The sequence below is a fragment of the Tympanuchus pallidicinctus genome, unplaced genomic scaffold (assembly GCF_026119805.1).
Source record: "Tympanuchus pallidicinctus isolate F22 unplaced genomic scaffold, pur_lepc_1.0 scaffold35, whole genome shotgun sequence".
Taxonomy (NCBI): Eukaryota; Metazoa; Chordata; class Aves; order Galliformes; family Phasianidae; genus Tympanuchus; species Tympanuchus pallidicinctus.
The window spans coordinates 1177051-1244856 of NW_026294753.1; the positions used below are offsets into that span (position 1 = coordinate 1177051).

General features: G+C 57.2%; 1 protein-coding gene across 1 annotated transcript; it reads right to left on the reverse strand.

Moving 5' to 3' along the window:
* Positions 1-39219: 39219 nt before the first annotated feature.
* On the reverse strand, positions 39220-54466 carry FOXO6 (forkhead box O6). Its single transcript, XM_052699204.1, has 2 exons — positions 53811-54466; positions 39220-42999 (listed from the first exon to the last, which is right to left on the reverse strand). The coding sequence occupies exons 1-2, from the start codon at positions 54246-54248 to the stop codon at positions 41611-41613; spliced, it is 1827 nt and encodes a 608-aa protein (XP_052555164.1). The 5' UTR covers positions 54249-54466; the 3' UTR covers positions 39220-41610.
* Positions 54467-67806: the final 13340 nt, after the last annotated feature.

A 67806-nucleotide genomic window follows, 5' to 3' on the forward strand; every position in this document is an offset into this window, starting at 1 on the left:
GAATCAGAGCCAGGATGGGGGTTATGGGTGCCAGCTCCTTCATGTGCCCCCATGCCATCTCTCCCTGGAAAAACCCCAGGGCAGGCATGACATGACCACGACATCCTGTATGCACTGAAGCCAGTGCAGGTTGATGCTGGTTCTGAGCAGGGCTGAGCCAACGCTTGCAAACACTGCAGGATACCTTACAGCTTTGTCCCCATGCCAGCATGGGACAAGAGCTCACAGGCTCTGGAGATCACTCACTCTTGCACAGCAATTCTTGCACATATGTGAGCAAGAGGAGTGCTGAGCCCTCCCTGCTGCTCTTTGCCAGTGTGTCATAGCAGCAAGAAAGCCATACTAACACATTACAAACCCTCAGCTAATTAATAATTAGAGCCACTTGTACCTGAAAGGCTGGCTCCACTGGTGGGATGCTCAAGTCTCCCACCAGGCATAGGCATCAGGATGCCTGAGCTGTGCTGTGTGACTGATCTATGCCCTGGTCTGTAGGAGAACCCCAGCCTCAATTTGCAAGGCACATCGCACTTGTGTTTGTTCAGGTGCAAACCCCATGTGGCAGGAACAAGTGTCAGGATGTAAGCAAGGTCTCATGCACCCCAGGGGAAGGTAGGCATGGTCATGGGGTTGGGTGAAGTCCTTCTTCAGATGGGAAAACCAGGCAGGAGTTCATCCTCCTCCATCCCGTGGGATGGAAGCAAGACTGCTACATCTCAGACAGGGCTGAATGGAGATTCCCAGTGTGATGACCTGCAATCAGGCAGGCAGTGAGCTGGAAGCTTTCTCCACAAAATTTTAGGACGGGGGAAAGAGAAGAAAACTGCCAGGGAGCCTTTGAGCAGCTCCAAATGAAGAAGGCAGGGAGGATCACTTTGAGCATAGCGATCCCACCCGCCCTATTCCTGCACGGTGCCATTGGGCCATTACCCCGTGCTGCGTTCCCACAGCTGCACCAGCTCCACGCTTCCTTACATGCAAGTCTCCCCTGCAAACAGGCACAGGCCATCAAGGCATCGCCTCAATTAAACACCGTGGCCCTGATAGCTCGGGGGATTTTGTGTCTGGGTCTCCCTCAAGCCCTGAGGAGCACGGGGTGTGAGAACGGCGAGGAGAAGCCGAGGGCGCCGAGACAATCATTGCCATGAATTAATAATGCTCTGCCTGTCTATAGGCTCCTGCAGCTGGAGATTTCAAAGCACTTTGCAGACAGTAATGAGGAGGGGCTGGGTGGACCCGGCGTGCAAGGAGGATCTGAGCTCAGAGTGCTGCGAGCAGGATGAGCTGCTGCTGTCCCCAATCCCCATCAGTTCTGGGATGCTCATCGGGGATGCGTACGATTCAGGGTGGGGAATCTGCAATTCGTGCCTGTGCTCCCCATTTCAGGGCTGCCTGCCACTCTGCAGGGGCTGCCAGGGCGCAGGGCGGATCTGCACCAGCGCTGGGGTTAATGGGCATGGCGGGCCCCGGCTGTGCTGAGTGACGCAGCAGACATCAGAGCTGTGTGAGAGCTGGCAGCTCCACTGCGGGGCTGTGTGCCAGCCCTGCCTGCCACCCCGTCCTGCTGCCCTCCTTCTCCTCCTGGGCTCCCTGGGCAAGCGACATCAGCACCACTGATTTGTGGTTGGTAGGAAAATGTGATCTCCCTCCACATCCAGCGCTGTCCCATTCATCCAACCAAGGAGAGGTGCTGGAGGTGCTGCCCTTTGGGGGTGCAGCTGTGGGATGCAAGATGTCATGGTTGGAACACCAGTGCTCGGTGCTGGGATCTCCTCCACCCTCCTTCACACTGAATCCCAGCGTTGGGAAGATCACAAGCATAGCATCACAGAATCACAGAATCACAAATCATGGCATGGTTGGGTTGGAAGGGGCCTTAAAGCCCAACACCCACCCAGTTCCAACCCTTGCTATGGACTGATTGCCAGCCAGCAGATCAGGCTGCTCTCTGAAGGAGACATTTCCCCTCACATCTAACCTCAATCTCCTCTCTTTTAGTTTAAAACCATCCCCTGTTTGCAACCCCTCCAACCCTCCAGCGGATGATTAAGGCATGCAGTCCCTGCACCCCAGGCAGGTTCCTTCCACATCAGAGCTGGACAGTATCCACCTGCCCACCCCCCGTGCCCCATCTGTCTGTATGTCATCCTCTGCAGTGCCACAGGGCACATCTTTCAATGCAGAGATGTAAATGCAGCCCCGTTGGGATCTGTGCTCCGCATGCAATTATGCACAACCTTTAAAAAAAAAATAGCATGGAAATATTCTTATTTCCAATCATATTCGCAATCCTTGAGTCATCTGTCCACTCCCAGTTATCTATCTATCTATCTATTTATCTATCTGTCTGTCTGTCCTTCCCCTGTTCCCAGTGCTCCATCCCACCCCTCTCCACAAAGCTTTTCCCCACATCCCGCACGTCTGTACGTAGCCATCTGTTTGTCTGTCTCTCCAGCCATCTGGGTGTCTGCCTACAGTGTTTGCTGTGTCTCTAAAGCATATACAGGCTGCATGTATAGATCTATCAATTGGAAGTCTACTTGCCAGTCTCTTTAAGCTGTGTTCTCTGGGCTTCATTAACATGCAAATTAGCAAGATCTGACTGGCTCACTTAGCTGCTACTTCTCTTAGACAGCCATGCAACAATGCAAATACTAATGAGGCTCTGGAAATGGCACTTGCTCTATTGCTAAGCGAGCATGCACACAGAGCAGGCTTTGGCAATTTCAGGCATGCCATCCATCCTCACACCTGCTGGAGGACTCAGGACAGAAGGGATGGGTGATGGATGGATGATTAGGGGTACTGATGTGGAAAAAAAAGGCGAGAATTCCTGCTCTGAGTGGGATGCCAGCGCTCCCAGCCCTGGGATCCTTGGCTCCAAGATCCCTTTGTCCTCACTGCCACATGCTGCTGCTCTGGAGCTCGCCCACGAGTGGGATCCCCCATTGGGAGCACGTTGTCCCCAGAACCCCAACACACACACACACACCCCACCACAGTGGTTTTACTGAGTTTGAAGGCTCCACGTGTGCTCCCTTCCCTGTGCAGACGGAGAGCTGGAAGCAGCTGCTCTCATGGACCCTTGGCCCTCCTGGTCCCCATCCCAGCACTGCGCTGCCTCCTGGGCTTTGCTGCTCTGCTGCTTCCAACATGAGGCCAGGTCACCATGGGGGAAGTTCCCTGTTACTCTTCAGCTCCATCGCCTCCTCTAATGATAATTCAGCCATACATCTTCTTGTAAAACATCTGAAATGATCAAACGCTGCGCAGCGAGATGAAGGCACCTCGTCTTAGGAACCTGGTTTCCGTATTCCTTTTTATCCCAGAGATAAAATAAAGAACCATTTGCTCTGGCTGCTGCTGCAGTCTCTTGCCTCTCCTCACCCACGCTGCTATCCATCCCCTTGGGAGGTAACGCCACAGCACACCCGGCTGCTTTACTCCCAGTCCTTTTCATCTCAGCCCTGGCTGCTGTTGCAGGAGAAGCACAGAGCAGCTTGCTGAGCCCCAGGGGGACGTCCCTGCCCCTGCTCTTATGGGGTGATGTTATGATATGGCTTCCTACAGCTGCTTCCTTGTGACTGAGCCACCAAACACATCTTGCCCCACGTAAGGATGAGCAGCCCCTTCCATGGGGATGAGGGAGGAAATGGGGCCTGGAATGAGGGATGTAGGGGGATTGGAGGGAGATGGAGCTGAGGTCGGGATGTGTTGGGATGTGGAGATGGAGCACACATGGTGGGCATATGGCCGAGTGGGGAGGGGTGGCTTTTCCCAAGCAGAGAGCTCTGTGCTGCATGGGATGAGCCATGCCATGGGACTGGGGGGGCTGTGCAGGTCAGGGCAACTGCAATGACTCCATGCTGCGCTTTCTGGGGCTCTTCCCTCCCCCAGAAGAATCTGTTCCAATAGAGGGCACCTCTGCCCAGCAGCCAGCATTTGTAAGAAGGGAAAATTTTAAACGAAGCTCTGGAGACAGAACACCCTTATGGAGGCTTATAGATGAAAACCTGTGTGTTGGCAGTGAGTTACAGGATGGTCAGCAAGGGGGGAGGTTGGGGAGTTGCACTGCTTGCGCAGATCTGTGCAGGGCAGCCCTGAGGGTCTCTCTGCTTCCCCTTTGCATCTGGCAGATGAGCACTGCAGCCCACAGCAGGCTGCTTTCTGCTGGATGACATCTGGGTAATGCCAATGCAAGTGCCCCATGGGCCCCTGCAGTTTGACTGTGCCACGGCATGGCCCTCTCTCTGCAAACCAAGATTGCAGACCAGGCTTCGTGTTCTCTGCTCAGGGGATGCCCTGGGAGGTTGGCCACACACTGTGCACGTTTGCAAAGCAAACTGCCTGCCTGGCTGTGTGTGGAGCCCCGCAGGTTGGCATGGGTGGTTTCAGATTCACCTCCTGTCTGAGGAATTGTCACGGATTTCTCCTCCTGGTGGGAGAGCCCCTCAGCCATGCAGGGTGGTGTGGGGCTGCTGTTCCCATCCATCACTCGTCTCTGTGAGGATTTCAGCTTGGCAGAGCCCAAAGGCTCCACTAATGTACCCATAGAAGTGAGGACTCCATTTTCCAGTCCCAGACTCCACAAGCTCAGTGTTTCCACCCTGAGAAATAGCATTACTCTATTGAGAAGATGTGGTGACCCGCTGGGGGGAGAATCTGCAGCAGGATAAATTTATCTGATGAAATTGCTGCTGCAGGGACACCAGCATAATAGCACCCCGTGCTTGGCTGCACTCTGTGCTTGCACATCAGCAGCTCCAGCAGCTCCCCAGGTCTCTCCTTGCTGGAGCGTGGCCTCCAGCACAGGTCTGATCGCAGCGCAGTGGGCTGAAGCTCATGGGAGAGCCCTCAGTGAGATGTGCCCACAGCAAAGCATGTACCAGTGTGACACGAGCTGCTCCGGGGCACCGGCCCCTGTCTGCTCCCAGCCTCACTCCCTGCCCTCAGCCGCCCCTTGGCTCCGTTCTGCTGCTGCAGCTGTGTCTCTGGTTTGGCTGGAGGCTGCCTGGCTGCAGAGCTCTGCCCTGAGCCTTTGGGGACGTGCTAGCAAAGGGACCAAAATAGCTCCTGCATTCCGTGACTCCAGAGCAGCTTGTTACCAGTTTCTAAACCTGCACAAGGTCTAAATGTCCCCGTGTTGTCACTGAAGATGCAGATCTCTGTCTCCCTTGCAAAAGACATGCTCAGACCTGAATCCTCTCCATGCAGACTCATGCTGAGAGGTCTCTGCCCAAAATTAGAGGCAGGAACCCAAGCTCAAAACTTTGCAGAATCAATGAGTATGCGGAGCTGGAAGGGACCCCTAAGGATCATCAAATCTAATCAGCTTTGATGCTCCTGTCTCACTTTTATCTTCCATTATCCATGCTTCCATTATCCATTATCCATCCATGATAATGAGGATTCACCTAGGATCTGCCCAGACAGGTTCCCAGTGTGCCTAGTGCTCTCCTTGCCATGTCCCATAATATTCCCCTAACACCACTCAACATCACTGCCATCTGTTCCCATCCTGAGGAGCACAGACACAGCATTGAAGGCTGCATGAACGTCCTATAAAGGATGTCCTGCAAAGGGTCACCATGTTTGGAGAGGCTGGCACTGCTGGATGAAGAAGGGTCAGCACTGCCCTGTTGGGATGGAGAGATCCAACACGAGGCACTCAGACTGGGGAGCAGCCAGGATAGGAGCCCCATACTTCAGAGACAGAGGCTGGAGCTGGGACAGAAGAGCAGAATGCAGTGATTCCAGGGACAACTGAGCTCCCGCTGCCACGAGGATCCATTCTCAGCATGGCTGTGGTGCACAGCGTGGCAAAGGCTTCCCCTCAGAGCTGGCAATTTGGAGCCCAATCCTAACTGCAACACACACACATACTGCAAAGCCCTGCGCTGAGCTCGCCAGGCTGCGAAATAATGAGGGAGGGAGGGAGGGAGGAGGGCCAGCACGCGACGCCTTCGTTTCAGCTTCGTCCGCCGTGCGTTCCGACCTCAGACAGACGGAGACGGAGCAGAGCGCCGCGTCTGCTTAATGCGACCTGTCGACTCTTCAGGGAGAGCAGCGTGTGTCCACGGCGGCGAAGGTCACCTCATTAAGAGCAACGGGAGCTGCGTCCCCCCGGGCGCTCCGGGTGACTCCCGCTGCTGAAGGGTGACCTTTTCCGTGTGGGAGGAGACGGTCCCGCACACCGGCCCCGACCCGGCTGGCTGTTAGCTGCGCAGACACTTACACGTCCCAAGCACTGGTTTTGAACTTTTCATTCTCACGAGCCTGTCAGTTCTTGAAAGCTGCAGGCGCCGCCGGTGCCTCCTGCTCGCTGATGGGCTGCACGGTGCCGATGTGCTCCTTCAGCGCTGGTGAAGAGAGCAGGACCAGGGATGAGGTTTCCGCCCCCTGATGGACCCCTCCTCATGCAGCATAGCTCAGCTCCCAGCACATGGGCTGGATGCAACCCAGGCACAGCTGAACGTGAGGCCCCAGAGTAGCCAGCTTGCAACAAGGGAGCCCTGTGCAACGCCCTGTGCAGGCTGAGCTCCCAGCCCGTGCAAGCCCCACTTCTGTCTCCACTGTTTGCAAAGCCCCACATTCCCATGGGCAGCGAGGCACTGCAAACCCAGCAGCAGCATCCGTGCTGCAGAAAAGCAAACGAGCTGCCTGCTCTGCCCTGAAGCCTCAGAAGGGATTTTTTGCCTTTCACATCAGCATCCAGCTGGGGAAGGAGGACATGGGTTTCCCTCGGTGGTGGGCAGAGGTGCCACGCTGCTGCTGGGCCAGCCTTGCCAGCCCCCTCCCTGCACTGCCCTCCACAGACCTTTAATTCCGCCTCCTCTGATGTTCATCACTGAGGTGGTGCACAGGTCAAGTTTAATATGCTGTCCTGGGGGAGTTTCATTTAGAGCTGGTGAGAGCGAGGCAGGGGATTCAATTAGGGTTTCCCATGTAGTCCGAGAGTGCTGCCAGCATCCAAAAGCAGCCAGCTGTGCTCGGTGAATGTCGTTTCCCACAGCTTTAGCATTTACTCTTGGGGCTAACCCGTTCCCCCCTCTCCATGGCACTGCCCCCAGTGCCACACTCAGACACCATCCACAGCTTTGCTAAACAGATGCACTGGCAGCCCCCCATGAACTGCCCCAGCACCAGGACACGCACCAAGGCTCCCATGCACATCTCCTAGGCTGTGGGCACACACATGGCCCTCAGTTTCCCCATCTGGACTCAAAACACATCGCTTCTGGTGGTTCTCCCAGGAGATCAATGGGGCAGGTGTGCAGAGACCCCACTGGAGCAGGGGATGCCCATTAGTTTGGGGTGCTGGGGGGATGCTGATAGCTCCAGCACCTCCATCCGCCAGGAGGGCACGCGGCAGCAGTGCCGCTGTAATGCAAGAGGACAGGCAGCAAAAGGGCCGTGATGGGGATCATAAATATCCATTAAAGCAGCTTTTAATCTGCCCTACTCACAACAGCAATGCAGAGGAGAGAGAGACAGGAGCCTGGCAGGCTGTGTGCGGGAGCAGGTGGCACACAGACAGCAGGGCACCCCGAGCACCCGCTGTGGGAGGGGATGGGCTGTCTGCAGAGTGCAGAGCATGCAGTGCGACGGGATGGAGCTGTGCAGAGCAGTCACTTCGGTGTCCTCTGCCACCAGCGTAGCGTGAGGTGTCCCCAGGTGGCAGCACTCCGTGGAAGCCAGCACCTTTCCCATTCAGCCTTGACTCCAATGCATGGATTTGGGAGGGGGGAAGGAGGGGGGGGGGAATAAATTCCACCAAGAAATCTCAAAGTGTTTTGACGCCGCTGAATCATTAAACAGCAAAACGTTAGAGGGAATAGAAATGTAGATTTGGAGTAATGCGATAATGTAAAAGCCCAAATGGAATGAAACCAAATGATAATGTCAAGCTGAAATGCTCGTCTCTCATTGGGAAGGATCTTTCCAACGTTATTGAAACAAAATGTGAAAGTTGAAATCATTTTATTTGACACTTCCCCACTGGAAAAAAAAAAGAAAAAAAAAAAAGGAAAGAAGGGAAAAAATCCTCAGGATCGCTGCGTTCCCAGATTTGGAAAGCTGCTCTGATGGAGAAACATCACCAGGTGGGAACCGGGGAGAGCGACAGAGCTGATTGTTGCCATGCTGAGGGAAGATGAAGGCAAGGGGTGCTGCTATGGCACAGCCCTCAGCCCCACTCCTCTGCTGACTCACGCCCTGTTAGGGCAGCTCGGCTGCTCCGGCCTGGAGGCGCGCTTTGCGTTTTGCCTTTTGTCTTTTGCTCTCTGTCGTACAGCCGTGCCAGGAGGATGCTCTGCGGCTGCCCCACATCCAGCCCTGCCCGCACTGCTCCTCATTTATTTTCTGACCCCTCTGGATGCTGGAGCTGCCCGGTGCTCCCTGCTCCTCCCCAGGCCCAACTCGCCACAACCGGCCACTAATGAAGATTTCCTGGAGCGCTTGCTTAGCAGAAAATGATTGGTTACACCCGCGCCCGTAATTAAAAAAAAAAAAGAGAGAGAGAGAGAGCATGTGCACTAATGGGTATTTATTTGACTGTTACCTTGTCATGTATTTATCGATGCAGATAAATTCAAAATCATTAAATGCTTTACGGGGCCTGACAATTTACAGCCCCTGTCAGCGCTCCGTTTGCGGCTGTGCGGTGTGGAGCCATGAGGGGCGGCCGCATCCTGCCCCACGGAGGGGCTGCAGGTGGGGGACGATGGAGTGGACTCAGCGCTCAAAGGTCTCTGCCTTCATTCACACACAGCCCCTCATTACATCGCTGTTCTGACGAGCAGAGGTCAGGAGCCAGCACATCCCCACAAGGCAAGCCTGGTCCTGCAAACACATCCACATGGTATTGCTGCCGATGCAAGCAAGAGAAAGGAGGGCACTGCTTCTCCTCTTGGCAGCTCTGCACTCACTGTGCTGGTGGGAGTTGCCCTGCAGCAGGAGGTAATGCATCCAGCTGGTGGATGTGGTGCTGGTGGGTGCTGCACCATCAGGTGATGCGTAGAGGGATGCTGCACTGGTGTGCATTGCACCGTCTGCTGGTGCACTGATGGTGCTGCACCACCGTGTGATGCACCAGTGGATGCTGCACTGGTGGATATGATGCATATGGGTGCTGCAACATCGTGTGTTGCACTGATGGGTGCTGCATCAGCAGGTGCTACACCAGTGAGTTTGATGCACTGGAACGTGCTGCACTGATGGGTGCTGCACCAACAGACTGTGCACTGACGGGTGCTGCACTGGTGAATATTGCACTTGGGGATATTGAACTGCCCAGCGATGCTGCACTGATGGGTGTTACACCGGTGGATATTAACTTTATGGGGGCTGCACCATCATGTGATTCACTGATGGGTGCTGCCCTGGTGGATATTCCACTAGCAGGTGCTGCACCATCAAGTTGTGCACTGATGGGTGCTGCACTTGTGAATACTGCACTGGGTGATACTGCACTGTCCAGTGATGCACTGATGGATGCTGCACCAGTGGTGCACTGGAACATATGCTGCACTGGTGGGTTCTACCATCAGTCCATGCACAGATGGGTGCTGCACTTGTGAATACTGCACTGGGAGATATTTACTGTCTAGTGATGCACTGATGGATGCTGCACTGATGCATGCTGTACCATCATGTGATGCACTGACGGATGCTGCATCAGTGGGTGCTGCACTGGTGGATATTACACTAGCTGGTGCTGCATCTTCATGTGATGCACTGATGGATGAAGCCCCAGTGAGCGATGCACCAGCAGGTGCCACGCTGCTGGGTAATGCCTTCTCAGGAGATGCACCTGCATGTGCCATGCAGGCTCAGGGAAAGGCTCTGCAAGAGCCACTCTGACTGTGCTCAGAGCACACTGCACAGCAGCTCGGGTGGCAGCATTGTTTGGGAGAGAAAAGGCAAGAAGTGGAGCTGTGTGTGTAAGTAGGTCACGCGCAAGGCTGGCGCTGAGGCCATGGGCACAGGCTACAAACGCTGGGGGGAGAAGAAAAGGGGTGGGGGTGTCTGGTGCTGGTGAATCCCAGAGTCCTGCAGCTCTGTGGATTCCTTTCCGACCCCCACGGTGACCAGTTGGTGCCCTGAGGCAGGAGGTGCAATTAACCTTCTCTTGACAAGAACAACTACCAATGTGATTATTGATCATAAAATGACCCGGCCCTTTCCCAGCCACAGGGTCTGAGTGGAGGTGGTGGCGAGGGAGCAGAGCTCACAAAGATGTGCTGTTCACAGCATCCCTGGTGCACGAAGAGGAGGGACAGCCTCACAGCTCCCACCTTCACACCCCACTCCAGCTCTGAAACAAGCTTGGTTTGGGGGCACACACAGTGGGGCCGCCCCCCGAGCTTGCAATGGGCTGACCCAGAAATGAAAGGGAAGGAGGGAGAGGGCCCTGAGGCTCCATGCAAGCTGCACTCAGCCCTGCAGCAGAACCCAGCAGGACGTGTGACTGTGGGACATGATGGGTGAAGGGTGGTGTCCTCTGGCATCTGGAATGAATCCACCGCAGACAGCTTAATCACTGTGTAATTATGTCCAAGCATCGGGCACTCACTGAGTGGCTTCTGCAGAACACTGACCTGGGGAAAATTTTCCTTGTTTTGGTGTTTTTTGGGTTGGGTTTTTTTGGTTTTTTTTGTTTTTTTGTTTTTTTGTTTTTTTGTTTTTTTACAGAAACCACGAAGCTGGAAATTCTCAGGGTAATGTTTCTGATCCTGCTTAGGAAAATCATGCTGGAACACCAGGCATCTTCACTGTCTTCTGTCCTGACAGCTTTTGTTTGGGGTTTTTCATTTATGAAAGGCAAGGATTTGGCAGAGAGGGGGAAATCTGATGGCAGTGCAAGGAAACAACAACAACAACAACAAAAAAAAAAAACGATTTCTGCACAAAATCTGCAATGGAAAATAACCAGAAATTATTTCATCTGCCTCCTTTGAGCCTCCAGCAGCGTTTGCAGGGCTGGCCCAGGGGCTGCCCTGTGCTCACCCGCATCCCCAGGCGTCACGCTGCAGCAGCCACGGAATTGGCAGCAGGTGAGAGGATCGTCACCTGCGTGATGGAGCGTCTCCGGCTGCTGAGGACTGTGATGCTCTGCACTCCCATCACCAGAGCTGTGGCAGAGGGAGGGAGAGGGAAGGTCCTTGCGGTGCGTGGAGCGAGGCTGGGTCTGCAGGGGGGTCCTGGTGCTGCCCCCGTCCCTGAGCACGGCCTTGCAGCAGAGGGATGGAGGCTCGTGGATGTGTGCTCTGCTCGTTGCTCACGGTACTAATGGCCCGGAGTTATTAATATTGCCACTGTAGTCATGTCTGGGTAATTACCGCCATTAACCGCCAGCAGAACTATTGAGTTCCCCTAATCAGTGCATTATAATAATTGGGACCAAGTGCTTTATAGATCTGGACAGTAATTCCTCCTCCCCGGCACCTCTCTGCTCCCAGGAGCTGCCCTGCTGCTGGGACACCCATCTCACCTCCGTGCCACAGGGCGAGTGAGGGTAATGGCCGCAGGGATCCTCCAACAGGAATTCCTGGTGACAGGAGCTTGGGGCATCTCAGTGCTCCCTATGGGAGTGCCCTCTGTCCCCAGGGTGCAAAGCAATGGGAAGCAGCTCGGTGGGGACCTGCAGCTGCCAGGCTCTGTGAGGCAGCAGGACGGGAGGGAGCGCTTTGGCTGTTCCCATTCTGCAGGGACTGAAATCTGGTGTGGGTGCAATTAGCTGCACAGTCTGCTATTTACACCCATTTCCTCTTGCTCTGGAAAGCTCCTCGCTCTCGCAGCCATCTGGATTGCAGAGCCCAAACCTGCCGGGCCTGGAGCTGGCAGCACGCAGGTTGCTCCAAGCAGAGCATCTCCTCCCTCCATGCAGACCCCTATCACCACTGCTCACCACCAGTGTGACAGGGGGTCCTGCCTTGCCCTGCGTGTGCACAGAGCTCACCACAGCACAGCCCTTGCTGTCCCCAAACAGCGCCCAGCCCAGCTCCCAGACCAGCAGGTGTGCAGCACAGAGCCGTGCTGGGGCACTCAGATCCCAATGGATCCAATGGAAGGGTCTGCTGCTTCCAACACACAGCCCCACAGCAGTGGGTCTGTGACCTGCCCACAGCTGGGAGAGCACACAGCGTGTCCCTGGGATCTGGCCTGGGAATGGAAATCACTGAGGGAAGGGGGAGAACCTTGGGGTGAAACCAAAGGTTTTGTTGTGGCCGAGCCAAGGCGGCTCCTTCCAACTGCAGCCATTTCACAGCCCTTCTATTTTCTTTTTTTTTCTTTTATGTTTGGAGAAATGAAATTAAGGGAAACTTTGAAACAAACTCATTTGGAAGAGGAGGAAAAAAAAAAAATAATAATCAAAACATTTCAGTCTCAAAGTGCTGAAATGAAATGTTTTGATCTTTTGGGTGTGCTTTTTTTTTTTTTTTTCCCTCCAAACCATTCAGAAGAGCTGACATTCCCTTCCAGAACTTTTTGGTGCTGTGAAACCTGATTTTTTATTATTTTATTTTTGGGAAAAACGAGAAAGAAAGAAAGAAAAAAAGCCCTCTCCATCCTCTATCCAGACAGAGCTTCCAGCAGGAGAAGAGAAGCTCTCCATCCTCCGCTGGAGCTCCTTGGCGTTCTTGGGAGGACCGTCCCGTGTGCCCCTATATGTGACCCACATATAAGCAGAGCCCCTCCGTGGGCTGCAGGGGACCAGGTGCAGAGCTGGGAGAGGGGCACACGGCCCCAGCACAGCACGAGGAGGGCGGCCAGGTGAGAGCCTCATCCCCCGGGAGCCGGCAGGTGAGAGAACAGAGCCGCGCAATCAATAGCGCTAATTGCAAAGGCAATGTCTAGCAGCAATGAGGTGGTTATTCTGCATCACTGGGTGCTCTTACAATCAAATCGTCCACAGACAATTAGCTGAGCGGGAGAAATAGGAATTAGGTTTCTAATTATTCTGCCGGTGAAAGGCAGTTGGGAGCATGCGGAGGGATGGAGGAGGGAAGGGCTGCATCTCCGCTGGGCTGGGGATTCCTGGAGGAAGGGCTGACCAGGGAGCGGGGCTGCAGCCGGGAATCACAGGCAGCTGCTCTGGAGGCTGTGGCCAGGGCTGGTTTCTCATGGCAGAGTTATTTATTTGCACCATTCAGCACTCTGCACTTCGTGCATCCGCCAGCCCCACTCTGTGTGGGGACATGCACTGCTCCATGGACGTCTCCCATCATCACCCACAGTGCCGAGGGACCACCAGCATCCCCATGGAGTGCATGAAGGATGGGAGGCGAGGAGGAGCCAAGCCATGCACCCACTCAAAGGCACTTTGAGCAAAGCAGGGAAGGAGAGGGGGTATTCTGTTTGCTGTTAGTGCACCTCTTGTGTCAGGCTTGGGTTGAACCACCACAGAAGAGAGCTCCTGATGCTGCAGGTCCTGGGACAGCGTGATGAGGACAATGGGATGCTCTCCTGCCTCCGCACTGTGGAACAGCCCTGGTGTCCTCCAGCAGCCGCAGGGCCTTTGCACCCACTCCAACCCCAGGGCTCCCTCCAGGCGCATCCTCATTCAGCAGTAGGGCATGAAGCTGCTGCAGCATCCTGAGATACCCAGAGTCCTCCCTTTGGTCTAACAACTGTGTCTGTGCTGATCGTAGAATCACAGAGTTATGAAGGTTGGGGAAGAACTCTCAGATCCCCAGTCCAACCCCAGCCCACCCCACCATGCCCCCTGACTGCATCCCTCCGTGCCACAGCCCCACAGTTCTGGAACACATCCAGGGTTGGTGATCCCACCACTCTCTGGGCAGCTGTGCCAATGCATCACCACTCTTTGGAAGAAGTTGTTCCTAATACCCAACTGGAAGGCAGCCCGTGCCCATGTGCAGCAAGGACTGCAGAGAAGGTCACAGAACACCCTGAGGGAGCCATGAGGATCATCACATCCAACTTCTGGCTGCACACAGACAACCAAAGAGTGAACCCAGGTACCTGAGAGCATTTCTCAACTCTCTTAGGTCCAATATCATAGAATCATAAAACCATAGAATGGCCTGGATTGAAAAGGCCCACAGTGCTCATCCAGTTCCAACCTCCTGCTGTGTGCAGGTCGCCAACCAGCAGCCCAGGCTGCCCAGAGCCACATCCAGCCTGGTCTTGAATGCCTGCAGAGATGGGGCATCCACAGCCTCCTTGGGCAACCTGTTCCAGCACATCACCACCCTCTGAGTGAAAAACTTCCTCCTAATATCCAACCTAAACCTCCCCTTCTCATTTTTGGTGCCCCAAGACTCGACAGGACCAGCCAGAGTGACAGCATCACCCTCCTGCAAGAGGAGTGATACTCAGGAGTAGAACTGGAGCTGTCTGCAGAAAACCCCCCTCCCAGCGGGTCACAGCTGTGTTATGTATAAATCAGTATGTACCAATAATTCAGCTGGGTGCACTGCTTCCTCATACTGGGGGCAGGGGTGAGGGTCTCACTGCAGCAAAGAGGGGAGAAACCAAAACCTCATCGTGTGCTTCCAAAACCATCAGCCCCAGTGCTCCCCCATGAGAGCACAGCCAGCAGCACTCACAGGAGGCCGCTCTCTTGCACACACAATTACATGGATACATGACCCCCCCCCCCCCCCCCCCTTTGAGTCACCTCCCTGCCAAGAGCCCTCTAAGAAATGCTCCTCTTTCTGATTCTCCCTCCCTCTCTTGCATACGGGCTAATTTTGTCTTCTGCCTTTCATCTGCCTGTGCATCCACCACTCCTGACAAAAAAAAAAAAAAAAAGGATTTTCATAGATTTTGCTGGTGCTCACCAGCTCTAAAAGCTTTCATCTCCCTCTGACGAGGAGTGCATGTCATCCGCGTGCTCCATATTACAGCGGAGGCCTTCACACTCAATCGGAGCATTTTCTGCCTAATTTCCCAGGCAGAAAGATTAAGTGTGGGCTCAGGGCACGTTACGAGTGATCTGCAGAGCGGTCTGGATGCACTCCCAGGCCAGGCAGTGGGGCACAACTCCTGCTCCAGTGGGGCATTCACTGATATTTCCTGTACAGGAAGATGTGCTGGAATCTTAACCCTCCAAGCCAGGCTCCTTTGGCTTCTGTGGGGAGCAGCCATGCTGTGAGGTGCCCCAGAGCTGGGAGCGAAGCAGGACAGCAGCAGGCACCAAAGGCAGGCAGATCCAACACAGCCCCACATCCCAGCCTCCCTTTTGTGCTTCCCACCTCTCATAGAACAGAACAGAATAGAATCATTAAGTTTGGAAAAGACCAGGAAGATCATCAGGTCCCACCCCCACCATGACCACATCCCTCAGTGCCACATCCCTTTGGTTCTGGAACACCTGCAGGAATGGTGACACCACCTCCCCCCCCCAGGCAGCTGTGCCCCTGCATCACTGCTCTTCTGGAGAAGAAATTAATATATAATAATAATAATATACGACCTGTGCATCCTGGCACAACACGAGGCCATCACCTCCCATGCTATTGCTGGCACCTGGGAGCAGAGGCCAACCCATCCTCAACACGACCTCTTTTCAAGGGATGTGTAGAGAGCAATAAGATTTCCCAGAGCTCCTGTTCTCCAGACAGACCCCTCCCATTCCCCCACAGCTCTGTGCTCCAGACCCCTCACAGTTCCACTGCCCCAAGCCTGCAGCACTGCCTGGGGCTGTTGTGCCCAAAGTGCAGCACCCAGCACTTGGTCCCATTGAAGCTCATCCCATTTGTCTCAGCCCTGCGATCAGCCTGCCCAGCTCCTTCTGTAGGGCCTTCCTATTCTCAGCAATGGGGTCTGGTCCTGAGCTTTCAGATGACACCCAAATCCAAAGCACAGACAGGAGGCAGGGGATGGGGGCACACAACCCTGCAGAGCTCGGACTCCAGTGGGATCCCATTCCCATCAGTGCCCCGCAGCTCCTCCCTCAGCACCCAGCAGGCAGAGCATGAGCTGAGACAGAGCGAGGAGCAGACGGCACGATTAGCTCTGCTCAAAAAGGTCAAAACACTTATCAGACATGAACAGCAAAGCTAAAAATACACTCGGCACCTCCCTGGCAATTCTCTCCCAGGGAAGTGACAGCCAGGGCGGCTGGGTGTGGGATGTGATCAGGGCTGCTGTGCTGCTGGGTGGGTGCCTGGAGCTGCTGGGTTTTTTTTTCCATCTCTGTGACTGGGAGGGGCAGAGCACAGTCCAAACAGTGGGACACGGCATTGGAGACATGGGGGATCGGCACCGGGGAGCAGCAGGAGAAGCAGGACAAGGAGCTAGCAAGACACCAGGGATGCTGCAGATGAGGAGCAGGAGACATGAGCTGTGCTCCATCAGTACACTGGAATCCCCTCACCTGCTCTGATACAGCACTGTGTGCCCCAAGCACCCCAGTGCATGGCTTGAAGCTTTCCATCATGGTTCCACATCCACCAACACCTCCGCTGCTGCACTGTCTCTGTGGTGCTCAAAGTTGCCATGGGAATTCCCATCTTAGTCCAGCTTTTTTGGCTCGAGGAGGCAGGCGGCCGTGGTGTCATCTCCCCGTGCCCACTCTGTGCCTCTTGGAGCACTGCTCCTCCCTCTGAGACCCCAGGGAACCACAGAGCCCTGTCCTAGCAAAAAGACACCCAGTCTGAGCAGAGTTCACAGCCTGCTGCCCTCGGCTCAGCCCCCACCTTTAAGGCTTCACTGCGGGCAGGGAGGAGCAGTGGTGCAGGCTGCGGCTGCCCTGGTCTGGCACACTGCTTCCAGCCCAAGAGCCAAGGCCATCCCTTCACTGCTGTTTCCCATGGTAGGAGATACTTTGGCTGGGAGTGAGAGCTGAGAAAGTGACACTTCTCACCCGAAAACCATCCTGCCCAGCAAATCCGGCCAGGAGCACAGCATGGGAACAGCACGGGGCAGCAGTGTGAGCCAGGGATGGAGACCCAGCGGGGATGTGAACAGCTCCAGCACAGGCAGCAGTGACAGCATGGAGAGACGACAGCAGCAATTTGCAGCAGGGCTGCTGAGCGCTGTCACCACCAATCGCTGTCACCGCGTCGCCTCCAAGACCTCACCTGGGCGGCAGCTGAGCCCCAGGTCTCCTCACCTCATTAGCAACGGTTCCATCATTACCGCTCTGTGTGCACTCCCTGCTGCGCTGGGCCCTGCGGGGATGAGCTGTGGGGTGATCAGGTGTCCTGCCATGCCTGGGGGGGTTCAGGTGTCCAGGGCCAGCCCCAGCAGCTCCTTGATGTCCCCATCTTGCTCTTGTTGTCCCCCCCCAGCACCCAGAGTGTCAGTTCCAGTGCAGCCTGGATTCACCCTGGGATGATGCGTGTCCCCTGGAGGATGCTGCAGCTGCACCCTCTTGTCTCTGCATCCCCAACACCCAGCCTGGTGCTGCCCTGCCTGCACCTGTGGCATTATTCTCCCAGAGTTGTGGAGCTGTCAGGTCCCTCTTCATGGGCTTGAAGAAGTTCCCCAACCCCCCCCTCAGGGGCCAGCAGCTCCCTGGGACGGCTCTGGTGCCCTGTGCTCTAGAACAGAGCCCGTCTCCCATTATACCCAGTGCAATGGGTGTGCATGGACATGAGGCCCCCAGAACCTCATCTCTACTCTTTCCCACTAAAAAAAGCAGGAGGGAAGAGGTGTTTCTCCTTCACCTCCTCTTCACCCTTCCAAGGCTAGGGCTCTAATATCCCTTCAAGGCCAGAGCAGCAGCCATGGAACAATGCCAGATCCTTGGTGCAACACCAGGGGATCCCCAGTGCATGACTGAGCAACATCCCTGTACCTGCAGGTCAGAGATCCTCCTAGTGCTGCCGGCAGCTCTGCCAAAAGCTCTTTGTTCCTCAGTTGCCTGAGTGGTTGGCAGCACCGGGAGCATCCGCATCACCCACAAGGACTGTCCTGATGGGGAGATGTTCTCTGGCAGCTCCAAGTGCCACCTCAGCTCATCCATCCCAGCTGGGGTTTGCCCCTAGGTCTCAGCCCTTTGCCCTGGGTGCTGCCCTATGGGTGCCACTCAGCAGCTCTCCCATCACTGGGCGCACACCAAGCATGCAGCCCCTGCCCCGGGGTCAAAGATGAGCTTGTGCCCCTTGCTTTGCACAGAGGGGCTCCTCTGGTGGGCGCCTGCACCTTTAAATCGGGGAGAAATAAATAAATAAATAAATCCTTCGCCTAGAGGGCAGTGGAACAATTTTGACTTTAAAAAGAGAGCGAGACAGAGAGAGCGAAGTGAGCGTTAACAACTCCTGATCCAGTCCCTGGGCATTCATTAATGTTTCATGGCGCTTTCAATTATTGCCTCCTCTGCCACTGCCGTCATCTGTCTCTTCAAATCGACGGTATAATAACCACTCAAGCAGAAATCCACTCTGCTGTCTGCCCGCCGCTCCCCTCCCAGCCTCCCCAGCTCCCTTCTCTCCCACGTTTCCCACTGCACCGCCCTTCTGCTGCCGTCGCCGCGTCCCCACGCTGTGCCAGGGTTGGGACCTCCCGTTTCCAGGCAGGATCCACCAGCCCCACGTCGTGGAGATGCTGCAGGTGAGCTGGGAAGCTCAGTCCATGCCTTGCAGGGCGCGTTGTGCCCTCCAGCCTTCAGCCTGTATTGATGGGCAGGGGACGCATGAGGGTGTGTGCCGTGCGTCCATGCAGACATCCAGCTCTGTGTCCAAAGCAAGCCAGCAAGGAGCTCTGACCCCAGCCCGTGCCCCTCATTCCCCCCCTGCAATCGACCACTTTGCTCCCTGGGGATGTGGGAGAACTCTGAGCAGAGGTGGGCTCTGCGCATACCCAGGAGATGCTCTGGGAGAAACAGGAGGGGCCCTTCCAGCAGCACAGCCCCGATGGAGGAGCTTGGAGCAGACCACAAGGCTGTGCACCGCAAGCAGAGGTGGATTAGGAGCAGCTGCAGCACCTGCAGCTCTCTGCAGCTCCATTCTGCCCTTTTACATAGTCTCAGACCAGGCAGCACTGAGCCTTGCACAAGACTCCATAAATCTCGTGCTCAACTTCAGAGCTCACAGCACAGCACAGTGCCTTGTGCAAGGAGCGAGCAGTGGGACCCACGTGGGAAGGAGAGCTGGAGGTTCCCCACAGACCGCCCCGCTCTGGTGTCAAAGCACTTCTGTTCACGGAGACAAAAGCATTTTGTCCAGATGAACTCATGTCCCTCAGTCCCACCCTGCATTCACACCTCACGGAAGTGTCGGGGCTCCACACTCTGTAACTTATATGAGTTTTTCAGAATGGAAATAGTGTTGAAATACCCCTTTTAATTGTCCTCTCTGGGCTGAGGTTTATTGACAGCAACTGAACCACCCACATCTTGTTGCTATTACCCAAAACCCTTCTCAGCTCAGCTCCAGCACCCCAGAGCTCCCCACAAGGATACTCCAAGGAGCCACTGAGGCCAATTAAGTGTGATGGTGGCAGACCAGGGAGGGTGAAGGCACAGCAGCACCACAAACCCCTTTTCCTTCCACTCTGCATCCCCAGACCTCCTGACAGAGCTGCTTTGCTGTGTCTCCCACCCACCTAACACCCCAGTGCTCCCAGTGGATCCAGGAGGGCTGCGAGTCCAGAGCTCCTACCTCACTCCTCCCTTCCTCCCTGCTGCCCAGCCATGCTGCAGTTCCCTGCACACTGCATTCTGCCTTTCCCAGAACTCCTCTGGCTGGAGGAGGCGAGCTGGGACGTGGCCCAGGGTCAGTGCTGGGACTCACAGGAATGCCCCAGCAGGAGTTTCACTCTCTCTTTCCTCTCGTGCTCTTCTAAGGATCTGTCAGAGTCCCTCTGATGAGAGCCAGATGTGCCGCAGCTGTTTCTGCTTAGCGCAGCGCTGGCCCTGCCTGCTGCACGCTCAGAGGATGCGCTGCGTTTTGGCGACGTCAGCGCAGCCCCACTGCACCCCCACACACACACGGAGCTGCTGGCAGTGCTGCACACGTGAGCACACCCCAGCACGCCGGGACAGGGCATGCACGCCTCTCCCCAGCGTGATTTCTCATGTGCACACGGAGCAGGGAACATGTAAATGCATGCACACACGTGCTTTGGGTATGCAAAGGCACAAGCACACCCATATGCCCTGGGTTTGTAGCCCAGGGCTGCTCAGTGGGGGCCCTGGGGGTACAGCTTGCTTAGGACCAGCACTCCCTGGGATGCAGCCAGAAGGGTGAGGATGGGATGCATTTGACCATGCTGGGGCTGCTTGCAATGCGGCAGGAAGGGCTCGGTGCCCAGCACCCACACCCAGCACCCAGCTGCTTTTCTTTCCCATGTATGGCCTTGTGCTGCTGTTCGCTGCGCAGCATAAATCTCAGCGACGCCGGGTGACATTTCAGAGCGGGCGGTGGGGTCCCATCCCATGCGAGGACACAAAACCCCGGCTGAACCTACAGCGAATGCTCTGAGCTGCCCCTCTGTGTGCCATGCAGGAAACCAGGGCTGATGCTCACCAGGCACCAGGCTGTGAGTGTGGGGCTGTGAGTGTGGATCCTTGGCTCTGCCTCCCCGTCGCCCCCTCCTCCGTTTCCCCCTGCTCCGCTCTCCCCCTCTCCCTCCTAATCCCCACAAATGCTAAGATATTTAAATGTGGTATTTTCAAATCTAATCAGCGTTCCAAAGCTGTGCTGCCGCCACTCAAATTTAATTTGATCCATTTACCAGCTTTGTGGTGCATCTAATCAAAGAGAAGGAACAATTAGGTTAATGTCAGGGGTCACCCCGCAGCCTCAGCAACAGGAGGCATCTGCAGCCCCAGGGAACAAAGCGGGAGCCAGGGGTCTCGGCACCAGGGCCAGGGGTGGCCGTGGGGGCATAGGGCGTCCTGGGTCAGGCACATCACAGGGATGCTCGGGGCTTCAGGCATCTCACAGCATCCACATCTGGGCCCTGAGAGAGTTCTGAAGTAGCAAAAGCCTCGGTCAAAGTGTCTCCTGGCTTCACGAAGGCTGCAGGGTGGGACCGGTTTGGATCATGCTGGCCATCACTTTGGCCAACTGATGTTGGGCAAACCAGGTTTCACGAGGTTTGGGAAGGATGTCAGTGCAAATAAATCAGACATTCTGCTGAATGAACAGCCCCACAAAGCCAGGGCAGAGCTGCACAGGGGTGCCAGGGATCAGCAGCCTCATCCCAAGGATGATGAGCCATCAGAGCTTTGAGCAAGGTGAACAACCACACATGGGGCTGTGCCCCCACCAGCCTGGGAGCAGGAGCCCACAGCCAGAACCCCCCAGCAGGGCAACCAGGGCCAGGCACGCTTCCCTGACTCTGCTTAACTCTAGAATGGGAACCTCCCCGTGTTGACATGGTCCATTTCACAGGTTCTCTCTGCTCTTTGTTCATGCCAGGATAAGGGTCAACGCCTTGGAAGGGCACTAGAAGAGGCAGGGAAGATAGTGCTCATCCCCATGGGCATGATCTCCTGGATGATGCTTAGTGGCTTTGAAGTGCTGCAAAATCCAGGGCTCAGCAATGATCAGGAGGAGATGGAGATGGAGGATGAGCATTTCTGGTGCCCCACTTCATAGCCCCAGTAAGGGCAGAGCAAGGAATCCTGCCCTTCCTCTTCCTCCCCTCCTCTCCACCTTGCTCTGAAATACCAGGGGAGGGAAGAGAAGGGGAAGGGGAAGGGGAAGGGGAAGGGGAAGAGAAAGTGGGTAAGGGAGGGGGAGGGGAAGGGGAAGGGGAAGGACTCCTGAGCGTGCAAGGGCCCACCCTAGGGTGACACAGCTCCGAAGATGTGGGGTGGGCTAAGGGTGCCCATCCATCAGGGCTGCTGCATCCACAGCCCCACAGCACCTGAGGAGTGAGCATCACCTCCTGCAGCAGCACTGGGGATGTCTCCAGCTCAAGCTAGGGCAGAGATTTGGATACATCAGGTACTTCTCCAAGGACTCAGATGGCATCTCCAGGCCTGAAGCATTCTCATTTCCTCTCTGTACTCCATCCCTCTCCCTCCTGTCCTAAAATCCCTTTCTCCCAGGGCTGGGCCACACATGCCATAAGCCCCATGCAGGTCCCTGTCACCTCTGAACACGAGGACAGCAGTGTGGCACCTCACCAAGCTGTGTCCCTGCCTGCCATGGCATTTCACTCCCCGAACTGATTGCAAGGATGTTTCTGCACTGTGTGATTTAAATACACATGCTTTGCAATCTGTTGCAGAGCAGGGGTGCTTGGCAAGGCTTGGCCCAGGCTGTTCGGGGACTTTGGGCTCAGGCACAGCTGAGGTTTCCCAGATTTAACACAAGCAAGAGGAGGCACAGGTGCTTGCCCCCTGTCTCCTGCATTTCCAGATGCCATCCCCATCCACGGGCTGCCCCAAGCCCTCCATCCCCAGGGGGCTGTGGCAGGGACTTGTGGTGTTGCATTTAGCTCTTTGGGGTGTTACTGAGAGAGCACCTCCATCCCTGAGCAGAGCTGCCCCTCTGGATGCGCCACAGCCTAATAACAGGAGATGGACCTTGAGGCCATCTGCCAGCACTTCAGCATTTGTCCATGTGCTGGGCATGTTAGCATCAAGCTGCCCATCTTCTTGAGGGCCAAGATGGCATCTTCCTCACAAAGCATGGAGAAACATGATGCTTAAAAACCTGCCGACTGTGCTGAGGCCACCTGTATTTGGGGCAAGTGTTTTCTTCTTCCTTTCAGCCTCCTTCCATCCACCCTGCAGCTCACTCTACCTCTTCGTGTCCATGGTCTGCATCTGACCCACAGCTGCAGTCCCCCTCCTCTGCCCTACATCCCCTTCCCCACCACCACAGTGCAGCTATCACAGTCCAGAACCAGTGGGTGCTCAGTAGCTTCATCCAGCCTGCAGCTCCTGGGAACAGGATGAGAAGAACAGGCAACAGAGACGCAAATAGTTCAGCCAGGAGAAACCTTTTGGGGTAGGAAACCCCTGGGGTGGCTCCCCACCACCACAGAGCTGGGTGGATGGGAGAAGATGACATGCAGTGATGGCATGAAGGCCCATTTTCCCTCACAGCTCAGCCAGCTCATCATTTTCCTGTTCATTGCAGGGCAGTTGGACTAAATGACTTTTAAAGGTGCCTTCCAACTCGGACATTTCTATGATTTTATCTTATTATTGTCTTTCACACCTCCTTCCTGTTCCTTATGCCACATGCAGCCTTTTCCCTCCTTCTCCAACATTCCTTCCTTCTCCTCCATCACTTACTTCATCATCTCTTTCCCTCTCCATCACCCTTTCTTCTCCATCAGCCCCATCTTTTTTCATCAGCCACTTCCTTCTCCATCATTTTCTTCCCTGTGTCACTCCTTCCTCCTCCATCATCCATTCTTTCTCCACCATCCCTTACTTCTACACAGCCCTCTTGTCTCCATCATCCTTCCTTCTCTCCATCACCCTGCCAACAAAGAATCATAGAATAATTTGGGTTGGAAGGGACTTTTGAGATCACCTAATTCCAACCCCCCAACAGTCCCATTCTTCTCCATTAGCCCCTTCTCTTTTCATTGTCCCTTCCCTCTCCATCCCTTCCTTCTCCACCATCCCTTGCGTCTACACAATCCCCTTTCCTCCATCATTCCTTCCTTCTCCATCAGCCCCATCCTTCTCCATCAGCCTCATTCTTCTCCATCATTTCCTTCCCTCTCCATAATTCCTTCCTCCTCCATCATCCCTTTGTTCTCCATTATCCCTTTCTTCTTCACCACTCCTTTCCTCTCCACTGTCCTTCTCCATCACACCTTCCTTCTCATTCATCCTTCCTTCTCCATCAGCCCCATTCTTCTCCATCACTGCCATTCACCTCCACCAGTCCCATTCATCTCCATCAGCCCCTTCCTTCTCCATCATTGCCTTCCTTCTCCATCATTCCTTCCTACTCCATCAGCCCTTCCTTCTCCACCATCCCTTACTCCTATGTAATTCCCTTTCTACCGCCATTCCTTCCTGCTCCATCCCCCATCCCTCTCCATCACCCATCCTTCTCCATCATCCCACCCCTCTCCCATCTCTCTGCCTGTCCCCCCTTCCCTTCACCCCCTGGCCCAGTTCCTGCAGGAGGAAGGCAATGCCACGTGCATGCAGGAGCACACTGAGGACATGGGAACAGCATCAGAGAGACGGCGCCGGGGAAGCGAGGAGCACAGCAAGAGTTTGAAAAGCCTGCCCCCCTGTTTGGTTGCAAGGAGTTAATACTGTGATCTGTTGCGTGAGTTCTGATGAGAAGCTAGTTGACATGCAGTGCTGGAATAATGAAACGTAATACACATTAATAGGACCTCCCTCTGCGTGATTGCTTCTGCTCCACTAGCCCCATTGAAGATTTCACTTTTCTTTTAACAGTCAGAATAACAGAATGTGACATTAAGTCTTTTACATGCAGCAATTTATTTTAAAATATTGGGGCACTCAAAACAGTATCCAGAATGTTAAATAAGATATGCATGAGATGGAAATCAGAGCAGCACTGCAGTAAGGAGACAAGAGTCAGACAGAGCCTTTCGCAGGCAAAAGCAGCTCCACTTTTATTCTTAATTGCTGTTTAAGGCACAAAGAGATAGCCAAGTTGGAGAGAGCTGTGAGGCATGAAGCATCTGATCTCCCTGCTCGTGGGTCCAGGCGGGACATCGATGCTGCATGGCACAGCGCAGTGGTCAGCGATGCTGGGACCAGCGATGCTGGGATCTCAGATCTGCTTCATCCCGGGAACGTGGAGATTCTGGGGCGGAGCACGGAGAAGCTTTGGGACTCTACAGGGCTCTGCAGCACCTCATTGTGCTGGGTCACACAGAACCTTCACCCAACCCGTCGCAGGGACAGCATTTCCTCCGTGGCTCAGCCGAGCAGGAGCCGTGCCCCCATGGCTGCTTTAATCCCGGCTTTACCCTGGCCTCAGCAGCCATCGGGGATTCTCTCATTAAGCATTCAGCCCCAGCCTTGGCCTGGATGCTCTCGTGGCCCATTCTGTTGGCCCACGGCTGGAGCAGATCCCAACGGCAGATGCTCACTACCAGCACCCCTCCCTGCGCCACTGCGGCGGTGAGGATGTTCAGGCAGTGCTGGCAGGGCCTGGGGCATCCTTCAGAGGACACATCCTTCAAAAGCCTTGCTGAGTTTTTTATGCCACGTTTTCAGGCTTTCCTCTGGGAGTTTTGGACTGCAGTCACTGAGGCCAGGGAAGTCGGTCCATGGTGAGGCCACAGTGCGCCATCCCCTCCTCCCCCCTCCCAGAAGTAGTGCAGTGCTGCTTTCTTTGTGCTGCTCATGCAGAACAAAACTAGTTGGGTGGTTTGGACTACAGCTCTGCACATCCTCAAAGCCCCCATCGGATGCCTATTGAAGCTCCCATTTTGCAAGGACAGCAGAGGAAAGCTCCTGCCGTGCTACATGAGGCATCCCACTTGCTCAGTGCAGCTCCAGCCAAGCCACTGTGAGCCAAAAGCCGCCAGCATTTTGCCTGTCTCTGCTGGCACTGCCCCTGGCAGCACGGCAGGTCCCCCCACCCCGTGCCATCTGCCCCACGGCGCTGCTTGTTGGCTCCTCTGCCGATGCCAAAACATTTCCATAGGGAAAACTGGTGGCTGATTCCTGTTTTCTGAGAGCTGAGGGGGATGGAAATGATCCCTGCTTCCATAGCCTTGGGCTCTGCTGGTGTGCGTGCTGAGGTCTCCGTTCTGCCGGGCTGGAATTTCCCCAGAAGTCTTTCCCTGCCAAAACCCTCACGTTCTGCATTTGTCCTCACTGTGCCTGAGCCGTGCTCCAAAGGCAGGGCATTCTTCCAGGGAGGGGACTTGCAATCTGCAGATGTCCCCGTGAGAGCCAGGGTCCTGCTGTGCTCCGACAGAGCTTCCATGGTGTCACTGCATGTCCCCACCATGCACTGAACTCAAGGGGCTGTGCTTTGGGGACACTGTGACACTGCAAATCCCACAGGGAGTCCGGCACTGTCACAAGTGCCCCATGCAAGAGCGGAGAGGTGACGACAGCCACCATTCTTAGGGCGCAGTATGGCACCAAGCAGGATGCCCAGTGAGGGGATGATAAGGGTGGGAGGTCAGAATCGAGCTGAGCTTTGGATGGAGGGGGTGCTCCCTCAGGGGCAGACCCCTGCCTGGCTGACACCTCACCAAGAGGCACTGGGTGGCACCTCCATGCTCCCACACACCATGGGCTGTCCATGTGCCCTTAGGGAGCTCAAAGCAGTACTGAGTTCAGAGCCTCGTGCAGCAGGAGCATCCCTGCTGCAGACATTGCAGCAGGTTGTTGGTGCATTGGCACTGGGGTCTCCATCCCATCACCCACTCACAGTTCCTAGGGACAGTCCCACCCCATGCACACCAGGCTTTAGCCTCCACACTTTGCTGCTTACATCCTGCAGGAGAGGCATTGAATGTGTTCCACAGCCCTCATTTCCACCCTACCAGCCTCTTCTGGAGCCTGGAGGAAGCCGGAGCCACGCTGGGGCAGAGCCTGGGAACTTCTCACTGCCCTTCCTGCCTCCCAGCCCTCGTGCCAGCTTCACTTCAGTTTTATTCTAATTTAGGGAACTGATGCAAAAGACCGTCCTGGCAGTTCAGCTTGGCTCGGTCTGGGGTTATTTTGGTTTAGCTGCAGTCATCTGAGGACAGGTCACGCTCCATCCAAGCCTGTCTCTGCACGGCCAGGGTGCATAGAGGGTCACAGCCATCCATGGAGCGTATTTAGGGAAAGCTCTCTGCCTGAGTCCTGCGGCACTGCAGCACGCAAAACCCCCAGGGTGCAGCCAAGGATCACTGCACAGAGCCCCAGCTGTGGTTTCAGAACAGCCTCAGTCCTGCACAGCCACCACGCTCCCCTGGGATGCTCTGGAGACTGTCCCTGAGCTGGGAACAGGCTGGCACCAGCACGTCTGCTTCCACTGCCACCCGCTCATCCCCTGGGACATCCTCAGTCCTGAGTCAAACAGGGGAACACTGGGGTGGGATAAGACACAAAACGGGCTTGCCACAGGCACAGAGCTATCCGAAAGTGTTTGTATGGTATCAGTGTGCCTGGGTGTTGCTGCAGGTTGAAGCCAGGGAAAGCAAAACAAAAATCTCTGTGATGTCCCTTAGGCTCCAAATGCTGAGTCTGAACTGTCGCCGGGGAGTGGTCCCCAGCATACTGTATCTCCATTTCCACATCGTATCTCCATGTCAACACTGCATCTCCATAACCAGGCTGTCTCTATGTCCATCACGTGCCTCCAAGCTCATGCCCCTCCTCCATGCCATCTCCTTGTCCATCACATCTCCATGCTCTTGCCGTTTCTCTGTGCCCATGTTGTGTCTCTGTGCCCTTGCCATGTCTCCATGTCCATACCACGTCACTACGTTCGTGCCATTTCTCTTTGCCCATGCTGTTTCCACGTGTCTCCATGTCCATACCACCTCTCCATGCCCAAGCCATGTGCACTGTGCACATCTCCATGTTCATATCATGTCTCTATGACTATGCCATCTCCTTATCCATACCATGTCTCCATTGCCCAAGCTGTGTCTCCATGCCCAAGTCATGTTTCCATGCCAAGTCTCTAAGTCCATGTCAATTCTTCATCCCCATATCATCTCTCCATGTCCATACCATCTCTGCATGCCCATGCCATGTCTCTACCCCCAAATCCACACCGTGCCCAAAAGCTGTTTGTCTCAGGGCAAAGCAATGCCCTTAGCCAAGTGGACAGTGGAATTCATGCACCCAGAAACATGCACCAGCACAGATCCCTTTCCAAGAAGAAACAATCTCTCCCTCCAAGCAGAGATGACAGCACACAGTGGAAACACCGGTCCTGCCCTATGGTGCCGGGCACAGACTGGGGCTGCCTGACCCTGCAGTGCTGAGGGTTGGTGGGAACGTGCTGCTCTGCTGCAATGTGTGTTGTGCTGCTACGAGGAGACCGGGTGGCTGCACGGGAATCAGTGCTCAGGCCCGAGCAGAATGTTTCTCCCTGGGATCTGAGCGTGAGGATGCTCCCTTCACACTGTCATGTTGTCACGTTGCAGCAGGCAGCTGTGCTGAGCACTGATTTTTATTTGACTGAGGCCACAGTTCCCTGCTGCTCCTGGGACCTCAGGCACGTGCGTTCTGTGGAAAGGGAAAGGAGCCACCAGGGCTTGGCACCCACAGCTGCCATGTGCTGCAGAGGCAGCCTGGAGGAGATGCAACAGCAAAAGTGACGGCTCTGGAAAGGAGTGATAGCAGTGCCAGCATGCACAGCTCTGCAATGAATTGCAAAGCCTCCTTTGAGCAAAGGAGCCTTTGAGCTCCTGAGCTGCACACGCTTCAGTCTCCTGCAGGGGAAAACTGCACCCATGCAATGCCAGAGCTGGTGCAAAGTGAAGGCAGCCCAAGGAAAGCAAAGGCTACAGCTGCCCGGTGAGACGTCCCAGCAAGGGACAAGAGTAAGCAGGTGCTGTGCCCCTCCTCCTACCCACCAGCCCAGCCTGGGCTCAGCCATCCACAGAGCTGGGAGCAATTCCTGCTCTGTGTGCCCCAGGGCACAGGTGGCTGCTGGAGAGCATCGCGCTGCATGCGCGTGTGTGCCCTGAACGCTCGCTCTGCACAGTCATTAGATGATATTTATGGCCCTTATTAAACCCAAAAAAAAAAAAAAAAATCTGATATGCGGGGGGAGAAGCAGAGCTCACTCAGCTGAGCAGACAGCAGGCGCCAACCCATCCGCACACCGAGCCCCGACGCCCACAGCAGCCCCATGAGGGCTGGGGGTGTTCCTGGCACAGCACCGGCTGTGCAGCTCGCACGGAAAGGCCACCTCTGTGCCCAGTGCTGGTTTGGGGACCCCATTGCTGGGCTGCTGTGCCACTGCTGCAGTGGAGCAGGATCAGAGCCCTCTGTGTGTGCGGGGACCTCCCTGCACGGCTGCGGCTTTGTGGCGTGGATTTGTAGCCTGGCTGCTTCCGAGCTCAGCATGGAATACACTCTACAATTTTTAATTTGCCAAAAAAGCCCTCTTTTTAGTTTACAGGGACAGAAGGGGGACTTTTATGTGCAATCTGTACAGCTCTCCAGAAAGCACTTACATTTATGATGTTCATGAAATTTATAGCCAGTTGGCAGTGCTGCTCTCTCCTCTCCTCTCCACCAGCCACCCTGGCAGGATGGCAGACTATAATAAGCCGCACATTCAAGTGGCATAAAAGGCATTTCTACAAGTTAGCCTCCTGCCCGGTCTTATAAACTCTAACAAGTCTCTAACAAGTAGGCAGGATCTCTTTATACCCAGGGAGAAAAACCCCTTTCAGAAATGGCCTTTTCACAAAGCCCACACCTTTCTTCTAATTAAGGTTAAATAGCTCCATGTTTTCTGGCCAATTTCATTCTTTCCCCTTATTCCCCTCTTAACAAGGCAGCCTTTAAAAAGACATCACTAATTGGTGTCTGCTTCTCACATACCATGCGTGCTTTGATAGTCAGTTAGAAAGCCTTCCCCATCGATCAAACTTCCCCTGAAAGGCTGCTAATGTGCTCCATGTGTCTGCCGCAGGACAAAGCCAAGCGCCGCTCCCCCTGTTCCCATTCCCAGCCCGGGACCGCGGGTCGGGGCTCCTGGGCACCCCCAGCCCCGCGCCCTGGGAATAGCCCGGCCCCGGCAACGTGTGTGGCAAAGGGGAAATTAATGGGGAGTGGTTGGATGTGAAGGGTAGGATGTGGAACACAGAGAGCACTTGGCATGCTGATGAGGCTGGAGCGCGGCCAGCCCGCGTTCCTGAGAGCCCAGTGTCCCCAGTGCGCTGTGGGCCAGGCAGAGAGGTCTTCGTGGGGAGAGCAGCGGGGAGGGGATGGTGCCTCCCACCAGGTCAGGCTGCCCAGGTTAGGGATAGGGATAGGGTTTGTGCTGGGTGAGGATTAGGGTAAAGGTTTGGGTTAGGGTTGGAGTTTGGGTTGAGAGTGAGGTTGGGGTCAGCGTTAGGGATGAGGTTGGGGTTAGCACACCGCCACCCACAGCCCTCTGGACAGCCCATGCCAGACCTTCATCACTGAAGAGGTGCTCCCCTATGAGCATCCTCACGGCCTTCTCTGGACCTGCTCCACCAGCTCCAGGCCCCCATGGCTGTCACCACACAAGCTGCATGCTGTGCTCAGAACGTGGCATTCAAGGGCATGATGGTTGTCACCAGCTGGGATGGCTGCACCGTGTGTGGGTGATACGACCCAGGTGAGAGCTGTGGGTTGGGCATGCAGGATTGCACCAGGGCTTTGCCACGCTGCTATTCCCATTACCAACATCTCTGTAGTCCCCCGTGCCCAATAAACCTGGTGTTGTTTAGGAGAAGTTACCTTCCCCAGCTGTGGCTCTGTGCTGGCTGCCAACCCTCTCCTGGGGTGAAGGCTTCTCTCCATGGGTCTGTATGTCCCTGGTGGGGCTGTTAAGCTCAGCTTCGCCTTCCAGCCCTGCCCCAGGGGCTCCTCCTGGGGTAGCAGCCAAGGATTCCCGGGGGTGGCAGCCAAAAGCTGGCATCCTGTTGGCACCACAGCATGATGGGCACAGCCTTGGCACGAGGCACTGTGCAGAGCAGCAAGCCGTGGCTGCACCGTGGTGACAAGGTGACGGGGTGTCCCCAGAGGACGGGGACGTACAGCGTGCACACACTCACCATTTCTCACTGGTAATTTGTGCTGCTGGAGCCAAGGAGGAGGGAGATGGTCGGCAGCCAGGCGCTGGCTCGTGCCCAGCGCTCAGTGGGGCTTGTCAACACCATAGGTTGTGAGGGTGGAGGACTGCCAGGAAGCATCGTCCCCCGCCTGCAGGCAGGCTGCAGGTGTCTTCCTGCCTCCGTGGCCAGAAATGTCACTGCTGAGGCTCTCAGAGCCACATTCAGCTTCCCTAAACAACACGGACACGTGGCTTGCACCAGACGGCCTCCATCAGCTGGGGTCTCTGGTGCCATGCTGGCGAGGTGCTGGCATGCCGCTCTGTTCCCAGCAGCGTGCAGAGCCCACAAGCACAGCCTAGGAGATGAGCACCACAACAGCCCCTTGGGCTCTTTGCAGCACTGTGCTGAAGAAGGAAGCTCCGCAGGGTGAGCGCCGGGGTGCGGGGTGGCTCAGAGCCCAGAGAAAGAGAAAAGACAGCGCACAGCCCGCACTCCCCCAACCCCAATATCAGTGCCTGCCCACAGGGACCCGACCACCTGAGCGCTCACACACCTTGCTGCTGGTCCTCCCCTCTGTGCACTGCAAAGCAGAGGGGCCATAACAGGGATGCACAGCACCAGCACCCAGGGATCAGCGCTGGAGGGGCTCTGGATCACAGATGTCCTCACGTTCTAACAAAGTACCTGGAGACGGAGATGTGAGTGCTGGGCTCACCTGGGCAGAGCTGGGGGTGTGGATGCAGAGCAATCGTACAGCTGTCAGTGGGGGTTGGGATGAGGGGCACAACCACTCAACACAGACACCTGGAGCAATCCGAGATGCCCAGGGGGACCTGAGACTTCCCCGCAGGGCTGGTGGAGGTGACACAGGATCCAGGGGAACCCGCATCCTTCTGGCACGGCAGATGGTGGCCAGGTGGGCTGCCCATGGGGTTCCTGGTGCACCAAGTGTCAGCAGTGCCATGCCAAGGGGCTCACCTCCATGCACAGTGCTGGAGATGTGTGCACGCCGCCCTCCCACCCCTGCACGTGTGTGTTTTAGCTGCCACTGCACGCCTCAGTTTTCCCAGCTGTGTTAGGGGACCACACTGACCTTATTTGTCCTCACAGCTCTGCCTGCTATGGGGATGATGCAACTCCTCATTGCCTCTAGGCAGCTCATTGCCCACATTATTCAGCTGGGGAAACTGAGGCAGAGAGCGAGCCAAGAGCAGGCAGTGAGCTCAATGCAAGCTGGCAGAGCCTCTGGTGCCCCAGCTCCTTTGCAGGGGGAAAAGCAGTTCCCACTATGCTCCTCTCTGATCCATTTGATCACTCCATTACCCTCACTGGCAAGGGGCACGTTTGCTGGTTCGTTGCCAGCTCCGTGCATGGAGATACTCTGCTCTGTGCTGTGGCTGTAGTGGTGCCATGCACCCAACGAAGGTCTTGGGCTCTCCAAGGAGAGATGAGAGCTTTTCTCAGTGGTGGCACGGCAGAAACCTGCTCTCCACCTTCTGAGATGCACCAGGGTCCAGGAAATGGGCAGAAGGTGGCACAATGGGACAGGAGCCATTCATATCTCCCCCCAGCACTCTGATGCTCCAAGGTGGGATAAGGTCATTCTGGGGCTGCACCTGGGACAGGGACACCCTGGGGCTGTGATAGGAATAGGGTCACCTTGAGACTATGATGAGGAGCCCCTGGGGCTTATGAAGAATCAGTTCAGGGACTTCCCTATCACCACTGTAATGCTGATTCCCCAAAAATCACAGGACCAATTAATCACACAAGCCATTTTGAGCAGATGACAGGAAGGTGACTAAGAACCAGCCTACACTTGTTGGGAGCATGGTGTGTTGCACCACCTCATGTCCTCATACAAGGGAGCAGCAGGCACAGCTCTGTCAGCTCCTTCTCCTTCAGCCAGAGAGAGGTCTGTTCCCCTCTGTGTGGCTGCAGGAGTGGTTTAGTGGGAATGGTGGTGTTGGGTCAACTGTTGGATATGATGGCCTTGGAGGTCTTTTCCAACCTCAGTGATTCTATGACCTTCCATGATGAACCCAGAGTGGGTGATGCTGGAGGATGCAGTGTGGGGCTGGGAGTCAGTGGGAAGCCAGAGGGTGATGGCAGAGTGAAATCCTCTGCTCCTGGAAGGGAGGAATGCTTCCTTCAAACCTATAAGGTGATCTTGATACAATGCCCTCAGGCCAAGTGAAGTAGCTGTGGTTACACAGCCAGTCACCCCAAAGGGGAGTGAATGGTTGGGCATCAGGAAAAATCCCTTCTCCCTAAGAGCAGTGATGCATTGACACAAACTGACCATGGGGTGCTGGTCACCGTCCCTGGAGGTGTTCCAGAACGTGGGGCTGTGGCTCTGAGGGACGTGGGCAGTGGGCATGGTGGGGTGCATTGGGGTGGGATTTGGGATCTTGGAGGCCTTTTCCAACCTAAACGGTTCTAAGATTCTCACAGAGGCAGGAGGAAACCACACGGGCCAGGCAGTCATTCATAGAGTTGCACCTTTGTGGTGCCCAGCAGACATCCTCAACCTCCCCCGCAGCCCTTCTCCCTGTGCTTTGTCACAGTCACCACTGGCTGTGGGGTGATTTTGGAGCATGGATGCTCCTGGCATCTCACCCAGCCCAAAATAAGGACACAGACAAAACTGAGGCTTTGTCAAAGTCACCCTGTGGGCCTGAAGGAAACAAACCTTCCAGGAGCAGAGGACTTCACTCCGTCACTCCATCTCAAGCACCTTCAGGTTAGACTAGAAATAGCAGCAAGGCAGTCGCTGTAGGGAGACACACGGGGACGTGTGCCCTGCTCACAGCCCCAAAGAATCCAGGACGAACCCAACAGCAGCTTTTTGCAGTCGGTTATAAGGAGAAGCCTGCATATCCTGCAGAGGGATGGGCAGCTTCTCCACAAAGCCTTAAGGATGCTGGCCCCACAGAGGTGCCAAGCAGAGGGCAGCCCTCAGTGGGAGCATGCGGCTCCCAAAGCACTGCACAACGCTGCCGGTGCTTCCAGCAGCCCTCAGGCTCAGTGCACACATGGCCAGGAGTGGAACCCCACGTGCTCCTCTCCTCCCCACTGCAGGATTTGGCCCCGAGCTGCCCCATCTCCTCCCCGTGCCATCACCCAGCGCAGGGCGCTCACATAACCGGGGCTGCCTCTCTGCATGTGTGGTCCTTTGGACTGCGTGGAGCTCATAAATAAATAAGGGGAAAAGTTCTTAATCTTCATTTGAAAGCTCCCGGTATCACAATGCTGCTGCACAAAAGCCATCTTATTAGCCCCAAGTGCAAAATGCTGCCTTTTCTTGCAGAAGCTCATTAATTGCAGGTCACCATTCAACAAGAAAGATGAGGCACTTGAGTTCTTCAGGCTCTCATTAGCCACAGAGCTGAACAGTATGTGTGAAATTAACAGTCACCTGAGTACCTCTATAATTTCATAATTATTAGGCCTAATGGGTTAGTCCCTGCCAAATGGCTTTAACTCTTTCCTCGACAAAGCAGGGAACGGTGCGAGGTGCCAAGGTTGGCGTATCTCACCAGTTTTATAACCATTTAACAGCTTCCTCGTGGAAATAATAATAAGGAGGGGAAGTTTCCAGGATCATGTACTGTTTGCATTTTTTAACATATGTTTAGCTTTTAATTATTCATATACAGCGCGCCAAGGAAGCAGATAGCCCATATCCCAGAGAGTGGGTGAAAGAGCTTTTCTCTGCAAAGGGATTTTAATTGGTTTTAAAATGTGTTGTGTGTGTTTATATTTGCGCATGTGAGAGAGTGGAGCCTTTGGTTTCTCCTCTCCTTGATGATTACATTACATTATTTCCCACCTCTTCCTTTTTTTTTTTTTTCCTTATTTATCATGGGCTTAAAAAAAGCAAAATCGGAGCTGAGATTCTGCCTCTGCTTTTGAACTCGAGGAGCTGGGAAACAGCGCTGCCTTTTCACAGGGATTTTCTCCTCCTTGAAACCTTAGAGGCAAAGCTGGAGGGGAGGCCACCTCTCACCTCCTTGCTTTCCAGCTGGCAGACAGAGCTGAGCACCTCGTGCCAGGTGGGAGCCCATGGCACAGGGCACGTGGACCCCCGGCCTGGGGCCATCACCCCACAAGGACCCCAAAGTGCTGCTCATGGATTCTCCTCCAGGGCCTGGCATTTCCCAGGGGCTGACTGAGCAGTAGAGGCCGAAGCAAAGAAGGCATCCGTCCTCCTCACCACCCTGTTATCAGAGCACCCACCACACTCAGCATCCGGTCCACGTTATCCTTAGTCGTCCTTTTGCTGTTGACACACTTAAAAAAGCCTTTATTGACACAGATTTAATTCCAGGTGGGCCTTTAGCCTTTCTTGTGGCGTCCCTGCGGGCCCTTCAGCATCCCTATATTCCTCCAAAGTGCCCAGGCCCTTTTCCCACGTTTCATAGAATCATAGAATTGCTCAGGTTGAGAGAAGACCTTTAAGATCTTCAAGTCCAACCACAACCTACCCATACAACTCTAACAACCCTCTGCTAAATCACGTCCCTGAGCAAAGGTTCAGAGGCTTTCCTCTTCCCTTGGAGCTTAACTCAAGCACCTTGCTCACCCATGCAGGTCTCCTGCCACTTTTGCCTGATTTCTTACTCTTAGGGATGTGCCAATCTTGAGCTTGGAAGAAGTGATGCCAAAATGTCAACCAGCGCTCCTGGGCCCCATTTCCTTCCAACGCTGCAGCCCATGGGGGTTCTAAGTTCTAAGTTGGTCCTTGAAGAGGTGAAAGCTGGCTCCCCTGAAGCCCAGCACTACAATCTCACTTTTAGGCCATGGTGGTGGTGGTGTTTGGGAAACACGTGGATGTGGCACTGTGGGACCTCATGGAGGGCAATACTGGCGGTAGGTTGGACTCCTCTGTGGATCTCAGAGGTCTTTCCCAACCTTAATGACTCCATGGCTCTACGATTATCGCCTTGCTTCTTCCACATGAGATCCTGAACTCCGCTGTCTCACGGCCGCTACATCCCAGGCCAGATGCTCAGAGCTCCCTGCACCCACCCAGCACTGGCCACACCACGGTCCCCTCCAGCACTGCAGTACAATTCTCTTTCCCAATGCATTCCCAGTGCTGCAGATGAGGGCTGGGAAGAGGGAGGGCCTTTCCTGGCTCAGGTGCTGGAGAGACATCTCCTGCGCTGCTATTTCACCTTACCTTTCCTTGCCACATCTGTCAACTTCTGCTAATTACCGAGTTTGCTATCACCCTCCACACTGATGTGAAGGGTAGGAAAAAGAGAAAAAGGAGGTTAAGGGATTCTACAATTATAAATGATGTCTGGCAGGCTAAGGTACCATATAATGCATTATAAGCACTTAAAAAGCTAACCCATTCTGTCTTCTTTCTTTGGCATAAATAATGGCTTTTTTATGAATAAATCATGCAGCCAAGGTCTCTGAAAATAGCAGGAACCTGGAGCAGAATGTCTCCATCCTCATTTTTGCTAGGACAGCAGAGAAGTCAGCACTCCACTCCATCACCGCCGATAAAGCGGGGCGAGCGCAGCTCCCGGGAATGAAATAGGGAGATAAAGTTTCGGGAGGGTGAGTGGGGCAGGGGGGATTTTTCTGCCAAAGCACCGATCGCACCCGGGCTCCAAATGAAGCATAATGGACTCTTAGGAGATAAGCATTTTTTCCTGCCCCATGAATAAAGCAAGACCTCATAACTCACAGACAGGCAAAGCTGCCAGCAACTTGAAAGTGCTTCCTTCTGCTTCTGGTTTGTGTTTCCTTTTAATGAAGCTCCGAGGAGCTGAGAGGAGGAGGGGGGGGGGGCTCAGAAGTGGGGCTGGAAGCGAGCCCTGCCTTTGCGTGTGTGCAGTCCGGCGCGCGGCGGGCGGCAGCCACCCAGCACAAAGGGCTCACAGCTGCACGGCTGGGGGGGCTGCAGCCTCTGGGGGGTGTCTGGGGGGCGCGGAGCCCCACAGCTTGCTTGGCCCCACCGTGGGGGCACACAGGTATCTCCCACGGGGGCCACCCAGCTGGTGGTGGGGTGGCTTTGGGGTGGGTGTGAAGGATGGATGCGGCCAAGGTTTGGGGTGATGTGGTGCCGCATCTCAGCCACCTCCTGAGCTGCAGCACTGAGAGCTGAGTGTGCAGCCCTCGGTGCTCCTGGGCAGGGGGCTTCCTGCCCGGGCTCGGCACGAAGCAGGGCAGCAGGATGAGAGCGGGGGCAGCCCAGTATTCTGAATGGGATGGGGGCACACGTCGCCCCGTCAGCCATCCCTCAGCCCCCATGGGATGCATCACTAGGCTGCAGATGTGTTTGCAGCGGAGTCCCTTCCATGCAGGGAAGTGCAGCTGGCACAAAACAGCAGAGTAACCCCCGGCAAGAGGCTCAATGTGGGGACAGATCCACGAGCCCTGTGCAGGTCTGAGTGCCCACCATGCTGGTGGCTTTGGGACGGTGTGCATCCTTCTACGCCCAGGGTGCAGCATGGGATGGTGCGGGGTGGGAAAGCAGCACGCAGCCCCCAGGCCAGGTGGCTGGGCTGCTTCCTTGGGCTGTGTTCAGCAGAAGCAGCTTGTGATGTTTCTCCTTCTCCCTGGGGTGGGCTGCTCATTTTTGCCCCATAAGACAATGCCCTCTTTCAAAAACAAAGAAATTATAAAGTACATATGAACATATGGTAACATATATTCTGGGCTGCCTATGTGGCCAATTTTCTGTATGTTACCATATGGTGCCGCGTATTTAGCAAAAATATAACTTGACTGTTTCTCTTTCCATATGGGGATTCTTTTGCCTTAATTAATAACATTGAGCAAAAACTCTTTCTAAGGTTTCCAAGATTTCTGCAAGAGAATATCTTATGACAGACACATGCTCCTGGAGGCTTTCCTCCCCATGTGCCTGCAGCCTCCTGTCCTCATCCTCCTCCGTGTGCTCAGAGAAGGGCTCAGCTCCACTCCCTGTCCCATGGGCATCGCTGTGCCCTCTCTGTTTGCCTGCCCCTTCCCACTGAAGCCCTGTGTGAGCTGCCCACGCTGGCGGTCAGCTCTGCACCTTCAGCCTTGCTCTCCATCCCTGCTCTCACTGAGCTCAAATCCCGCTCAGGTGTCGGTCCATCCCGCTGCCACCCTCATCACACTGGGCTCCATGGTGGTTCCCACAGCCCAGAGCTCGAGCAGAGCAGGCAGACGTGGAGCTGGTGACCGACACAGGGAGCTGGTGTGGGGTGGGAGTGGAGCAGGCACAGAGACAAGGGATCGTGGAACCGTAGAATCACGGAGGTTGGGAAAGAGCCCTGAGATCTGCACACCCTACTGTTGTCCCATCCCCACCATGCCCGTTCACAGAACCATAGGATCATTAGAGCTGGAAAAGATCTCCAAAATCATCGAGTTGAGCCATCAACCCACCATCACCATGCCCACTCTGTCATGGTCATCGGGGCTGGAAGAGAGCTCTGAGATCCCCATGTCCCATCCCCACTAACAGCATTCCTCAGCACCACTTCCCCTCAGTTCTGGAACTCCTCCAGGATTGGTGACCCCCCCCACTCCCTGTGCACTGTGTGCCACTGCATCGCCACTCTTCCAGAGAAGACTTTGTTCCTACTATCCAACCTGACCATCCCATCTGTTTCATGGGAAGGGAGCTGATGCTGAGGGTGAGGATGTCCCTGGACCAGGCTGGGGTTGAGTGAGAAATCAGTTTTCCAAGAAGGAAACCCACCCAGGAGCCTTGGCTCCAGCGCTGCGTTTCTGTAAGGCATTGAGCACATGGGGATTTCCAGAGCCCTGGGAGAAAAGTGGAGGTTGGCCTCATATTTTAAAAGGGGAAACAGGACGACGCGGGTAATTACAAGTCTGTCAGCCTGACATTGATCCCAGGCAAAATAATGGAAAGGCTGATATGGAATGCAATGAATAAAGAATCAGAAAGGGTGATATAATTAATGCCAATCAACAGGGATTTATGGAAAATAGATCCTGTCAAACCAACTTGATGTCTTTCTTCCGGTTGTTCTTTTCCTTAATTTCTTTCTTTTGCTAAGATGACAAGTTTCCCCAGCGAGGTGCTGGGGTTCACTGAGGACACGGAGCACAGCGGAGTCTCACAGCTCCTGGGGTGAAGGTGCTGCTCCTAGTGAGCATGACCCAGGCACTATGGAAGCCCCCAGACTCTTCTCCAGACTCTTTGGTTTAACCCCGACCTCTCCAGCCCTGGTTCTGCCCCTTGGCTCTACAGAACGCATTGCTGACCCTTCTCCAGCAGCAAGAGATGGGAAGCAGTGGGAGGCAGCTGGCTCTGGCGTCCCCCCAGCTGACACCACGAGTGCCCTTGAGCCCATCACCACCCATAGAACCGCAGAATGGTTGGGTTGGAAGCCCACCCAGTTTCAACCCCACTGCCGCAGGCTGGATGCCCCCATTGGGTTGGGTTGCCCCATCCATGGCCTCATGCATCTCCGAGGACGGGGCACCCACAAACAGAAAGCTTCCCCAGAAGTAGAATGGCACAGGTGGCTGCACAAAAGGGAGTTTCCAGGCCAGTACTGCACCCATGGAATCCCTACACCCAGTGGGAGCAAGGCGTGAGCATCCCCAGCCCAAACACATGGAAGCACCAAAGCCAGCAGCCTGACCTTGTCATATTTAAAACAATTTTATTCATGAAAATATGCTGTACAATGCACTATACACAGTTCTTTACATTGCCACATACACAAACTCTAATAGCACAACCAAGAAAGTTACCATTGCCATACGATAGATGCGTGGTGAGAGATGACGCCTGTCAGAGACCCTCCCCCCCAGTCTGTACAGTTATAAATACGAGGGAAAGGATGGACCGAAGCCACTGGATGAAGAAAGCTGGTGGGACCCCTCAGCGTCCCCTGGCTCGGTGGGTGCAGAGCTGCAGGCTGTGGGGCGGGGGTCAGGGGGGAGGTTGGGGTGGGGTGGGCAGCGTTCTGGGAACTGTTTGCAGAGATGGAAAGGCAGCAGTGTGGGCACGGGGCGATGGGACCACCCTATGGGCACCGCCATGTGCCACACGCCCAGCTCCAGCCTTCCCCATTCCCCATCCCACCCAGAGCCCCCCGGCTCCTGCCTGACTCTCCCGGGCTGTTTTTTGGGGGGGGGCTCAGCCCCCGCTGCGCTCCATCCCTGGCACCGCACGACCACTGTACACACGACGCTTAACCAACACGACTCCACCGCACACACGACAACCCCACGGTCACGAACCACAAAGACAGCTTCGCAACGGGACACCCCCCCCCCCCCCCCCGAGGGGGGTGCGAGCGGGGCCGGGGGCTTTTCTCATCCTTCGGGGGCTTCAGAGGGTCCCTGTACATGGGGCATCCCCGTCTGTGTGCCGGGTGCTGGTGAGCTGCTGGCTGTGCCTACAGAACCGCCACTTGGGGGGCACACAGGGCAGGACCCCCCCCCCTTTCTCCATTGCCCTCCCCACCTCTCCATGTGCAGAGCTGGGGGGGTGGGCAGGGATTGCACTGCGATCGCAATCGGTTTCCAATGACTGAAACACGCCTGAAACAAGAGGTGGTGGTACAAAAACAGATGATCCTGACCCAAAGAATAATCCTTTTTTTTAAAAAAGCATTCGAGAAAGATTATATATAATAGAATATATTAAATTCTGTACATGATCAAATAATGTAAACATAATTAATTAACCTGTAAGAATGTCTTTAGAGACTACACCCGCCACGTGCCCGGGCCAGAGGTGAATGGTGGCACTGCTCTGCCAAACCCAGAGCTGGGGGAGGCACAGAGGGTGCCCACCCACGGGCCCCAGTGGGACCACGAAGCGGAACCAGCAGCACGGTGCGGAGGCGATGCTGGAGCCAGCAGGGAAGAGCTGAGCTGAGACAACGTGCAGGCTCAGCAGAAGGAGCCCTGCCGCATCCCATGGATGCCCGGAGCAACCCCCACTGCATCCCCCAGCTCCTGCTGTCGGTCCCAGCACCCAGCCCGACTGGGACAGGTGGTGGATGCAGCTCTGTGCTGCACAAGCACTGCTGTGGCCTCCTCCTCCCCTCCCCAAGCTCGACCCTTCCTTCCAACGCAAGAACTCAATGGCAAAAGAGTGCATGAAATCAAATAAATACACCCCCCCTCCCCAACCCTGGGACTGCCCCCGGCTCGTGCACAGGGCACCCAGCTCCAGCACTGACACCACGGCACAGCCCACACCAGGCAGGCAGCGCCAGCACCGCACACAGAGCTGCCAGCCAGACTGCCCATGGCACTGCAGTGACCATGGCACCGCAACAGAAACATGACACAGACTGTGATCATGGCATTGCAGCGTGGCTGTGACACTGCAGTGTGGCTGTGGCACTGCAGCGTGGCCGTCAATGTGACCACAGCACTGCAGTGTGACCACAGCAACGTGTGCACGGCACTGCAGTGTGACCAGGGCACTGCAGCACGATCACAGCACTGCAGCACGACCGCTGGCACACACAGTGCACACGTGCTGTTGCACCCTTCCCTCCATCACCAGCCCTTCTCACTTGGCCCCTGCACCGAGCAGAAGGACCTGGGCGCATGCGCAGAGCTCAGGTCCCATAAGGGTTTTGGAGGTGATGAAGCCCCCAGCCTGGGGCAGGCTCCCATCTACTGGCACTGCTGCTTGGAGGACTCACTTTCTAAGGTGTCTCCAAGCAAAGTGTTCCCCATTCCAGAAAGCAGTACACACAGAGCAAGTCTCCACATCACCAGCTGTCCCTGCTCCTCCACCCGGCCCGAGGGCCACCGGCACAAGGACAGGCCAAGCTGAAACTAGTGCTCAGACCCTCTGGGGAGGGGTTCCCTTTCTGCTGCCCTTCCTGCCTGCCCCCGGCGCCCACCCCATCTCCATCCAGAACCCTAAGGTTTGTGTTTCATCACAAGTTTGACCCGATGGCTCTAGCCCATCTTAACAAATAAAGGCAGAAGAGAAAGGAAAAAAAAAGAAGTTTGTCTCAGCGTTCCCCTGGTGACATCCCGGAGGCGGGCGCCAGGTGGGGGTCACCCGGGCACCCAGCTCTGGTTCGTGGGCTGCGGGCCACCGGGCAGCGTGGGCACATTGAGCGCGTTCTGCGGCGGGAGTGCTGAGTCAAAGTTGAAGTCCATCTCATCGCTGTCCATGAAGTCATTCAGGATGATGGACTCCACGTCGCACTCCAGGCTCCCATTGAACATGTCCAGGTCCAGGTCTGCTGGAAACCTGTCCTGACCCAACACCGGGGGGTGGACAGCCCCCGCGTAGGGCGAATCCAGCAGGCTCATGTGCGCCCCTTGGTTGGCGGCGTAAGGGTGCAGGTGCCCGTGGTGCGGCATGGCCGTCGCGCCGCACGCGTCACCGGGCAGGCTCATAAGGCTGACGGGGTTGGCTAAGGCACTGGCATTGAGAGCGGGGTGGTGGCCGGCGGGCGGTGGGTGGTACAGAGCACTGCCCTTCAGCAGAGGGGCCGGGTGGGCTGGGTAGGCCATGCCCTGCTCCCCGCACAGCAGTGGGCTCTGTCTGTGGCCGCGGGACAGCACCGCAGGGCCGGGCGGTGGAGGGGGCAGATCGCCCGGCACCATGCTCTCTTTGTGCGCGTAGGAGATGGAGGAGAGCAGATCCTGCAGCGAGGAGGCGTTCCGGTAGGAGGCGGCGGGTGAGAAGGTGGCCTGCTTGTTCTCCTGGATGGTCTGCATGGGCAGGCGCCGCATCAGCCCCAGCGCCGGCTGGCTGTAGATGGTCCCGCAGTACGTGTTGGCGGCCGGCCCCATGCTGGAGCACTTGGAGTTGAAGGAAAAGCTGGAGCTGCGTTGGCGCAGGGGCAGCGGCTGCGAGGGGCTCATGTTGTAGCCGTCCTGCAGGTCCTCCAGCAGGCTCTCCCCCAGGCTCTCCCCCAGGCTGATGGTACCGGTCAGGTCGGTGAGTCGAGGCAGCTCGACGGAGCAGCGGGCGCTCAGCGAGGGGGACACGGTGCTGGAGGGGCTGGGGTACATCAGCGGGGAGGACGGCGTGCCATCGTCCTCCTCCAACTCGTCGGGCTCACGGTTGGCCATGATGGGCGAGAGGCGCCCACTCAGCGTGCTGGCCGAGGAGCCGGCTCTGGTCCTGAAGTCCGCCCAAGCGTCGTACTCATCGCTGGCGTGGGACGCGGGGCTCTCCGACCACTTGGCCTGCTGCGAGCTCGGGCTGTCATCCCCACGCTCCGGCGTCACCTGCAGCTGCTTCTTCTTGCTGGCCTTGCCTTTGATGCGCAGGAACTTGCTGTTGTTGTCCATGGAGACCGCCCGCCGGCGCGGCGTCTTGCCCGTCTTGCCACCCTCGGGGTTCAGCATCCACCAGGAGCTCTTCCCCGTGCCCTCGTTCTGCACGCGGATGAAGCGGGTGTGCAAGGAGAGGTTGTGCCGGATGGAGTTCTGCGGGGAGAACAAGCAGAGGGGGCGTCAGGGGGGGACTGCGCCCGCGGAGGGGAGGAAGCCAAGCGAGGGAGGAGAACGTCTCAGGCCTTGCAGCTCGCGGGATGCCGCTGCAGCTCCCTGCTTCCCCAGGAGGGGTGCGGAGGGATGCGGAAGGGGAAGGAACCAAGGTGCTGGGGAGAAAGTTTGGTGCCATCGCCGGCGTACAGCGGAATACTAATGAAGAGGCGAGTGAGCTCCAGCCTCATCTATCATATTATGTAATGGCTTACTTCTCTGCACTTCATTTATTTGGAGATTGCTCCCAGGCTGGCTCCTCGCCAGCAGCCACCAAATCCAAGTCTACAGAAATCAATCTCGCGCTGACTGATTAAGCCGTGTTTAGAACTAATTGCTCCTTCGTGTGTGGGGAGAATAAATTACGGGCTTTAATTTCACGTCTTTAAAATGCAACTGCAGGTATGGGCTGGCCATTAACCCCTTCCTGCACGGCCCTGGGTACAGCTGGGGAGGGGGCGGGCAGAAGGGATGAGATGGGACACAATGCCGCCTCCAGCATCCAGAGGTTTCCCTGTCCCCGAAGTCCTCCTTGGGGACACCTGACAGCCCAAGCCTTGCACTGTGCCACCGTGCTGCAGTGCGAACTGCAGGGGACTGGAGAGGAGCACACAGCATCGTCATGATTGCAGAGCCAGCAGCAGCGTGATGCCACTTTGTCCCCACACACAGGGACACGTGGGGGCTTGGGGGACACCCAGGGGTTGGGGACACCCTGAGGGTGGGGATACCCAGGGGTCAGGGGCACCCGGGGGGTTGGGGACACCTTGAAAAGGACTGTTGGGATGTGACCCACCCAGGGCTTGGAGACACTCTGAGGCTGGGAACACCCAGGGCGTGGGGGCGCCCTGTTAGGGACCATAGCGATGTGACACACTCAGGGGCTGGGGGCACCCAGAGCTCGGGACAACGGGGGCTGGGGACACTCAAGGTTGAGGACACCCAGGTGTCGGGTGCCCCCATCCCCCTTCTCTGCCTGCCGCCTGACACCCAAATTTCAGCACCCACTCCTCGCCCTGCTCCCCCACAGCGGAGCGCAGGACCCTCCACCCCCAAAGCCCCCACGGAGTCCCTTCTCCCCGCCGCTCCCTCCGCCGAGCCGCATTGTCAGGGGAGCGGGCGGTGTGAAATCGGTCTGATTAGCAATTAGTCCCATTGTGAGAGGATTAGCCGGACCCCATTGTTTGGCGGAGCGACTGCCGGGCGATCTGCATCTGGCAGCGCCGGGAGGGACGTCCGTCGGGGGGTGGCGGTGGGGCCGTGGGGGGCACATGGGGGCCCGGAGGAACCCCCGGCCCGGCCACCCCCTCCCCCCCTCTGCGGGACCCCAACACGGCCGCTAATGAGTGCTCGGCCGCACGAGTGCGGTTCCGGGGTTAATTGGTGCTGATTTACTCCTCTTACACAAAAATTGCCGCTATCGCTAGGAGCATCCGCGGGGACACCGCGCCTGGTGGGGGGGGGGGGGGGGGGGGAGGGCCACGGGGCAAGCAATGGGGCACTGATGGAGGGGGGTGACACCGCCTCGTAGCACCGCTTACCAGCAGCCCTCTGGCCACGCCGCATCGCCTCATACCCAGCCTCAAACCCTGCAGTGCTCCATGGCCACATCTGCGCTGCGCCCCATAGCATTGCGCACAAACCCACATCACCGCTCCGCCCGCGCCCCACCTATAGCATCCTATCACACCCTGCATTCCCCATAAGCGCCCCATGGGGACACGGAGGAGCAGTACCACTGTGCCCTCCCCAGGGCGGGGTTGGCAGGGATGCTCCCGGGAAGGGCACCGCGGCCGTGTCCCCCCCTCCTCCCTCCCTCCCCCCGGGCAGCCCCACGGGGGTCTCGATGGAGGCGAGCGTATTCGGGTCAGCGCTCCGGCTGAGCGGAGCGGGGCTGACGCGCCGCTAATTGAACCAAATGCCCATTAGCGGCGTGACGGGCCGCGTCCGCGCAGCCCCACTGCAGGTGGTGACACGCAAGGAGCGCAGCGGTGGCCTGAAAGCCGTCACCGCAGCTCCTGCCCCGTCTCACGCCGCCGCCGTCTCTCATCACCCGATGGGGTGGGGAAAAGGTCGGCCGGGGACGGGGCCTCAGCACAGCCAGACCCAAAGGGACGGGGTTGGCGCGGGGTGGGGCTGCCCTCCATCCCCAGGAGGTGCCACCGGAGAGGAGGCGGTCGAGCAGCCCTCTCCCGGCGCTGGTCTCTCTGCTGCCACACAGCTGGTTGCTACCCAAGCTCTGCAATGGGAGTGATGCCGTTGCCATGGCAGCGGGTTGATTTTTAGCAGCTGCCATCACTCCGGGGCCCCTCCGAAAAGGACAGCATCCGCCTCGGGGTCCCACCGTGTCCCCGTCCCCGCAGCCCCGCCGTGTCCCCCAGAGCACCCACAGCGATGGGACCCCCAGATACGTCACCCCACCCCTGCTCGTGCCCTACCTTGGGGTGTCCCCTTGGCCCGGATCCCTCTGGGACACCTCGGGAAGACCCCCCCCCTCCCCCCCATCAGCCACTTATCCGTAATGCTCTAATTACACCCCAGAGCTGCCCACCGAAATAGCTGCAGTAAATCACACCGAGCTGCCGTGTAATTTTTGCATGAAATTACAGTGTTTTTTCCCCTGGGTTCAATTTTCTCCACACCGCGTTCCTCCCGCAGCCCAACCGCCGCAGCCGCTCCCCACTCACCTCCCACTGCACAGCCCTGCAAACCCCACACAACCCCAGCTGGGTGTCCCAGCCCTGCACTGCCCTCCTGCCCCAAAGCAGAGACCCCAAACTCTACTCCAGTGCGATGCATTGCCTGCTGCAGTGCCAGCATCCCCTGCTCCAATCTGTTCCTCCCCCCCCCAGACCTTTCTTGCTCCAACCCCAATGCCCCCCCTTCTCCAACCTCAATGTCCTTCCCTGCTGCAACCTGATGCCCCTCCCTGCCTCAATTCCAATGTTCCCCTGCTCCAAACCAATGTCCTCCTGCTCCAATCCACAGACCTTCCTTACTCCAACCCTGATGTCCCCCTCCCCCAACCCCAGTGTCCCCCTGCTCCCCAATATCCCCCTACCCCAACCCTAATATCTTCCCTGCTCCCCCCAGTGCCCCCCTGTCCCAACCCCAATGTCCCTCTGCTCCCCAATATTCTCCTGCCCCAATCCCAATGTCCTCCTGCTCCAATCTGAGCGTTCCCCTGCTCCAACTCTCATGTCCTCCCTGATCCCCAGTGTCCTCCTGCTCCAACTAGAGTGTCCCCCTGTCCCAATCCCAATATTCCCTTGCCCCAACCCGTGTTCCTCTGCTTCAACCCCAATGCCCCTCTATCCCAACCCCAATGTCCCTCCCTGCTCCCCAGTGTCCCCCGGCTCCAATGCCAGTGTCTCTCCCTTGCCCCAACCCCGATGTTCCCCTGCTCCAAACCCAGTGTCCTTCCCTGCTCCCCATGTCCCCTTGCCCCAATCCCAATGACCTTCCTTCCTCCAACCCCAATGTCCCCCTGCTCCCCAAAATCTTTCTGCTGCAACCCAAAGTCCCTCCCTGCCCCAACCCCGATGTCCTCCCTGCTCCCCACTGTCCCTCCTTCTCCCCAGCCTACATCCCTCCCACTTCCACCCCCTGTGCCCACACACCGTGGCTCTGACATCCCCCCAAAACACCGACAAAAACCCTACAAAAAATACGCAGAGATCCATGAGGTCTCCATGGGACAGGAGTGGCACAAAGTCGGCGCCCAGGACAGGCAGCCACGAGGCACAACGTGAGTGGGCACCAGGATGTCACTGCAGGGACCCACAGCAGCACTGCTGCACTGGGTGTGTTGCTGCCCCATAGGTTACCCATAGGATAGCAGCGGGCTCTGACTGGAAGCCATGCACACACGTGTGCACACCCACACACCCATGCATGCACTCAAGTGCACACCCATGCACATCCATGCGTGCATCCGTGCACAGCCACATGCACAAACCCCTGCACGCATGCCCACCCCAGCCATGCACACAGCCAGGCGGGCAGCCCCACACCCTTGCACACCCATGCACACACACAGGCACACAGCTCTGCATGTGCACACACCCACACCCTTGCATGCACACCCCCATGCACACCCCCATGCACACGCACCCTGCACACATCCACTCATGCACACCCGTGTGACCAAACATGCACGTTCCTGCATGCACACCCATGCACACACACACTGCAACGCCCCTTCCCCCCCCCCCAGGCACGGCTGCTCCAGCTGCCAGATCAACCCATGTGGCAATGGGAGCAAAGCACAGCTCTGATGGGTGCACAGAGCCCTGCCCGGCTCTGCTGCTCAGCCCCCCACCCCACAACCCGCTCTGGGGGCACCAGGACCCCCATACCTGCCCACCCCACAGACGCCAGGTTACCCGGGCAACGGTGAGGGATGTGTGCGAGGTGTTGGGATGCCATTGCTGTTGCCAAGGGAACAGTGGGCCGGTGACATCCTGCAGGTACATGGAGCGGGGGGGGGGGACCCCAGCCTGAAGCCCCCCAGCCCACATCCCCTGCAAAGGGGCCGAGCCCAAGGTTTGGGAGCATTGATCAACCAAACTGCGTGACCCCAATACTGAACCACGGGCCAGACCCCGAAAAATCCATCGGTCAGAACTCAAAGCCCACGGATCTCACCCCGGAATTCACGGATCGGACCCCAAAATCCACCAGCCAGATCCCAAAGCCCATCCACGGACCCGACCCCAAAGTCCATCAGCCAGACCTTGAAACCCACAAACCTGACCCCAAAGTTCATGGACCAGACCCCAAAATCCATCAGCCAGACCCCGATGGCACAACGGGGCCGGTGACATCCTGCAGGTACAGGGAGATGGCAAGGGGCCCCCAGCCCACAGCCCCCCAGCAGTGTGTGCCCCACAGCGGGGCTGAGCCCAGGGCATGGGGGCATTGCACGCACCCCGAGATTTCCCCACGCACCCCAAACCGTCCTGTTCAGGGACACGGCAACCCTTCAGGCAAAGCCCCCCCCCCCGTACTGAACACGGGGCCGCCCCGGGGGGGGGCTGCAATGGAGCATCCAATGGGGATAAAAGCAGGGGGATGCTGAGCAGGAGGCGAGGACTGGGGGATGCGGTTGGGGTGAGGGGATGGGGGAGAGCTGTAGGGTGTGGGGCAGCACGGCGGGGGCACCAATAGGGCGCGGGGCAGCACGGTGGGATGGAGGGCGGGCGCAGGGGGCAGAATCCCCACGGAGCCCCCATCGCTGCAGGGGGCGGTCGGCGCGGGCGAGGCAGCAGGAGGAACATGGAGAGAATCCCATCCCCACGGCGTGACCCCGTCTCGGGGGCACCTGGCAGCCCTTCAGTCGCGCCGCGTCCCCGTGGGGCCCCCGCCGCCCCCCGGCTGCTGCGCGACACCGCGCGGTAATTGAATCAGACGCTGCTGCCGCCTGCAAAGCATCCCCGGCCGGCCGGGCACGGCGCCCACCCGCTGGCTGCCGGCCCTCCTCCTCCTTCCTACCCCCTCCCACGGTCGGGAGCCCCCGGCCCCATAGCGCGGGGTGGGGGGTTGGGGGTCCGACCCCACGGCGTTGCGCAGCGGTTGCCCACGGCGCTGGGTCAGGCGCGTGGAGCTGGCGGCGGTGCAGCGCGTCCCGCGCCAGGTTCCTCGGCTACAGAATGTACCGAGGGCCGAGGCCGCAGCCAGGGACACGCTGTGCTCCCACTCCCGGAGCTGTTTTTCCTGGCCGGGCTCCTGATCCGCTCCCTGCGCCGCGCCGTGCCTCAATGGGGCCTTTGTTCACAGCCTCTCCGTGCACCTCCGGCCCCAAACGCTGCCCCACAGCGCAGGAACGGGGAGCTGGACCCCAAAGTCCAGCCGTTGGCCAGACCCCAAAGACCGTGGATCAGAGCCATGGGCCCAATCCCAAAGAAGAGCATTGGCTGGGCCCTTAAAAGGAGCAGCCGCAACTCCCAAATCCATGGGGGAATCCCCAAAATTCATGAATCAGACCCCAAAATCCATCAGACAGGCACAGAAGCCCATCTGTTGGCCAGATCCCCAAATCCATCAGCCAGACTGCAAAGACCGTGAACCACGTCCCAAAGCCCATTGGCCAGAGCCCAAATCCATAGGTCAGACCGCAAAGCCAACAGACCAGACCCCAAAATCCATCAGCCAGACTCCAAAGACCATCAGTCAAACCCCAAAAGCCATGGGCCAAAATGCAAAGCCTGTCCACTGGCCAGACCCCAAAGTCCACAGATCAGACCCCAGCGTCCATGGTCCAGACCCTAATATGCATCAGCCAGACCCCAAATCCTACAAACCAGTCCCAAAGCTCACCACACTGACTCTATGGGGCGGGAGGCTCTGCGCCCCCACTGCCCACAGCCCCATCCCACAGTGGGGAGCACGCATCCCAAAAGCCACCCAGCTCCTGCACCACAGCCCCACGGCATTAAAATCAGAACGTGCACCAGAACGACCCCATCTCAGCCCACCCCACAGCAGCCCCACATCTTCCCTGGGCAGGGGCTCCCCATGCTCCCCAGTTCAGCCCATGGCTGTAGGGATGGTGCAGTGCTGTGGGACCGTGGGGCTGAGCAGCTCCAAGCCTGAAGTCACACACTGGTCACATCCCATCCAACCCTCAGCAGCTCCCAGCATCGGGGTGCACCCACCTCCCCCAGCCCCACATCCACCTGCCCCAGCCTCACCCATTCCCACGATCACAGCCCTATATAGACAGCCCCCAGCCCCACACTGATGTCTCTCAGCCCTATATCCCCAAGTCCCCAAGCTCTGCACATCGCATCTCCTCATCCCCCAGCCCCACATCGTGCCGTCCCTCATCCCTATTTTGGGTATAGAGTACTCTAACCCTATACCCAAATCCCCCAACTCCACATCTCAAGACCCCAGCCCCACACTGACATCTCCCATGCCCATACAGACATCCCCCAGCCCCACACCGTCATCCCCCACAGCACCAGCAGTATCTGAGGTGCAGGGTGCAGGATGTGTGGGGCACGATGCAGGATGAAGCAGGCAGGGTGTGGGGTGCAAAGGGTGGAGAGTTTGGGATGAAGAGCTTAGGATGCTGAGTGCAGGGAATATCGGGTACAGAGTTGGGGGTACAGTGTGCAGGGTGTGGGATGGAGGGCTCAGAATTAGGGGTGCAGGGTTTAGGTTCATGGCGTGGGGGGGGGGGCAGAATTGGGGTGCAGGGTGCAGGCTTTGGGTCTCGGGTGCTCCCCTTCCCTTCCCTTCCCTTCCCTTCCCTTCCCTTCCCTTCCCTTCCCTTCCCTTCCCTTCCCTTCCCTTCCCTTCCCTTCCCTTCCCTTCCCTTCCCTTCCCTTCCCTTCCCTTCCCTTCCCTTCCCTTCCCTTCCCTTCCCTTCCCTTCCCTTCCCTTCCTTCCCTTCCCTTCCCTTCCCTTCCCTTCCCTTCCCTTCCCTTCCCTTCCCTTCCCTTCCCTTCCCTTCCCTTCCCTTCCCTTCCCTTCCCTTCCCTTCCCTTCCCTTCCCTTCCCTTCCCTTCCCTTCCCTTCCCTTCCCTTCCTTCCCTTCCCTTCCCTTCCCTTCCCTTCCTTCCCTTCCCTTCCCTTCCCTTCCCTTCCCTTCCCTTCCCTTCCCTTCCCTTCCCTTCCCTTCCCTTCCCTTCCCTTCCCTTCCCTTCCCTTCCCTTCCCTTCCCTTCCCTTCCCTTCCCTTCCCTTCCCTTCCCTTCCCTTCCCTTCCCTTCCCTTCCCTTCCCTTCCCTTCCCTTCCTCCCATTCCTCCCAGCACACAGAGCTGCCCCCCATCCCCCCAGCCCCACCTCCATGCTCCCCTCACTCACACCACATGCAATGCATGGCTGTGCACACACGTGGGAGCGCACGCGGACAGCCCCGTGCACACAGCGTGTGCAAGGCAAGCTCCTCCATGCATGCACAACTGGATGCCCAAAGCAGAGCGTGCAAAGGGAGGCATGCACACATGCAGGCGTGCAGAGCGGTGTGTGCAAGCCGAGCTGCTGCATGCACGCACACGTGCAGGTGGGTGTGCAAGACACGCTGCTCCCCGTGCATACGCATGCAGGTGTGTGCAAAGCAGCTTGTGCAAGGTGAGCTGCTCCCTGCATGCACATGTGCAGGAGTGCAAAGGAGGGCTTGCAAGCCACGCTGCTCTGTGCATGCACGTGCAGGGGTGTGCAAAGCAGCGCGTGCAAGCAGGGCTGCTCCATGCACGCACACACAGCAGCCGCTCTGCAGCACAGCGCCCAGCACAGAGCAGCACAGTGTGACCCACAGCTGTTGTCACCTGGGGGGGGGGGGGGGATGGGACCCCCAGCACAGCACTGCAGCCCCATAGGTGGGGGGGACAGCAAAGCGCAGCCCAGCGGCTGCCAGATGGATTTCGGGTGTCAGAGCTGAGCTTCCCAACCGCAGGCGCGGCGCTGGGTGTTGGTTTCCCATTAACAAGTGCAGAGCGTGAGCTGGAGCAGAAAACTTCAAGCGCTTCGGAATTGATAAAATAACAACTCCCTAATTAAGCAGAACTGTCAGTCACGGCTGCCTGCTGCCCTGCATTGGGTGCAGCAGCTCCAAATGTGTGCACAGCGCGGCACAGGGGGAACGTGTGGGGCCAGAGCATCCCTGCCCCATAGGAGCATCCCTGCCCCATAGGAACATCCCTATTCTGTCAGAGCAGCTCTGCCCCATCTGAGCATCCCAACCCCATCAGAGCATCCCTGCCACACAGAAACATCCCTGCTTCACCACAGCATCCCTATCCCACAGGTACATCCCTACCCCATAGGAACATCCCCACCCCATCACAGCATCTCTGCCCCGTAGGAACATTCCCACCTCACCACAGCATCCCTGCCCCGTAGGAACTCCCCTGCTCCATCACAGCATCTGTACCTCATAGGAACATCCCTATGGGAGCATCCTTGCCCCATCAGAGCAACTCTGCCTCACTGGAGCATCCCTGCCCCATAGGAATATCCCTGACCTACAGAAACATCCCTATCCCATCAGTGCATCCCTGTCTACAGATCGATTCCTGCTCCATCAGAGCATCCCTGCCCCACAGAAACATCCCTGCCCCATTGGTGCATCCCTACCCCATCACAGCATCCCTATCCCATCAGAGCATCTCTGCCCCATTGGAGCATCCCTGCCCCACAGAAACATCTCTACTCCATAGAAACGTCCCTACCCCATCACAGCATCTCTGCCCCATAGGGACACCTTTTCCCATAGGTCCATCCCTCCCCCATCGGAGCACCCGCGCCCCACCGGGTGTCGCTGCCGGTTCAGCGCTGTGCCTCAGTTTCCCCCAAGCAGAACCCTGGAGGAACCCAGCACCCAAGAGGAGATGTGGGCGCTCCTGGGGGCCCGGGTGCAGCAACGGACGGGACATTCCGTTCGGATCCCACCGCGATACTCCATGGGAAGGCGGAGCCCTCCGACCCCCACCGCGTGCAACCCCGGCTCGGGGAGGCAGCCGAGCTAATTAGCGCGGGGCCCATTAGCCGGGACCCCCTCGGACGGCGCCGCTCTCGGTAATGAAGCGCTGGAAATCCGCACCGCTACTCCCGGCCGGGAGAGGCGGGGAGGGGGGGGAAGGAAGGAACGAGGCTCTTTAATCCGCTCCGAGCGGCTCAGCACCACCGAGGGGACCGCGCAGCACCGGGCAGAGGACGGGAGGGACGCGGGGAGAAGCCATGCGGGGACCGGGGCGGGGGCGGAACAGCACCGCCGGCAGCGCGGGGACAGCAGGACGGAGGGGGGTCCCGCGAGATGGGACGGCGCGGGGCCGGCGGCTGCGGGGACAGCGTGGGGATGCGGGTGGCACCGCCGGCTCTGCCCGTCTCGCCACGAGGCCACGCGTCGGAGCCAACGCGTGCGGGAGGCGCACACCCACAGCGCACAGCCGCGTGTCACCGCGTCCCCAACGCCTCCAGGGAAGGCACAGCTCGGCCCCTCGGGGACACCGCCACGACGGACGGCGAGGGCTGCGCCGATCCTCGCTCGGCAGCTCTGCCCACCGCGCAGCGCACGGCCTCGCGACTCCGCTATCCGCGGGGACACCCGGGGACACCCGGTGGTTCACAGCGCACTGACCGCCCTGGTGCGCAGCCGGACACCCCCAGCACCGCTCCACGTCACCGGGTGCGTGTCCCCGTACTGCCCCAGCGGGCGGGGGACGTGGGGATACCCCGCAACCCGAGGCCGTGCGGGTGTCCCGGCATGGGGAGGTCCCGCAGCTCCCGGCACCCTGGGAGGCGGACACGGCCGTGGGATGGAGACACGGCCATGGTAGGAGGGGGACACGGCTGCTACGAGCACAGCTCCACCTGTGCCACCGGCTCCGCGCTGCAGGTGGCACACAGCTCAGCTTCCCCACCCCAAAAGGGCCCCGTTTGCACCCAAAAGAGCCCCCCCGGTTGCCGAGCCGGGTGACCGATGCCTGCCGCGATGCTTACGGAGGTGCCGGAGCCCCCGAGCCCGCCACGCACCGATCCCAGCGGAGGCGGCAGGGCTGAGCAGAAAGCGGCTCCTCGCTCCCGGCACCATCTGGACGCGGCGAGGGGGGCATCGGGGGGGTCCCCGCGGTCTCCGTGCCCTCGGGAGGGGGGGGAGAAGGCGGTGGGCAGCGGGGCCGCCGGGCACGGTCCTTCCAGCGGTGCCGCCGGCCCCGCGGGGCGCAGCTCCGTGCCACGCTCCGGCCCCACCGCTCCCCTACGACGCGCGCGGCCGCGGGGAGGGCCGGCCCGGCGGTTCGGTTACCTTCCATCCGGCGGAGCTGTTGCTGTCTCCTTTATCCTTAAAGTAAGGGACGTAGCGCACCATCCAGTCGTAGATCTGCGAGAGCGTGAGCCGCTTCTCCGGGGCGCTCTCGATGGCTTTGGTGATGAGGTCGGCGTACGAGAGGTTCCCCCACGCGTTCCGTCGGGAGGTTTTGGCCTTTCGGAGCTGCCCCACGTCGGCTCCGGGGGGCGGCGGCGCGGCGGCGGCGGGGGCTCTGCGCTCCCCCGGGACTCCCCCTCCGTGCTCGGGGCCGTCCGCGGGGCCGGGAGCCAAAGCCGGGGGGGCCGCCGCCGAACCCCCATCGTCGTCCTCCGCGAAGTCGGGGTGCGGGAGCGGCCAGGTGCACGAGCGGGGCCGGCTCTGCGGCTCGAAATCCGGGTCGATCTCCACCTGATGCGCCTGGAGCTTCTCTTCCATGGTCCCCCCCCCGCACCCCCCGCAGTTACAAAATAATAATTATTATTATTATTATTATTCTATTTTTTTCTTGCGCTTTTTTTCTCTTTTTTTTTTTTTTTTTTTTTTTTTGCTTTTTTTTTTAAAAAAAAAAAAAAAAAAAAAAGAGGGAGAGGAACGCGAAGGCTCCGGCGGACGGGGCTACGGGAGGCGGAGGGCCGGGGGCTGCCGCATGGTGCGCGGAGGGCGCTCAGCGGGCGCGGAGCCCCGGCACGGCGGGCGACGGGCGGGCGGCGGGGGCGGCCATGGGGGTCTCAGCCCGGGGGGGGCGGCCCGGCGCTAAGTCCGGCGGAGCGGCGGAGCCATGCACCTGACAGCGCCGAGCGAGGGAGGGCGGGCGGGCGGCTCCCCGCCCCTCCGGGCCCCTCCGCCCCTCCGCTCCCCGTCTTCAGCGGCCGCGCTCCGGCCGCGCGCCCGCCCCCCCCCTCCACCACCGCCGCCGCCGCGCCGCCGCGGCCCGCATGCTGGGGCTGCTCGCTCCGCGCCGATCGCCGGAGCCGCCGCCGCCGCCGTGCCGCGGGGCGGGGCCGTTGCGGGGCGGGGCCGAGCGGGGCGGTCCGCGCTCCCCCCCTCCCCCCCCCGGGCGGCCCCGACCCCGCCGCCGCCCCACGTGTGCCCCGGGCGCGCCACCCCGCTCCGCCCCGCCCCGCCCGCCCCCCATTGTTGCTCCGCGCCTCCGCCGCCGCCCGATTGGCGGGAGGAGCCCCGCGGCCACGCCCCCGAGTCCGCCTATTGGCTCCCCCCTCCGGTGACGTCACGGGCGCGGCGGGACCGCGCGTCACCCCGGGCAACGCCGCCGCGGCCTAGAGTGACCACGCCCCCTTACTACGGGACACGCCCCCTCGCCTTTCGCGAGGCCACGCCCCCTACGCCAGGACGGGGAGACCCCGCCGCCAGGCCACGCCTCCTTCTCCTAGCCACGCCCACAAATAAGCCACGCCCCCGTCCGGGCACCGCCCACGTGCGGGCTCCGGTGCGTGAAGCGCGCGGTGCGGGGGGGCCGCGGTGGGAGAGCGCGGCGGGGCTGAGCGGCGTCGCGTTGCGGGCAGCGGCTGCGGTGTGCCGGGCTGTGCGTGCGGGGTTTGGGTGCGGGTCAGGATCGAGCTGGGCACACGCGCGGGTTGCGGGCCGCCGTGGTGCGGTGCGTCCATGTCCCGCTGCTCCCTGCGGGCTCGAAGCGGGGCAGCGGAGCGTGCGGCTCCGTTTCCCAACCACGGCGCTGATGGCACTTCCCCGCGCCCAGCAGTGCTACGCAGTGCCCCATAGAGCCCCGCGGCACCACCCGCAGCAGCTGGAGCAGCTCGGTGGGAGCACGGCTGCAGCTCGGTGTTCACACGTCCCCTTCCTCTGCCAAACTGGCCCTTGGCACGGCAGCGCTGGGGGAAGCCCCCCCCTCTGCGGTGCAGCTTCACCTCAGCCCACGCTGCCTCGGCTCCATCTTCACTGCAGGCTGTTGGTTGTGATCATGGCCATGGTCAAAGGGGTTCTGGGGATATCGGGGATGAGGGGGAGCTTCTCGGGTGGACCAGGGGACACAAGGGGAAGTGGAATGGAGTTCTTTGTTTTGTTTTGTGTTTTGGTTTTGGTTGTTTGGTTTTTTTTCTTGGCCAGGGTTGGAAGGGACCTCAAGGATCACGGAGCTCCAACCCCCCTGATGCATGCAGGGCCACCAACCTCCACATTTAATACCTGCCCAGGGCCCCATCCAACCTGGCCTTGAGCACCTCCAGGGATGGACGGGGCATCACAGCCCCTTGGACTTTGTGTTGAGGGACCTGGTTTAGTGAGCACTGTTGGTGACAGGTGGATGGTTGGACTGGATGATCTTGAAGGTCTTTTCCACCCTTGGTGATTCTGTGATTCTGTGATGGTTGGGACTGGGATGGAAAGGATGGTGGCGATGATGGTGGTGATCCTACAGTGATAATGATGGTGTTAATGTGGATGGTATTGATTATGATGAAGGTGATGAAGGTGATGACTCTATAGTGATGATGATTGGTTGGACTCGATTCTGGACTATGATTCTATGATGGTGATGACGATAATGATGGTGATGATGATGATGATGGTGATGATGATGATTCTATAATGACAGTTAATGGTGATGATGGCAATGGTGATTATGATGGTGACAATGACGGTGATGATGGTGACGATTTTACAGTGTTAATGATGGTGATGGTAATTATGGTGATGATTCTAAAGTAGCGGTGATGGTGATGACGGCGATGATTCTGTGGTGACAGTGATGGTGATGATGATACGGTGACGATGATGGTAATGTTGATGGTGGTGGTGATTCTGTAGTGCCAATAATGGTGACAGTGATGGTGGTGGTGACTCTGTAGTGACAATGACAGCGATGGTGACAATGATGGTGATAATGATGAGAATGGTGGTGGTGATGCTGTAGGGACAGTGAAGACGACAGTGATGATTACAATGATTGTGGTGATGGTGACGATGATGGTGATGATGATAATGGTGATGTGCTGATAATGGCAACGATTCTATAGGGACAATGATGGTGATGATGATGATGGTGATGATTCTACAATGGCAGTGCTGGTGATGGTGATGATGACGATGGCAGCAATGGTGGTGATGATTCTATAGTAACAATGATGGTGATGATTCTACAGTGACAATGAGGATGGTGATGTTGGTGATGATGATGGTGATGATCCTATAGTGACAATGATGATGGTTATGGTGGTGATGATGATGATGATGATGATGACACTGATGGTGCTGGTGATTCTACAGTGGCAGCGATGACGACGATGACGATGATGATGGTGATGGTTCTATAGTGACAATGGTGATGATGATGATGGTGATGATTCTATAGTGACAGTGGTGATGGTGATGATGATGATGATTCTAGAGTGACAATGATGATGATGATGATTCTATAGTGACAATGGTGATGATGATGGTGATGATGATGATGATGATGGTGATGATTCTATAGTGACAGTGATGGTGATGATGATGATGATTCTAGAGTGACAATGATGATGACGATGGTGATGACAGAGAGTGATGATGATTCTATAATGGCAGTGGTGATTATGATGATGATGATGGTGATGATGACGATTCTATTGTGACAATGGTGATGATGATGATGATGATTCTAGAGTGACAATAGTGATGATGGTGATGGTGATGATTCTACAGTGACGGTGGTGATGATGATGGTGATGATGGTGACGACGACGCGTTGTCTCACCACACGAAGCTCACATCGCCCACCTCCAGCACCAACAAGATGCTTACAGGGCCAAGGGGGGAGGAAGGAGGCTGGGAGGGGAAAGGGGAGCTGGGGGAGGGATGGGGCGAGCAGGGCCAGTGCTGTCTGAACTGCGAGCAGGCAGGGATGGATCCCCGCAGTGTCTGCAGTGCAGGAGGATCTCAGGCTGCACGTGTAAGAAAGTGCTGCCATGGAACATAGACGGGAAGTTAAGCGAATGAAATGATGAAGTCAGAATGAACTATTTTTCACTCTCCCGCGTTGAGTTTGGTGTTTTGACACGATCAGAATAAACATTTTGACACCGCTGAAACAAGAGAGTCAAAGTGGTTCTGCTGCACTGGGGAAAACAGCAAGGAGGTTGGTGAGTTGTGGGGAAGGGCTGATCCTCCATGGAGCACCTCTAAGGGTGCACAGCCCCCTCTGCACATGGAGACACGTGTGGCTGCGGGGCAGCAGGGCAGCATGAAAGGCGCTGGGCAGCAGCAGGCTGCAGAGGCACAGATGTGTGCACACACATGAAGGCACGCGCTTGCTGACACACACATGTGTGCATATGCACACACACACACTCATGCGTGTGCTGCACCGTGCAGGCATCCTGCATGTCCCAAGGGTGGGCCTGCAGCTGCTTCACCCCCGTGGGAGCCCACCCCATCCCTTCCCCTGCCACGTCCCACGGCAGTGGTGCTTTGCCAGGTGAGCACCCCGCGTGGGCACCAAGGCGATGCTCACCGGCACGATGTCACCTGACAGAGGGACAGGAAGCCTGCAGAAAACTGCACGTCCTCTTATTTTTCAAGGGCTCGGTGGTGCTTTCCCCCATGTTGTGCCGGGAAGGGAGGCAGGTGCCGCTCCGAGGATGCTCCGATGCGCTCCCGCTGACCCCGAGCGCAGGAGGACGGCCAGTTCCCGGCCCCCGCCCGCAGGGAGGGGAACTCCTTTCCGATTGCCGCAGGATCTCACAGCTCTGCCCTCTCCCCGCAGGCTCTGCTCCCGGCCCCCCCCGCCCCACGGCTGCCCTCCAACAGCCGGGTCAGCGCGGTCCCACCCTGCGGTCTCCCAGGCATCGCCAAAACCGGGAGTTCCGGAGCAGAGGGCAGAGCGGAGCCGTGCCCCGTCCTGCTGACTTTCCCATCGCGTTGTGCTGCTGCAGGTGAGGGGGGTTTCCTTGCCTCCGCAGCTTTTCCTTTATCACTTCTTTTGGCGTCAGCTCCTGCTGAAGGAACCCTCTCTGCTCTCCCTTCGGGAGCGTTTGGGTTTGGTTTCTTTTTCTGCTGGTTTAGGGGATTTTGCACACCCGCGGTTGATAGCGTGCCCCCTACAGCGAGCCCAGCAGCAGCACCGACATTGCAAAGCAAAGGACCCTCTGAAGAACGGGCACCACCGTGCTGCTGCCAGTCCTGGCACCCCTTGCACGGCACCCCCAGCACTGCAACCCCCACAGCAGCTGCTTGGAGACACATCCCTGCACACAGGGATGGCCCCACTCAGGATGCTGTCACTTCCCTCCCCGAGCTGCTCTGTGTGGCTCCATCACTGCAGCAGCTGCGATGGCCCCATGCAGCTGGGGGGTCTCTGACCGTCCCACAGCTGTGCCTGGACACCTCGTCCCTGTGCTGCTCCCACGCAGGGTACTTTCAGAGGTGCTTTTGTGTGCCAACACCTTTCCACTTAGCCCTGATTTCAGTCTGGGATCATCAGGCCAGATGCATGCATCGCCTCCGGTATGCAACAAACACTCCATGCATGCAACACCTCCTGCAGTGCAGCAGCCTGCCCTGTGCACATGGCAGCCCCTGGCTTGGCATAGCAGATGTGCTGGATCCTTGCAGGCATGAGGCCATGTCACACCGTGCCATGTTTGGAGGGTTCCCAGCTGCAGGGCCTGCTGGCTGCCTGCATTCTGCAGCAAGGGAATGCTCAGCTAATCCTCGTAATCCTGCTCCAGGCTGGATTCGTTTTAAAGAATAAGTAAGCTGTCTGTCTGCCTCTAGTGCTGGGCTCTGACGGTGAGAGGCTGAGTGGCAGGAGCCTTCTGCACAGTGACTTGTGAATCACAGAGTCACAAAATGGCCAGGGTTGGAAGGGACCTCGAGGATCACGGAGCTCCAACCCCCCTGATGCATGCAGGGCCACCAACCTCCACATTTAATACCTGCCAAGGGCCCCATCCAACCTGGCCTTGAACACCTCCAGGGATGGACGGGGCATCACAGCCCCTCTGGGCAGCTGTTCCAGCACCTCACCACTCTCTCTGTAAAGAACTTCCCTCTGATACCCAACCTACCTCCCTCTTTCAACATAAAACCATTTCCCCTTGTCCTGCTGTTATCCCCCTTTCAAAGAGTTGATTCCCCTCCTGTTTTAGGCTCCCTTTAGGTACTGCAGGCTGCAATGAGGTCACCCCGCAGCCTTCTTTTCTCCATGCTGAACAAGCCCAGCTCCCTCAGCCTGTCTTTGTAGGGGAGGTGCTGCAGCCTCCTGATCTTTGTGGCTCCTCTGGACCCCCTCCAACAGCTCTCTGTCTTTCTTGTACTGGTGGCTCCAGATCTGGACGCAGTGCTGCAGATGGGGCCTCACAAGAACAGAGTAGAGGGGGACAATCACTTTCTTCCCCCTGATGGCCACCCCTCTTCTGATGGAGCTCAGGATCCCATTTGATTTCCAAGCTACAGGAGCACACTGCTGGCTCATGTTCAGCTTTTCATCCACCAGGACCCCCAGGTCCTTCACTGCTGCTCTCAAGGTCCGCTCCTTCCAGTCTGCATGTATCACTGCCTCACTCCCACCTGGCGTGGCTCTGATGTTCTGCACAGCACTGGGAGGAGCGGGGCCTGGAGGAGCTGCCACCCCACGCACCCCCACACCAGGGCTGAGTTTCGGTGCTGAGCTCAGAGCCAGCACACGCCGTGGGAGCACAGCAGCTGCAGCCCCAGCTCCCAGAGCCCAGCCCGTGTGCACCCCTCCCCGTGTGGGAAGCTCCTGCCCCAGATTCCCAGCTTGTGAAAACAGGTTTCTGGTGCTGCATCTGGCCCTGAGTCACACTGCACGGTTGCACAAACTCTGCGTGTGCCATGTCGCTTCCCTCTCCATCCCTATGGGATCTCCATCCTGGGCTCTCCCATCAGCGCACGGCTCCAGGTACTGAGCACTGCAGCCAGGAGGAGCTGCTCCTTGGAGGCTTCCTTCCATTGTAGAGGAGGAGGATCTGCCCCTAAAGTGTTCCTCCAGCCCCGCTCAGAGCTTGGCAGGCACAGCTCCCTTGGTGAGCACTGCGCCCACGTGGCCCCAGCTCTGATGTCTCAAGGGACAGCCAGGGCACAGCGCCCACCACCCTGAGCCTCCCCCCACTCGGCGATATTCCTTCCCCTTCTACTTCATGTTAGGGAATAAAAAGCAGAAGTTTGACTGCAGAGGATGGCAGCGCGAGTTGTTAAAACCTCAAAAGGCAGCAATAAATCTGCTGAGCTGCGAGGAGCTCTCAAAGAAGGAGGGATAGATTCTCTTTCTCTTTATGATCTTCCAGGTGACTCTCGAGGCCCGCTGGTCTTTTATTTCCCATTAATTGTTCTCTCGTCACAGTGGGGAGCTGTGCCACCCCCAACCTGGGGCTCAGCCCCCCTCCTTTCCCAGCTCACATGGAGGAGTCTGAGGCTGCGTGTCCCCTTGGGCACAAAACCTTACAGCTGTGGGATGCAGGGATGGGAAAGCAGAGTTTGGATCCGACTGGGATCAACACGGAGCCCTCAGCCATGCTGTGGAGATGGCAGTGCTGGCAGCACCCGTCCATGCACCAAACCCTGGCCCCCAGATTTCTCCTTTCTGCAAATCCTTTTCCTTTTGAGGAAGACAGAAAGATCCCAGCAGGGCTGAGCATCCAGCGCATCCCAGCACGGCCGCACTGAGGCACTGCATTCATGTTGGTGTGCAGGCTGCTGGGACCTCATGGTGTGGCACAAAGGAGCCAAGCATGAAGCGCTGGCCCAACACACCAGGAGCAGCTGGGAGGAGCAGCTTGCTGATGGTGTAAGAGCCAGCCATAAAAGCTTTTGGAGTACATCAGAAGCAAAGGCTGTGCCAAAAAGCCTGCTGGGCCAAGAGGTGAGGAGAGGGGAGAGAAAATGCAATGGAAAGGTCATGAATTACCCAATGTGTTGCTCACAAGGAGAGCTCCACTTGTGTGTATGGGGTCTACAGAGCATCTCACACTGACACATCCATCAGAAGCACCAATGGGAGAACCAGAACCAGGGGGAAATCACCCAAAACTGGTGATTTGAGGGACTGGTGACAAACTGCGGGGATGTGGCACCGAGGGATGGGGTCAGTGGGCATGGAGGGGGGGGCTGGGGCCGGACTGGGCGATCTGAGCTGTCTTTTCCATCCTTCATGGTTCTGTGATCTTATGAAAGCATGAACAAGAGGTTTGTCAGCAGTTTGTTAAGAACATCAGCAATGCAAAGAGGGGAGCTCTGCTCTGCATTGCACTGCAGGGGCCATAGAAAAATCAGGTTAGACCAAACTGCCCACGGGATCCATGGTTTCTGGAACAAGAAATGGTCTTTTAGGGGCTTCTTCTCCAGGCTGACCAAGCCTGGCTGCTGCAGGTGAGCATCACCTCCCCTGTGCTCTGACCCCTGTGCACCCTGCTGACCTGCTTCACCTGTACGTGTGCCCAGAGTTACACTCTGGGAAACCATCAGCTGGAGAACCCAAACTTCCCTCTGCCTGCTGGCCTGGCTGCAAGGTGACCTCAACCTCCATCACTGCAGGAGTGCAGAGGAGGACAGGTCTGTGATCCGTGCTGCTCCAGTCACGCTCGCAGTTGTAGGAGGTCCAGAAGCTGCTGCTGGAAGAGGGCAAAAAGAAAAGCTCCTGTCTGCACAGCACAACTGCATCCCCAGTTCTGCAGGGACAGCAGAAAGACAGAGGCTGCGGGTGGTGGGGCAGCTCCCTGCTCCTGGAGGAGCCCCGCAGAGAAAGGCTGTGCCGTGCTCCCAGGCAGCTCCAGGGCTGTTCCTGCCATGAGAGCAGGGATGTGGGTCTGCTGGGACAGCTGAGGCTGCGACAGGAGAGCAGAGCCTGGGATGCAGCGGCCACTCCAAGCAGCAGAGCTGCAGGACAGCGAGCTGTGCTGGCAGGCGCCAGCGCAAACCACAAGAAAGCCGGGCTGGGCATCTCTGCTGCTCTCCGAGCCTGACAATTAATGCATGCAAGCCACTGAATTATGGGCTGGAGACACTGGGAGCCCAAATGGCAGCTAACGAGTGCTGTTGATTGGCTTTCCGGAGGCCGTGGAGACACAGACACTTATTCTTAGAGAGACGGACCCCAGAGGGGCTGCGGCGGACACCGATGTCTCTCCGCAGTGCTCGCATCCCCGCTGCCCTGGCGCTGGCAGCAGTCGTGTTCCCCCCCAGGAGGTGGGGAGGAGGTGGCAATCAGCCCCAGCGCTGCGCTCAGCCCCCACCACCCACCCAGCTTTGTCTGCTCCTTCCCACCCATAGGCACCCCCCCCCCCCAAGAGGGTCCCATCCCCGCTGCTGGGCAGAGCTCTGGGGCAGAGGTGTCGATGGATGTGAGGTGGGACCAGCTTAAGGCAGATTAATGTTGCAGAGAAAGGACCGGAGCACAAAGAAATCACATGAAAGCATCACATCAGCGCTGCCCTGCAAACACCCGTGCGTGTCTGTGCTTCCAGACGCATGATCCAGCACAGGAACATTTTTGCAGTCAGCTCATGCTTCCCATCACACAACCAATTAATTGCTGGGAGTATTTGAACTCTCAGTTTTCAGAGGCCATACGTTTCTGTCCTTCCTCTCATCTCCACGCTGGCTTTTCCCCAGTGCTTACAACTCCCTGGTTATTTCTGGCCTCACATTCTTCAAGAATCAGCCTGGCACCTCCTGCTGCAGGACAGCTTCAGTATCTCATAGTTTAAAACTATTCTCCCTTGTTTTATCACCGTTAGACCATGTAAAAAAAGTCACTACCCACCCATCCATGCCTCCATCCTTTCATCCATCCATCCATCGTTTCATCCATCCATCGTTTCATCTATCCATCCATCCATCCATCCATCCATCCATCCATCCATCCATCCATCCATCCACACATCCACACATCCACACACATCCACACATCCATCTCTCTCTCCCTCCCTTCCTCCATCCATCCATTTCTCCCTCCATCCACCCATCTCTCCATCCCTCTGCCCACCCCTCTACCCACCCATCCATCCATCCTCCCCCAGTGCTGCCAGAGGGAACAGCCCCATTACTGCACCCAGTTGGGCTCTGGCAGTGCTGGCAGATGGCTTTGGAACTCTCAAAAATGCTTTTCCTAGAGGCAAATAAGCAAGTGTGCAGCAAAGACCTGGACTATGCACAAAGCAAGCGCCCAAATCCCACCGCTGAAATGCACGGCTGGACCTCAGGGAGCATTCCCAAGTTGGAGACTACATTTCTCAATGCTTTGGGATGAACCGGTGCAGAGGATCCTGGCTGGTGTGCATTTCCTGACTGGCTTGGGGCTAGGAGGAGGCGTGGGAGGTGATCCCACAGCTCTCGAGCTGCAGTCCCTGCCCAGGTGGGGCACACAGCCCCCAGTGACCCCGGTGTCCTTGCCGGGCTCTGCCTCCTTGTTTCCAGTTTTTCACTCACAAAATGCAGTCCAAAAAGGTGTGAAAATTAAACTCAACCCTCTCTATTTCTTTGCTATTATTCTGATTTTTGATATTATTCAGATTCAGAGTCTGAGTGGGTGCAGGATTCCCCCAGCACACCAGCAGGCAGCACAGAGCAGCACAGCGAACGTCCACCTGCCCAAAGCCAAACAGGGCTGAGCAGAGCAGGGTGTCCACAGTGCCCCACACCACCCAGCCCTGCCCAGCCACCACAGTCCTGCCCCACAAGGAAGGTGGAAAGGGGGAAAAGCAGCTCCAGCATCCCCCAGGTCACGACTGTTTTGATCCAGGAATTAAAACGCTTTTTCCCTGCTGAGAAACCCATTATTCTCCATATCAGCAGAGCTTCCAAAGCACTTTGCGGGAAGGATTGGATTATTGTCGGATGATGAAACTGCCTGGAAAAGTTTCGGGGACAGATCCTTGGCGTGCATCAAAGCCAAGAGCACCGGATCCAGCGACGTGGATGGGGAGGAGAGCCCCAGCGAGCAGAGCACACAGCAAGCAGGCACAGCACTAAGTTCCATTGAAGACGTAATTCCAAGCACCCGACATGGCAGCGTTTCGTGGGCAGGCTGATGGAAAGGGGCTCGGGGATCCAGAGCAAGGTGGTGAGGAATGGTGTCAGAAAGCGCGCGCTCGCTTTATTGAGAAGAGTGGTGAGATGCCCATAAATCTTTCCAAGAGCATTTCAGGTGCTTTTATGACTCTTGCAAGGGATTTATTGCATATTTTCAGGGGGAAAAAAAATGTAATTTAAAAGGACGTTGTCGAAGCACTTTTTATGGCTTTTATTTATTTTTTAATCTCTATTGTTTGCAAAGCCTTCCTCGGAAAATGCAGTTCTGCCCCAATTCTGCTTCCCATTCTTTGGACAGTATGACTCTCCCCACCCTTCCCCATCTCCCCACCCTCTGTCTGTAGGGCTGTCCCACCACCCCACAGCCCCCTCCCATGACCCCTCCTGGGCGGCTCCGCAGAGGGGAAGGCACTGAGCAGATGGATCGGCTACTTTGGCTCTTTTCCCTTCCTTTGACATCACTGCTGGCCCCTCCAATTTTGCTTCTCGCGGGTTTTTTTTAATTATAATTTATTTTATTTTCTCCTTGTCTCTCCCCTACAACGTGGTTGTTATTCCTTTAAACGCCTGGTGAAAACTCATAAAGCTACATAGGAAACGAGCAGCAGCGTTCTTAGAAGGAAGCCAGTGCCAGCCAAGCTGAGAAAATCTGGCTTGAGCGACGCAGAGAGAAGGAAGGAATGGAGGAAGGAAGCCAACCAGCAGGGAAGGTGAGTTCCAAGCGTCCAGAAGATCCACTTGGCCACAGACAACCCGTCGGGGCGCACTGGGATGTTCAAGGCGCGCTCCAGCGGCCCCATGGCCAACAAATGCAACCGCAGGGAGCACAGGGCGTCTCTCCTGGCTCTGATCTCCTCTATGCGCTCGTGCCCAACTCCTGTTGAGCCCCCAGGAGCTGGAGGCTTTGCCTAAGGGAACGAGGTCACTCCTGGAGCACGACTCCAAATGCTTCCTCCATTGGTTCCTGTTGCCTTTTATCTCCGCTCTGATCCACCTCCCTGCGTCTTGCACAGTGTCATTGGAAGCTGAAGCTCACAGTGGGCTCAGCAATTAGTGGTAGCACAGAAATATAAGGCAAAAACAAGTCTTGCTAATGAGCTGACACATTAAACAATGAGTCACACTTCCATAAGGAGCCCAAATCGAGTTATAACCCTAAATAAACAAGCTGTGAGAAACAGTTTACAAAATATGAATGTGTTACTTATTTAACTGCTGTTGAGAAGCTGCGATCTGAACCCTGAGATGTATTTAAATATCTGAAATATTCCACGTGCGGTTCGTCGGCGCGGCGCCGAGGGCTGCGCAGAACAGCTGGGGCTGCACAGGGCTTTGGGTGGTGGATTCCCCACCAGCATGGTGCAGGAGATGACCAGCACTGGGATGAGGCTGACAGCAGGAGCTGCACCCCTGTGACGTGATCGCTTTTAGAAGGAAAATCTGCCTGCTGCAGATGCAAAGGGGCAATGTGACACTTTGCTCACCAGGCCCCACGTTGCACGCCTTGCCAAGGTGCAGCCAAATCCCAAAACTCTCCCCTCATAACGGTGGTGAGAATTGAGCAGGGCCAACAGTGCCACAGTTCTGGCTCGGGCCTTTGCTCACGCATTGCTCAGCCCCTCAGCTTTGCCTGGGTGACGTCCCACCCCAGGGGCACGAATCTGTTCTGCTTCTACTGGTGCTGCGTGCCTGAGTTCCCAAAGTGCTTGGGATGAGATGGCAGGGGGATGGGATTGGATGTGACAGAATGGGACGGGATGGGGTGAGGTGAGGGTGTGGATGGGGATGGGAATAGGATGGAAAGGGATTGGATGTGATAGGATGGGATGAGATGGAAATGAAATGGGGACAGGATGGGAATGGGATGGAATGGTATAAGATGGGACAGGATGGAAGGGGGACGGGATGGAATGTAAATGGGGATGGAATAAAGTGGGATGGAATAAGATGGGATGGAATTGGATGACATTGGATGGAATGGAAATGGGGATGGGATGGGATGGGATAGAAATGGAGATGGAATAAAGTGGGATGGAATAAGATGGGATGGAATTGGATGACATTGGATGGAATGGAAATGGGGATGGGATGGGATGGGATGGAAATGGGGATGGGGATGGGAGGGGATGGGATGTTTGGGAGAGACCTGCAAAGACCATCTTGTCCAGCTGCCTGGCCACTTACCAAAAGTTAAAGCATATTAATGAGGGCGTTGTCCAAACACCTCATGCATGTTGATGGGCATGGGTCATCATGCTCTCCAGGAAGCCTGTCCCAGTGTTAGACCACTCTCATGCTAAGGGAAGGGAAGGGAAGGGAAGGGAAGGGAAGGGAAGGGAAGGGAAGGGAAGGGAAGGGAAGGGAAGGGAAGGGAAGGGAAGGGAAGGGAAGGGAAGGGAAGGGAAGGGAAGGGAAGGGAAGGGAAGGGAAGGGAAGGGAAGGGAAGGGAAGGGAAGGGAAGGGAAGGGAAGGGAAGGGAAGGGAAGGAAGGGAAGGGAAGGGAAGGGAAGGGAAGGGAAGGGAAGGGAAGGGAAGGGAAGGGAAGGGAAGGGAAGGGAAGGGAAGGGAAGGGAAGGGAAGGGAAGGGAAGGCATCACTGGCTCAGAGGAAGGTAATTGATGTCCTGGAAATGCCCCTTTGTCTCCAATGTCTGCTGAGGAGCCTGGGCTGATCAGCCCAAGAGATGCTTGCGTGGGAGAAGTTGGTGTTCGAGCACTGGAAGCCTTCCCATACACACTGTGGTTGGACTGTGCCAGACTTGAGCTCCATCCGGCCTCTGGACCGTTTCCAACCAGGTCAGCAACAGCTGCTCAGAGATGCAACGCCAGCACTGAACCATCCTTCCCCATGGTGCTTTTCTGTCTTCAGTGATTCAGAGACTCCAGCGCTGCCCGCTGCGTTCAGGTCAGTCCCGCAGTGCTGTGGCAACCATCGCTGCCCTGTTGTGCAGGGATTTGTCCAACCTGCCTCTCCGGGCATCTTTGGTTTT

Excerpts from the sequence above, each read along its gene's own strand:
- FOXO6 (XM_052699204.1), bottom strand. The coding sequence starts at position 54,248 with ATGGAAGAGAAGCTCCAGGCGCATCAGGTGGAGATCGACCCGGATTTC. Across the intron at positions 43,000-53,810 it reads ACAGCTCCGCCGGATGGAAG|AACTCCATCCGGCACAACCT; the intron begins GTAACCGAACCG and ends TTCTCCCCGCAG.